The sequence below is a fragment of the Lissotriton vulgaris genome, chromosome 7 (genome assembly GCF_964263255.1).
Source record: "Lissotriton vulgaris chromosome 7, aLisVul1.2, whole genome shotgun sequence".
In the NCBI taxonomy this organism is placed as follows: Eukaryota; Metazoa; Chordata; class Amphibia; order Caudata; family Salamandridae; genus Lissotriton; species Lissotriton vulgaris.
The window spans coordinates 1,383,492,783-1,383,564,871 of NC_141695.1; the positions used below are offsets into that span (position 1 = coordinate 1,383,492,783).

At 45.8% G+C, this 72,089-nt stretch overlaps 1 protein-coding gene across 1 annotated transcript; it reads right to left on the minus strand.

Moving 5' to 3' along the window:
* Positions 1-19,954: 19,954 nt before the first annotated feature.
* On the minus strand, positions 19,955-44,166 carry LOC147703761 (nucleoside diphosphate kinase B-like). Its single transcript, XM_086932105.1, has 5 exons — positions 43,997-44,166; positions 32,195-32,333; positions 31,915-32,016; positions 23,678-23,790; positions 19,955-20,199 (listed from the first exon to the last, which is right to left on the minus strand). The coding sequence occupies exons 2-5, from the start codon at positions 32,327-32,329 to the stop codon at positions 20,076-20,078; spliced, it is 474 nt and encodes a 157-aa protein (XP_086788231.1). The 5' UTR covers positions 32,330-32,333; positions 43,997-44,166; the 3' UTR covers positions 19,955-20,075.
* Between the last annotated feature and the right edge of the window lie 27,923 nt (positions 44,167-72,089).

Consider the following 72,089-nt stretch of genomic DNA (forward strand, 5'->3'; position numbering starts at 1 on the left):
GTCGGTCCATTGTCCCGCACTACAGACTTGTTGCTTACTAAATCGTGTCCAGAAAACTTGCTTGGTATAAAGACATTGAAAGAACTAGGAGCAGTGATTTGTTGTTCTCCGGAAGGTGTGAGATTGTTTTTACGTGATTTTAAAGGGCATTATGTGTTGAGAGATTTTGATCCCAGACTCCAGAATGTACCACAGCATTTATGGGCGCAAGGTCCGACTGATGTAGGTTACATGCACATTACACCATACCGTGTCACACTCAAGCAAGGAGTTGTACTGCCACGAATCCGACAATACAAGTTACCACCCGATGCTGTAGTAGCATTACTGAAAATTGTTGACGAACTCATTGCACAGGGAGTGGTTGTAGAGACTGACTCCAATGTATGTAATTCTCCTATCATTCCGATTCTTAAACGAACTGACCCAAATGCACCACCAGTCTACAGACTAGTGATTGACCTCCGAGAACTGAACAAATGCATAATACCACAGTACCCAGTGGTCCCAGACATTTCTTCACTATTGACTACAATTGATTCCGAAGCGACGTTCTTCACTGTAATAGATCTCAAGGACGCCTTCTTTAGTGTCCCAATCCATCCAGAGAGCCAATACCTCTTCGGATTCTGTTTAAATGGACGAAGCTTCAAATTTACGAGGGCTCCTCAAGGGTTCACAGAAAGTCCTAGTATTTACAGTCAAGCATTGAAAAGACAACTAGACAGCATTCACATGCCTACTGACACTGCACTACTCCAATATGTTGACGATATTTTGATCACAGCACGAACAGAACGAGACTGCGAACGTGCATCACTGACAGTCTTATACTTCCTGGCAGAAAAGGGGCACAAAGTGTCCCCTTCAAAGTTACAATTCTGTGCCCAGAAAGTGGTGTACCTTGGACACTTGCTGTCCAAGAGGGGTAGACAGTTGACACCAGACCGCATTCAGTTAATAGCACATCTTCCACAACCCAAGACACAAAAGGAAGTACGGGCCTTCATTGGCTTCACTTCTTACTGCAGACAATGGATTCCTCAGTACGCATATCTAGCAAAACCACTCATACAGTTGACAACACAGGAGGCAGCGACTTAGACTGTCCTCCCTTGGACTCAGGAACATACACTTGCATTTGATGAATTGAAAAAAGCTCTATGTCAAGCACATGTTTTAGCGACACCATGTTACAGCAAACCTTTTACACTTTTTGTTACTGAACGCGATGGCACAGCATTATCTGTCCTTACACAAGATCAAGAAGGAAAACACAAGCCTTGTGCTTACTTTTCTAGTACATTGGATCCGGTGGCCCAGGCTCTGCCTGCGTGCCTAAAATCAGTTGCAGCAACAGCTCTAGCAATCAGACAAAGCGATTCCATAGTGTTAGGACATCCCCTGACAGTACAGGTTCCACACTCAGTGGAAGTTCTCTTGAACAGGACTCAGACACAATACCTGACTATAGCAAGACTGACAGGATATGAATTGACATTGTTTCAGCCACACAGAGATCAGACGATGCAATACTCTGAACCCTGCTACACTTTTACCCTCGAGCACAGTAGACCCTGCACCGCATGACTGTGTGGAAGTAATTAATACAGTGACGAAGCCAAGACAAGACTTGACAGACATTGCACTACCCGACCCAGACCTGACACTGTATGTAGATGGTTCATGTATGAGAACAAGCACAGGAGAGTTAGTGGCCGCATATGCAATGACCACTGATACTGAAGTCATAGGGACACATCGAATTGATACCCTGTCAGCTCACGCAGCAGAGCTCATCGCTCTGACCCAAGCCTGTATACGAGCCAAGAACTTGAAAGTAAACATATACACAGATTCACAGTATGCCTTCGGAGTCGTACACGACTTTGGAGTCCTCTGGCAGGAGAGAGGTTTTCTGACCTCTCATGGGGCCAAAATTCAGCATGGTCCCCTCATTCAGGCTCTGTTAGATGCAATACACTTACCTACAGCCATAGCCATTATGAAGTGCAAAGCACATACGAAAGTCACTGACTATTTCCCAGGGTAACGACCTGGAAGATCGAACAGCTAAATTTACAGCCCAGACTCAAACAGACATTCCAACTGACACGACAGACAGAAATACCATCATTGACGAATTGCATGACAGTCAATTCAATTTTATTTATTATGTTTTGGCTCTCAAAAGAGGGCCACATAAAATATACAGAATTTAACACACAACAATTACAACGCAACAGTTACATTGCTCCAAAAAGCAGCATAAGAAAGAAAGAAAAAATATATCCTTAAAACATCCTAAGGTAAATACGGGACTGACATATAAAAGGAAAAAAAAAAAAAACTACAGAAATCGGACGGTCAAGGTACATCTCCAGAGACATATTAATAAATAGCTAAAAATCCTTTAAAAAAGTTAAAAATATGGAAGCAGAACATTTCATTGGGAGGGCAATAAAGTGCAAACAGGAAATCGTTCAAAGTGACAATGCCAAGATCCAGACAGATAACTTTTAACCATCTAGAGCGCAATTTACGAAGCGCAGGGCAAATCAGCAACACATGCATACAGTCCTGGATATTTACTTTACAAAAATTACACAGAGGAGAGGAGCCATACCATTTGGATAACAGTCGGTTTAACGGTAATAAATCATAACGTAAAAGAAACCAAAATCTGCGGATACCATGTGGTAGGTTCCATCTTACATAGGGTTGAGGGAGTTTCCACAGATAGGAATCAAGGAGATGATCTACCTTCCTTTTTCCACAAATTACTTTTTTATCCGTCTGGAAACACAAGTCCGATGAAGCTGCTTTTAAAACAAATTTTAACTGTGAAGAAGAATACAAAAACAAGGCAGTTTCATCTAATTTTAAGAGGATTACAGCTTTTCTAAAATTACGCACAAGTTGAGAAAACTCATTAAAATTACCCAATAATTCACTTTTGAGGATAGCTCTCATTGTCCCTACCTCAGCTCTTGCAAGGCGGGCCACCCATCTAACAAGGGCCGATAGTCCCTGTACCCAACTACTCCTGAGGCCGAAATCAAGCCTACAGGCAGCTAAAGGGCACGCGGTGTTTAGGGAAGAGAGAGATCTTAGAAGTTTACCCATGACAGTCAGGGATCCCTCACAAGATGTGCTCGACATACAGACACATGCCACTCCAGACGAAATCAAGAAAGGGACTGAACGAGGGGTCCAGACAGATCAGGGTTGGATGACAAAAGGCAAAGCCACGTGGTTCCTCCCTGACTCCATGGATCAAGCTATCATTAATACAGCACATAGTCCAGCACACTTAGGAGAAAAGGCCATGTTAGACAGTTTACAGAACATCTGGTTCATCAAGCATTTACGTGCAGCAGCAAAACAGAAAGTGCGTACCTGCATGATCTGTTGTCAGTTCAATCCAGGCAAAGGCATTCCCGTGGAACAAGGTGGATTTCATCCTCCTGACCACCCTTTTGAAGTCCTCCAGATGGATTATATTCAGATGGACAGATGTCGAGGATTCAAGTATGTCCTCGTAGTTGTATGTGCCCTATCTAGATGGACAGAAGCGTACCCAGTCCCAGATTATACTGCTGTGACCACTGCCAAGCAGTTGGTCCGAGAATTCTTCCCGCGATACGGCTTGCCCCGTGTCGTGTACTCAGATAACGGACAGCCATTCTCTGCTGAACTGATGAAACAAGTATCTTTTCTGTTAGGGTACCAGTGGAAATTCCATTGCGTACGACACCCAGAGGCAGCAGGTCTCGTAGAGAGACACAATCAGACACTCAAAGCCAAGTTGGAGAAGGTCTGTGCAGAAAAAGGCGTGGATTGGATGGTAGCCTTGCCGGTTGCCCTCTTTTACATGCGTATGGTAGCTCATTCCAGAACCGGACTATCCCCGTACGAGGTGGTTTTTGGTAGACCGCCGAATATGTGGGATACGCCTATGCCGAAAAAAATAACAGATGTCGACAGTACTATGCTGACAGATTACCTGGCTTCCTTGATGTCTGCACTCCTTTCTTGTCGTTCACAGGTCGCAGCTGCCTTCCCCGACAACACCCAGGTGAAGAATCATTCAATCGTCCCGGAAGACCTGGTGTTTGTCCGAAATTTCGACCGTTCAAGCCCTCTGGAGCCCCGCTGGCGCGCACCCAAGCTGGTACTGTTAACAACGAGGACCGCCGTCAAGGTCGAGGGGAGAAAGGGCTGGCTGGTATGTAACACTTACAACGCAACTTTTACGTCGTAATGCTGTTACAACGCAGCTATTACAACGCAGGATCCATTACATCGGATGCCATTACAACGCATGGCATTACATAGCAGATGCTATTACAACGCATACCATTACATCGTAAGTATTGGTAAGTATATAATTTTTTTTTTTTATTTAATATTATAAAATTGATTTAATTATTATTAATTATTTAAAAAAAATGTGTTTATGTTTTTAAATATTATAAATTTAATATATTAATTTAAGTAATTTTTAAATAAGTATGAGAATAGGAGTATATGTTTTGGGGTACTGGTTTTGGGGTACAGGGGTGTTTTTAGGTTTTAGGGCAGGGTTTGGGTTTTGGGGTACCGGGGTGTTTTTAGGTTTTAGGGCAGGGTTTGGGTTTTGGGGTACAGGGGTGTTTTTAGGTTTTGGGCAGAGTTTGGGTTTTGGGGTACAGGGGTGTTTTTAGGTTTTAGGGCAGGGTTTGGGTTTTGGGGTACAGGGGTGTTTTTAGGTTTTAGGGCAGGGTTTGGGTTTTTGGGTACAGGGGTGTTTTTAGGTCTTAGGGCAGGGTTTGGGTTTTGGGGTACAGGGGTGTTTTTAGGTTTTAGGGCAGGGTTTGGGTTTTGGGGTACAGGGGTGTTTTTAGGTTTTAGGGCAGGGTTTGGGTTTTGGGGTACAGGGGTGTTTTTAGGTTTTAGGGCAGGGTTTGGGTTTTGGGGTACAGGGTGTTTTAGGGTTCAGGGCAGGGTTTGGGTTTTGGGGTACAGGGGTGTTTTAGGGTTCAGGGGTAGGTTTGTGTTTAGGGATAATTAAATTATATTTTCCATTTTTAAATTAATTAAAATAAATTTAATAAATTAAATTAATTATTTTACATTAATTACATTTTTAAATTAAATTAATTAAACTAAATAAATTATTAATATTATTTTAATTTAATTTCAATTTTAAAAATATGTACATTAAACTAATTTCATTATTTTAATTAAATTAAATTAATTACAATCAATTTTTATTAAAATTACATTTATTAAATAGTTATTTTATTAAATTAAATTAATGACTATTTTAAAATGTATTTTAATTAAATTATTTAAATAAAATTAATAAATTAACTTAATAATATTTTTTTTAAAAAGGTATACTTACCTATACTTACGATGTAATGCCATGCGTTGGAATAGCATCTGCTATGTAATGCCATGCGTTGTAATGGCATCCGATGTAATGGATCCTGCGTTGTAAAATCTGCGTTGTAACGGAATGCGACGTAAAAGAACGCGTTGTACTGACACCAATCCGGTCTGGCTCCATGCCCACCACGTGAAACGCTTCCATGGACTTGGTTCGGTAAAAGACTCTAAGGACTGCCTCGAAAACATTGACTCTAAACTCCCTTTGCTAGAAAAGACTCCGCAACAAGAGTATAAACAGAAACTACGGTCTAGTAAGTCAGGCAGCGTTTAATTGTTTAAGTCCCCCTCGGGTGAAGCGGTTAGACAGGTTCCTGACATGTAGAAGATCGTAGACCCAAATAGACAGAGAGATAGACAGAAAGAGATGAAAAAGAAATACTGCAAAAACCTACGCAGCAGATGCATAGTAACTCTGATCATTGTTTTTTTTAAGTATATCGATTCTATGTATAAGCTTGACGCTACATGTTTTCTTTCCTCCTCTTGGTTCACATATACATTCCTCCTTCAATGACACTGTAGAGCATACATTCAGTGATCTGCCACCCCATGAATTGTCATATCGACTAGCACTGCGCAACAATACTTTTATTCCTATGTTACACCATTCTCACCAGGCCAGCAATGTAACGAATTGTTGGGTATGTGGCCGACTCCCACCTTATCAGAAAACGAAGGGAGTTCTGCCCCTCTTTCCTTACCCGTTTTCGCACAATGGTTCGTGCGGAGCTTGGTTTGCTTTAATGTCATCAACACAGGACAGACAGTTCACAAATTCCCAGAGTGAATGGATTTGGGGGGACCGGAATATAGTAATGAATAAGGCATGTTTTCCCGATAAAGATGGTTTTCCCCAAAGGAACAGATCTAGAAAATGAAGTGTAGGAATTAGGGAATGTTTCCCTTAGCCTCATGATTCTGAATGTCCAGTCCAAAACAAATATAGGTTCACCGTTTATAACAGTCTTACCAGTAAAAGGTGAATTATGCGTTAGAAAGAATGGTTCGGTACATTTAGGACACAGTGATTGTAATACTGTGGTCGAATTTAATGATAAAGGAAAGTCTACTTTCAAAGCTTCCCGCCATTCCTATTTCATTTGCGGTCAGACAGCCTATGTACGTCTGCCTTTAGACTGGGGTGGGACGTGTTATATAGCGTTCCTACTGCCACCTGTTTTTCTAGCCCCATCCCATTATCATAGAGACTCCCGACTAGTACATGTAAGACACAAGAGGGAGACCGAGTCCCCGGTTGTCAATCAGACTGAGTCAGGGTGGGAGCAGTTTAAGGATTTTATTAAAGGATACTTCTGGTTCATAGGTCCCGTCCAGAACAGTAAATTAATTCGCAGATTGTCAAGAACTTTGGAAGCTGTAGTGAATGAGACTACTTTTGCTTTAGGTAACTTGACCGAGGAGCAGTCTGCCATGAGATTTGTTGTTCTTCAGAACCGCCTTGTTCTTGACGTCATCCTGGCCGATAGGGGCGGGGGTTGTAGAGTGATCGGCTCCAGTTGTGTGTTTATTCCAAATAACGCACCGTCAGTGTATGCAGCAATAACAAGACTCCACAAGATAGCCCGTGAAATGCATCAAGACCCATGGTCTTGGTCTGGTTGGCTCTGGAGTGTAATAGCGGGATGGGGATGGACAGTGTTGTCCTTCCTAGGAATAATACTGCTCGTAGTATTCAGTTGCTGTCTCTGTCTGCAATGTGGCCCAGCGATTTACAGCTTGTGTGCCACTGCCTGTATTCCCCGTACAAATTCACGTGCTCAAATGAAAAAAGACAAACAAATGATGCTGTATGAACAAATAGACGGCCTTATGAATATAGATGTGTCCTGAAGGGCACAGTAGGGGACAAGGAGGGAATGAGGAAATAGAAATTTAACGTGGTCAGTGTGTCCCCCACTCGCACCCTATCCATGTACCTATGCCCCATGTATGTCCATGTTATCATGTAATTCCCTTCTCATGCTTGTTATAATAATGCCTCTGCATTTCCGTTCAGTGTTAGCATGTCAGTTATTAGGCCCTCCATGAATGAAACGTTAATTCTGCACTGAGGCCCACGTTGCCAATGCATTTACATGGTACACGTTTAAAGTCGAGATGCACACGTTTTTGTGGCCCAGCCGAGCCAGGCCCTGAATTCAGGCTCCGAGCCTCTTCTGACTCTGAAAGCTACAGTTTAGTTATGCACCCCTGACCTCTCCCTTACTTCCTGCTCAGCCGAGAGTTGCCCGGCCTGGCCTGCCAAGACGGTATTTTGCCTACAGTTATCTGCTCAGCTTCGCGAAAACACATTCCAGTCTAGTGAAAGGGGTAAACATATTCCGCCTGCATAGCATAGGGCCTAGCCTTCCTGTCTCCATTCAAGTGATTTACTGAACCCGTTGCCATAGAAGGCCCAGGGCCCCCACGCAATGCACGAAGAAATATATGCACACACTAGCATTTAGTGATGAACAGCTTTTGCTCGAGAAACCTTTACTTCAGACAATACATCCTCCAAACATAACATATCAGATATGCCAAAGGTGCAGGTCGTTCTGACATCCCAGACTCCTCTACTAGTGCTAAAGTCAGTTCCCCCCAGCTCTCCCCAGTTACACGTCAATTTCACGTCATGACCAGTTTTGCGCGCACATGTAGGGTAAAGGTTCCTGCTGACCCTGCAGACCTCTATGCATCCACCCACGACACACCTATGACTAATCAAGTGAACACCCACGTGTACGCCTCCTTACACGCCTTCTTTCACGCCCATGTGTTATCTCTCTCTCTTCCACTTGCTCCGCCTGGAGCGCCACGCCTTCTCTATTCAATGCAATTGTATGGTTTTACTATATATAATGTGTTATGTGAATAAAACTTTAGATGACGACCCTTCCTGAACCTTAGTGGTGATGGAACCCGATTCTCCATTGACTCGAGTCATTGTATTAAAGCCCTTTTGAACCGGACACCACGGACTCTGCCTCTCATTTTATGAGCTATCCTTATTCCTTATTAATGTATAGAAATTATGACAGGGTAATGATTTATTTACCACAAAGGTCAGCACAGATTTTGGACGCAGCAGTAATTGTATGAACCCATCAAGCTATTTAGCAGCAAGTACCCCCTGAGCTAAGCAGAGAAATGAGGTGAGCAAAAGGATGCACGCCTACCCCCAGCTCTACAGGAGATGGTGGAACAGCATTATATTGGCCGTAACTATCCCGCAAGTGCCAATGAAGGAAGTGGGTGGCAAATGGTAAGCGGCCGCTTTGATGTTCAGTGGCCGCGCGGCTCATTGAGAACATCAAAGCCGCCGCGAAAATGCTCCCAAAAGCCTGCAGGCGGACAGATGGTTCTAAGAGACCTAAAAAGTGAGTAAACGTGCCTAAATCATTTCGCTGAAGTTGTGAGAATCCAAGTGCACTGAGGAGCTTACCTGTTACCTTCTGGCATTCAAATGCTTTCGGTGAAGTGATAGCTCGCGTAGCCATAACGCGGCAGTTAAGTGCTTCTAAACCGGAACCACATATGGTTACAGTCGGGTCATGCCAGTGGTAAACAAACATTAAAACCGATAATAATCAAATAAATTCTCTATACAAGATTTATTAGCGTAAGTAAGAAAACGTAAGTAACCTCGGTGTCCGAAAAATGCATAAAGAATTACACACTCCGAATACAAGCATTCCCGAGTGTTGTGCGCATGCGTCTATGTGCTTATGTTGAAGGTTGCTATGGGAAAGCGTATATACATGCACAGAGAAAAACGAAATAAATAATGAATCACGTATGCGGGAAAACTCAGTGCGAAAAGATAGACCCAACACCAACAAGCGTTGGCCATGAAAGAGACACGGCCGGAAAACTCAGTGCTAAAGATAAAGATAAGCAGAGGCCGGGAGAGAAAATAAAGAAAATGAGGCGAGAGTGGAGAAGATAACGAGATAGATGAAAGGAGGGTCCGGCTGGGAGCTGAGAAAGAGGCTGAAAGGGAGGAGAGAATGCACGTAGCACATTCCAATGAAGTCTGGTGCGAGTAGGGTGACCAACTGGCATTGGTGCAAATTCAGGACAGTGAGTGTAAAAATTCAGGACAAAGTCAAAATTCAGGACAATTGGATAAGTTTTACAGATACATCAGAGGTCGCGCAATTGTATATAAGTAAGCCCAGCCATATGGAGTAGTTTCTGTCCTGTAACTCCAGTTCTGTAGTAGGGGTATCTCTGTTATAGTCATAAGCGCCCGCCCTCCTCCCCGGTGGATATATTTCATCATGTAAGGAATGCGGCAGGTCTGGTGTGCTTCGCCTTCAAAAAGAACTGAAAGTAGAGGGACCTGCTATGCATTCTGGGATACTGGGAGAAGTTCTGGAAAGTTCTCTTAAAGGCACAGTATCCTATTTAAGCCACATAATGGCAGCCTATGGGGCTTGTCTGTCCCTACCTTCCTCTCTATCATTCCAGAGTCTTTGACTGGGGGAGGCAAGTTTCTCTATGGTAGAAACTGGCAGGCTGTGCTGTGTGTGGTGTTTTTTGGTGGAATTTCTAGTTGAAGTACTGGACAGTGTAGCCTGTGGATATAGGCTGCATTATTTGTCTTTAAATTCTCTCTTAAGTGTCTTTGCAGTTTCTGCATTATTTTTGACAACTTAAGAGATTATTTTTGATTGCCGGGGTCCACGCACATGGGCGGGACTATTCACTAGATTATGACTATACACAGAGATCCCCTACTACAGAACTAGACATTCAGCCATTTGCAAACCTATCCATCATGTATCCTTCCATCTTTCATTTCACTCATCCATCCCTTTATCCATCCTTTCACTCATCCATCATCCATCCGCCCTTTCACCCTATCCATCTGTACACTCAGCCATTCAATCTTCTACCCATCCATCCATCTACCCCTCCATCCATCCACTCATCCACCCAGCGATTTACCCTTTCACCTTTCCAGCCATCCTTTCACCTACTCATCCATCCACCCAGTCACTGATCCTTCCACCCATCCACCCTTTGTCATCCATCATCCTCCCTTTCTCTCCATCGACTTTCACTTAGCAATCCTTCTTTCCATCCATCCATCCGCTCATGAATCCATCCATTGACCCTATCACTCATTCATCCTTTCTCTCATCCATTTATCCTTTCACTCCATCACTGGTCTATTCATCATTTTGTGCATCTACCTTCCCTTTCACTCACTCATCCAGCCTTACATCCACCTTTTCACTCATCCTTCCATCCATTCGCCCTTTCACTTATCAATTCATCAATCCATCCATCATTTCACTCATCCATCCACTCATCATCCATCCTTTCACTCATCCATCCTTTTACCCATCCAGCTACCCTTCCACCCATACATCCAGCTATTTCCGTCTTCTCTTCCATCCTTCCACTCAATCATCAATCCATCCATCCCCTCCCATTATCCATCTATTCAATCTTTCATTCATCCATTCACCCTTTCACTAATTCATCCAGCCATCCCTTCACTTACTCACTCGCCCACCTTTTCATATTAATTTTGAGCTGAGCCTTTGAGAAGAGGCCCATCAAGAACTTCACCCACGCTGCAGGAGACATTCCAGGACTGGGACCGAAGCCACCCAGGGCAGAGACCAGATCCACTACAGGAAGGGACAGGAGCCATCACAGGAGGTGGGGGGGGCAGGAGCCACCACATGGGGGGACAAGAGCCATCACTGGAGGGGGAACAGGATCCACCAGGGTGGACACAGGTATGGGTATGCAGTATTCTAGTATCATTTTGGTCTCTTCCAGGGTGGGGGAGGGCTCCTTACCCCCTCCATGATAAGACAACGAGAAGACAGGCTCCGTTTCCAAAATGTTAGTTTTGCCCCCCTCCCCCCACACGGATGTACAGTACTGAAAGGCGATACTCCACGAGAACTGACTTAACTGATTGTCCTCCATACTTTGTAAATCAGTGTGACTGTGACTGTGCCATTTCTCTATTGTATTACAATATAGACTGCATGTTTGAAGAATCGAGGTTTGTTTACAATTTAGTGACAGTAATTAAGCTCTGTGAAGTGAGCCATGTGCTGCCTCTGTGTAATCGGGCCAGTTCTAGGATATTTGAAACCCTGGGCAGAAAGGGAATGTCTCACACCAATTGAAAATACATGACGTATTCAGGGCTGGTTGCACCTGTGACGGTTGTGCGACCAGTTAAAATTACGGACAAATGGCGTCCGTTAAACAATCCTTCACGGACAACTGACAGACGGCCGAAATTACGGACTGTCCGTGAAATTTACGGACGGTTGGTCACCCTAGTGCGAGGCGTGGGGGGGGAGGGGAGCAGGCATATGGTGTTCGAGTGAGCAACCTTTGATGTGGGAGGGAACAGCAGGGGGCGGAGAAGCAGATTGCCTTCAAGGCAGAAGACTCGGGCTAGCTCGTGCACGAGAGCACATGCACTCGTGGAAATCCTCTTTTGGAGAGCTTAGTTTAACTGCTATAGACTCGTCCTATTCCATTCCTGCGGAATGGAAATAGGCCGAGACCTAAAAAGTGTGAGATCATGGAGGTCAGACTGAGCCCGTGCCGAACAAACCATGCGCGAGTATCAATGCCGAAGAAAGACTCGGCTCGTGCTCTCAGGGAAGCTCTTGCTCGCCAGTGTACTCGGGCGGATCTCAGTGCTGCAGGATGACTGACTTCTGGCGCAAACCATTTCCTGTACGAGTCGCTGTTAAGACTGCCCGCCTGTCTTCATTTCCGAAATGTACAGTGTTAAACAAGGACAGCCACACGTTAAAAGACAATTAGATTTTGGGGTTCATTGACGAAAGGCCTTTCAATCTTTAAAGTTCACCGCAGCAAGAACATGAATAATGAACTATCCCCGACCACTTCATAATTCGAGCCCACAACTAATAAGGAGTCGTGTGGTGTCAGTTTTCCGCTGCTGGGGCACCATTATGCTCCGCCGTCACAGGTGGAAGGCATCGGTACTAGCCTGCAGAAACCAGTCATGACCTGCAAGCACACAGACTGTGAAAAGGTCGAACTTGAAGGTTACCAGCACTTTCATTAACAGGCATTGTAAGCCCTCCCACTGAATGAGCCAGCTCCGTCAAGGTGACCTCCCTTCTTGGCAAGCCAGAATCTTGTGACCTACAGCCACGTGACTGACTGCTAATCGCTTCCGACTACGAACCTCAGCAGGCAGTTCGTAGGGAGCCGTGTTTACATCAAGCTCAAATGTATAAACACTGACAAGCATCTAGCTATAGGCAAGACCCATTAGTAACAGAGCAGGTTCTAAAAGATTTCCAGAAAAGAAAGTGTTTAGAATGTGTAAGCACACGCCACGAAGCGTGGCCTACTCAGAACCAAGCTCAGTTGTAGAGAGCGAGATGACCTCGTCCCCCACTATTAGATACGCCATGGAAATAATCTACCACACGTGTAGTGTTTAAGTCGTACCCCAGAAGGATGTGCGTACTCCAACCTGGCAGGACAGATTGTGTGGTCCGATTACACTGTTAACTGATCCACTGAACGAACTGTGTTTGTGCCTTGCGCATGCATACCATTTTACACAACAGGAATGACCCGACAACCTGTACCCAGGCCGCGAGCTTCCTGCTGAAGAATGTCTAACAGCATGGAACAGGTCAAGCTTCACCTGTGCCAACAAAGTGGTGGCGAACTTAACCGTGCTGCATTGCCACAACTGGTGCTAGGAGGCAAGCAGTGTACTCTCCCGTCTACAATCCTATAGCAAAGCTGGCTGACAGACCCTGGGTAACTCGTGGTATAGATCAGAAAAACTACACGCAGCTTGATAAGAGCCCCAAAGTTACAGGACTACTCCCCGCAAAAGAATGCAAATCAGAAAGCGACGTGTCCAGGGAGATTTGGAACTCAGTGCATCAGGCAGTAAACCTTTCACCCTCCAAGCACTACATATCTGAAAACTTGCACATACCCGTTATACAATGGGGCGAGCAAGCAGGCCAGCAACGTGTTCCAATTGCTAGATCTCTGCTCTGGTTTGGATGATCCAGGGCCGGCTTTGGCGCTGGAAGCGCCCGGTGCGACAATCATTTTTTGCGCCAGTCCATAAAACAGCAAAAACTTCAGAAAATCCTAGCATGTGGGCTAAAAAGCGTCAATAATGCCATACACAGTCTGAGTCACAGGGGTATTATAAAGCCCTGGGTCAGATTTGCAGTGTTCTTAAGAAATGGGGCGCACCGGATGATTAAAAAGTAAACCTCAGTCAGTAATTCACAAGGCTCCGAAGGGCACTCAGAATAAAATTCAGAACTGCGTAAATGACCTCAACTTCCCAAATTATGCAGTTAAGTAGATTCAGGAAGTGAGGAGAACCAAGTACTCTGGACAGGGAATGCTGCCCGAAAAAAGTATGATATGCAAGTGTAACCGGGTCAGTAGAAATTGAAATCGCTAATGGAATTATTTGGAGAATTTTAGGGCCCAACACTTAAATCAGTTAAAACCAACATCCAGAGGCACTCAGATTATAAAAGTTCTCCATTTTACAGATCTGAGTCAACCAAGCACAAACGTACTCATTTTAGTAAGCTTCGGGTCGCTCTTCATTATAAAGGAAGAGATGTACGGTTTCAAAATCCCAGATTAGTCAAAGGTGTTAAGGCACCCAAAGATAGGCCGTTGGCAGTCTGGCTAGGACGGACTCATCGGCTTAGAGTAGAATGGGAAGCCAATACAGTCTATTTTTGGGTAAATCTCTGTACGACAGAGACGTCCACGGCCATTAATATGTAGAAGGAAGCAAGAATGCAGCCTTACCGTACCCCAATTACCAATAGAAAATCTTCGGGAAGCTCCCATCTCGGATCTGACTTTTACTGACGTTTAGACGTGAACCCTCCAAAGCATCATCATTTAAGTGTCAACTCACAAGTTTTCCATGGTGGGCCAAAGCTGTGACCCATTTACTGTGTCAAATGCACATGTGAGGTCCATAAAGGCAAGGTAGATACACTTTTTAGGTTTGCGCACTTTTGCACGTGTCAAATTCAGGGTCTGTTTGATTGTACCAAGCGCCTGGGCAGAACCCAAACAACCTTAGATAAGGAGGGTTTCTGCTAACCAGTTCAGGTTTGGCTAGTAAAACTACCTAGAATTTACAGATCTATTCAGCAAGGCAAGTGTAGTTTAGTTTGCTTTAGCCACCCTTCTTTAAAAAAAAAAATAGGGACTTTACACCTCCTGTCAAGTTTTAACTCGGGGACAACTATAGCAGACACTAAACGATTTGTAATTAAGTCTACACAATTGTGGGAGAAATTTATGAATACCGGATAGAATCCTATCTGGACCCAGGACATGGTCAGGTGGGCAACTTAATATAGACTGAACAGCCTAGACCTCGATCATCAGGTAAACGCAGAGTTCACATCTTAACCCATAAGGGTTACGACCCCTACTGTCTCACTGGCACTCTTCACTAATCCTAATAATTTGAGACGTGTCCCACCCGACAGCTGGTATAAGGGTTTCAACTTTGGATGAATCCTCTGACCGGTTGGAACATACGATCTGCCAAAAGGCTCTTCAATAGCAGATTCTACTAAGGTCTTCCCAGGCCTTCCCTCATTTCTTTGGGTCTAGCAGCAATCACTATCCAATCCAGAATGTATTTATTTCGGCCATTTAAGACCATAAAAGATACAGTAAAAACATTTAAAACACATGAAAGCATACAATGTAAAAACAGTGCATGAAAGCAAGAGACTAATTGTATCAGTTCATTAGAGACTCTGGAATTAGAAACCCAACGAACTACAGTTCATTCCGCATTTAGGAGTTTGAAATTACCCTTTCAATATTTTTCCCTTTATCTGCCACATGGCCATTAGATACTTGGCTACGGCAAAGACGATAAAGTGCAAGGTGCTAGTCTTCAGAATTCTGTACGATTGTAAATAGTTTCTGAAGCCCAGATTCCTACATTACGCCACTAGCCAGTACTTTCTTGGTCTGCTGTAGGCAGGGCAGAAAAACAGCACGTGTAGATCATCCTCCATGTTCATACTGCACCCAGGGCAAGTTGTGTCTAGCGTGGTCCATTTGCTTGTGAAAGATTTGAGGGGCAATGTTCCATACCTCCACAGGATAGAAAGTTTACTTGTGGTAACAGAATAGGATATCCATATATCCTTCAAAACAGAAAACTTTTAGTGTCCAGGAATTGTTGTGTAAGGGAGCCAATTTTCGGGGTACACCAGAGCGTAGTTAGGCTCTCGTCTTTAAAAGTCTTGGAGCCTTTTGCAGGACACCCCTAAACAACCTCTTTCAGGGTTATCCCACTGATCAGCCAGTCCCAGTCGATTGAATTCCCGTTTCATGTATGCCACCAATGGAATTCTATCGCAGGTGTTAAGACTCAGGACGTGCTTCAGATCTTGCCTGTAGTGGGAAAGTTCGCTAGTGGACCACAGCCTGTGCCAAAACCTCAGTGGCTTTAGAGCCAGTTCATCTCCCATCGAAGAGAGCCCCAAATCTAGTCAGTGGTAGCAGGGGTGTGCCTTGTGGTAGAGCCAGCAAATGTCTAAGAAAGTTGTTTTCCACCTTGACAAGTTCTGTCCCAGCATTGTGACCCCACAACTCACCACCATAGGTTGAAGCTGCTCTGGCTTGGGTTTTATACATCTCCAGGGCTGGACTAACTGGTTTGAAGGTGGATGAGTTCGAAACCTTCAGAATTGCCCCCAGCATTTGGGATAAATTAAGACGGGATCTTGCTATCTGTGGACCCCAAGATAGATTCGTGTGAAGTTACCCCCAAATACTGAAATGTTCTAATCCTTTTCAGCCTATCGGATCCCAAGGTTGGATTGGGCCTGGTGGTTGCCGAGGGATTGAATACCATGAATTTGTTTTTTCTGCGTGGATTTCAAGGCCATGTGCCCTGCAGAAATCCCCAAACCCATCTAGTATCTGTTGAATTCCCATTGGGGATTTGGAAAGGAGGAGCGTATCATCGGCAAACATGATTGCCGGAACCCTCCTGCCTGACAACCTGGGGGCATAGTTATTCCTGACGTTATCAAGGTAGGATATTACCCCATTTACAAAGAGGCAAAACAGGGTCAGTGTGAGGACACAGCCCTGTCGTACCCTCCTGTGGACCGGAAATCTAGAAAACTCCCCCTCCCACACCTAACCTGGGCAAAATTCCCATCATGGAGACTAATTGCCTATAGAAGCTGGGGGGGGGGGGGGGTCAGGGAACACCTAACTCCCTGAGCACAGCCCATAATTGTGCGTGGTACCAGGTCGAATGCGGACCTCAGATCCACGAACACCATGTACAATCCTTGGTTTCTAGTGCCAGTGATAGGTCATGCCACCTATCCCAATCCCATTTGAACTTCGCTTGGGCGATTGCTTCCCTGTATTTCCGTATCTGTTACTTTCTTTTTATTGGTACCGGACTTAACCATAACAATCATGTTTTAATCTTTTTGCACGTGGAATTGTACCAGGCAGAGGTAGGTGTCCTCTTCCTGCTCGCAGTCTGGGGATAGAAAACCTCTCCTAGACTTCCCACTAGGTCTGCATGGATTTGATCCAGTTTGTCGTTAAAATCAGTAGCTTTGGGTTTATTAATCCGTTCCATTTTAATTAATTTAGGGAGCTCAAAACCATAGATTTTTGTAATGCACTCTGTCGAACTGACTATTTTTCCCCATTTCACCCGTCGTCTATTATTTGATAGAGTTAGGGACCCTGTGTACTGACTTAGTTCATTAATTGGCGTGCCTTCTTGTGGCCCTGGGTGTACCATGTCCAAGCCGAGAGCATTGTGATCGCCATCTGCTCTTTCAATCACCCTGAAATCCAAGACCTTGAGCCACATGCTTGTGACAACAAAAATGTAATCCAAACTAGACTCCTGATCCTTCCTATTAAATGTACACACTGAAGGGGCATCAGATGGTGTGCGCCCATTGCAAGCCCTCATGGAGTGGTTCAGGGTAAGGGACATGATCTGCAGCACTAAGGGGGGGGGCCATGATTTCGGGTTAGGAGATTGACAGGGGGAATCCCCCAGTACTCATCCTCAGCTGTTAGAGCACCCTCCTTTAAACCTTTGTGGTTCAAAGTGGCAATTGAAATCCCCGCCCATCAGTATCTTACAGTCAGCGGGTAGTTGTTCCAGGAATGAAGATAGATCCTCGTGGGTGATTCCATAGACACTTACTGGGCGCGAGTACACATTCACAACCGCCAGGTTGTAGGAGTCAGGCCATTTAAGAAGAACACATTGTAAGTCCTCCGAACAGGTTGGCATTTCCTCTGCTATACAGCCAATGTGACTGGCCACCCAAATAGCAAGACCACCCTTTGCCACCCCACCTTGCATGGACATAGAAAGTTGCATAACCCACCCTGGTGTAAACTTCCCAAGCCCATGTCTCCTGAAAGACAGCAATCACTACCTTGCAAAACCTGGTGGCTGTCCCAATTACTCCCTGATCGGGGGGGGGGGGATGAGCCTTCGGTGTGTTTGAGGAGTCTATGGGCTTGCGAACAAGCCTGGTTAAGCCACCTGGTGTTTTTTCTAGGTAGTGTTCTATCCTTTGTTAACCTTTCAGTCAAAGCCGGTTAGAGCGATATAAGCCTCGAACAACCACGGGGTATTTCATTCTGAAGTTCACAATCCATATGAGTACCATGATCACAAAATATCTAAATAGTTTATCCTTCACAACGTTCACCTATTTTATAGTCAAGCCCACATTTAGCTTGTAACCTTACCCTAAGCTGTTTAGCTTAAGGCTCACTCAGCACTTATTTAATACCAAATATGGGAAGTTATGGTCACTTATACAACATGCTAATACATTAAAACCACGGATAGCTGCTCTGGGACATAAGTAATGCAGCATACAACTAAATAATGCTCCACTATGTTCAACTAGTCCAGGTTTCCCAACATGGTGCAGACCCACCACCACAAGCCAAGGAATTACTCTTCTGAATTGGTCGCACGTTTCTATTTTTGGGTGTCCAACAGTTTGTTTTCTGGAACAGAAGTTCCTCTGCCTGCAGTTCCCTCAGAAGGCAGCCAATCTTGTGCCTCTAATACCCCCAGGGCTTCAAATCTGTAAGCAGGAGGCAACTGTGGTGTTGGTTTAGGGCTGTATTGATACTGGGTGCAGGAATGTAGGAAGGCCCCATAATTAGTGCTGTACATGTTAAGGATTGTCACCATGGAATAAGAAATGGGCTCAAATGGGGGGGGGGGGGGGGGGGGGGGGGGGGGGTTGTGTGGGCAAGTCGCTTTGATCCAAATCCAGGTCTTATTTTGAGCCTGCAGTCTGACTTTTGCTTGCTGTGTTGGCCACCATTTCCCTGTTGGATTGCAGTTTCGAGGACTATATGGATCTGATAACGTAATAGAAGTTTGCAGGTTATCGTTCACTTGTTCCATAGTGGCTAAATAAGGGGTCAGGGTCCTGCGTATTAGGTCCCATTGAGGCAGCACTGCCAAATGGTGTTATTGCATCAATTTGAGTCATGGACAAGTTAATTCCCCCCCCCCCCCCCCACCCCCCCCAAGAGTGTCTCTCTCTCCCCCCCCAAGCAGTGTCTATTTGAGAGCGTTGAGGAGCATAGTTGTGTCAAATCCTTAAAATAGCTTGTGAGGTGGCAGTGATTCTACGCAGTCCTTGGCAAAACATTTGAGGGCATTTTAAAATAGTCATCTACACCCTTATTTCAGTGGGTGCCTTTGCTGCAAGAGAAAGGATTGATTGTTAGAGGGGGAGGCACTTCTGGCTGTCAATTCCCATCCGATTTCTTTAGTGGCGGGCTGTCCGCTTGAGGTGAAACAAATAGACGTAAAGTGAGTCTTGGGCCACACAGGACTTGCATGAAGGGTTGCCTTGACCATTTCCTTGCAGAGATCCTATATCTGCTGGGCGAGGTTTGGGGTGCCCTACAGGTGAGCGTCGTGCTCTGGGTAAAAGCATTGAGGTCTGTAGTAGGTTCTACAGGACAACTCCACAGCTGGCCAGATTCAAAGTAGTCCATGGTAGCATCCACCCAGCCAATGTAGTGCCCCTCACTGCAGAGGAGATAACTGGTAATAGAGGGCTGCCTCACCTTGGTTGGCGCTGGCTGCAAAGTACCTGCCTAGGCGCTTGCCCACTGTTCGACTTGAAGCGGATTGAATGAGTAATTATAAAACCGACCTAATTGTTCAGGAGTAAACAAGCGGCAGAAGGTAGGTGGTATAGGAACCAAGAGAGCTCAGCCTGGACTCCTCACATCTGACGGGACTCGGCTGGCCACTTCATAGCGCCTCCCAAGTGGGGTCAGTTGAGGCAAGGGACGCCTGCTGGTAATAGCAGTACTAAACACAGCGCTACCATAACTGATAACTGAATTCTAAATGGTTTAAAAGGGTGAACACTGCATCCAACAAAACAAACCATGCAAGGTCACAAAACACCCATAAAAGCAAAGATTTTCGGCAAAGTGTTTATTACAAATTGCTTCGAGCTGAGAACTACAAGGCAATGAAAAAGTAAAGTGCTCCCTCCAGGGAATGGTCTTTAAACGTAGATGTGATGAAGGGACCATGAGCCTCAGTTCCCCTCATTGACCCATTCGTTGGCGCAGCTGGTGTAAGTAATCTGCTCTTCGGGCTTGAACCACAGGTTGATCTCCTTTTTGGCACTTTCCACGGAGTCACTGCCATGGCATATGTTCCTATGGGAGGAAAAGACAGATTACAGTCTAAATAGCAGAATCTACATTTGATGCAGTCTTTACGACAGTTTGATGGGTTTACAAAATGAAGTGCCAACATGGGAGACATTTGAAAACTACACAAAATGACAATCAGCCCGTGGGTGGCCATAACGGCTTGGTAGAAAATGTGTTCGCTATACAAGTAGCTTTAACATTGCAGAAAGCTCCTGCAACCTGCTTGGATCCGAACAAGATACATTTGCATACAGCCAGGGTTTCTCCTCACAGCAATATAGGACTAGGAGGGAGATGGGACTGGTGTGCATAAAGTGATTGTCCTTCGCCCACACAACAAGCCTATGGTTGTGGCTACTATGGAAAAGAAAATCTGAAATTGGAGGCCAAGAAAGAATTAGAAGTTAAAGCAGGCCAGTTCCCATAGTTCTCACCTAATTTAGTTAATGACTTGAACTGGTTTCAAATAAGTAGCACAAGTCATTCATTGACATATCTGGCAACATCTGGGTGGGCAGGAGGCAGGCATGGGCTACAGGTCCTCGAACACGGGGACAGGGCTAGTTTGTCCGATATCCCAGAGTCCATACGTCCTACTATGGCTATGCAAACGGGACCAAGCGCTCCTTCAGCAACAGGCTGCTCAAAAAGGTGGAAAGGGGAGTGCAAGATTGGAACCCTATCATACAGAAGCAGAACCCTATCCAACCCAGGGCTTTACTTTAGAAAAAGTACTTTAGTCTACACAAAGTAAATACTACAAAGGTGGCAAACACTGGCACAAAGGTTACTGTGCCTTGGAGTCTGCCCCATCACCGTTTGAGTGTTGCTCACAAAATCTAGGCAGTTTGAATCTAGCGAGTACAGTATTATGCATGTACCAAGCTCAGGACTTTTCAGTAAGAGGACAGCCCAATAAAACCCCGTTCAGTCTCACAGGTCCTACTTTCACAGCCAGTGGGGACCTGCGGCACGAGTCTCCCCCCTGTTTCTGGGAGAAGTGCCAACTCTAGGCTTGCCTGCAGTAAAGCACACCCAGTCCTGATAACTTTACAGACCTACATAGGTACTGCCAAAAACTCATGGCAGGGGTCTGCCTTGCTTCAGGGTGTCTGCTGGGGTCAGTAATTCAGCCACAAAGGAGCATAGGACAGGTGAAACCCTTACTATGCTTATAAGTCTGCCTTCACCATGAAAATATATACACAAGCACGCACGCCCTAAGTGTGATAAAGGTATGCAGAGTATTTCCCTGCGTTGTTCCATCATAACCAGAGGGCAGCCGCAGGTACACTTGTTAAATACATAGACGGTCCTCAGGCAGTTTTGCTGCTGCAGCCTTTAACTTTAGAAGGAGATCTGGTCACAGCAAAGTCTGCTTTCACAAACTGCCACGAGTTTTGATCTGAGAACCCCCATCTGCTCATTGGCAGGGCAGAAGACCCATGGTATTCCCTTTTCTGTCAGATCCTCACACTACCAAGTTAAATATTTTTAGCACTTCCTGGGCAGGCTCCTTTTATGGCTTCTAGGCACTCTGGTCAAGGAAACAGCTTCATCCAGCAAGGCAAGACTTCAGTGGTCACTCAGGTGCTGATAAGCTGGCTGTCATGGGACACCAGTTCTGGTTGCAGTACGCTGCAGAGTACTTCCTTAAGGAAAGGGCTTGGAGCTGGTCGGTGGCTCCACTTTTACAGTCAAAGCACATAAAATGTGTATTCAGGCAGACCTGAACAGCCAGCAAAGTACATTTAAAAGGAGAACCACTAATATCCAGGCCTCGGATGTGTACTTTGTGTAGCTAAATGCCCAAAATAGCAGGATAGTTTACAGCTAGAGAGCCCACAGATGTGAGCTTTCAACACCTGGCCATCAGCCACACTGGACAGTGACAGTCAATATCAAAAGCTGGCCTCCGCTACAGATCCTTTTCATATTAAAGGAAAGCTCCTAGCAGCAAAATGAGGAACTGAATTTTTTATTGAGCCTTTTCTATTTAGTCTTCATTTCAGTGGCTATGCAGTCTCAACTTTAATACAATTCTATCATGGGGGACCTCACCTCCATTCTGTGCACAGGAACATACCAGGGGGCTTCCAAAAAGTTTCACACGTCTCAATGACTTTAGTTCACTCATACACAAGGCATGTACCTCACAGATAGAGAGGTTAGTGCAAAGATACAGAATTGTACGCAGGTGGGCCAGCAGGCCACCACTCCAATGAAAGGAGATAGTCAAAACTATGGAGACACAAAACCTAAACCCATGACAGAACTGTGGCAGTAAAAGGAGTACATTCTTGCTGAGCCTCTCCAGGTTAAAGGCAGGCCTATGCTTCCACACACTAGATAACTGAAAGGCCAAGGCAAAAAACTAAACACCAGATAGTCGACTCTGGCAGGTCCACTTCATGGGGTAATCTTGTTGACCTGCCATGCACCAACACGTCACTAGTGTGCTGGCCTGTGATGCAGGAATTTCTCAAGGCTAACCAAAAAGGCTCCAGCGTTTGGTCCTTACAATCTCAAGCAGGGGAGGAAACAGACGAAGCCTCGTGAAAAGTTAAAACTCCTAGGGACTTTGATAAGGAAGCAAACAATTTACAGTTTTAAAAGGCACTGCAGTGAGGGCATTGCAGTATATTACCCCCACAAGAGCTACTGCTGTGAACTCACTTGGATGCAAAAGTGGTTTGGCATGAATGAGTCTGGATGTGTCAAAACCGATGTCAAGCGAGCCGTTGAAATCTGGTTAATGCTATCCAGGCATCTGAATACGCCTTGCCTAGTCACCAATAAAGCCACCCCAGGTTAAGACTAGAGATCCATAGAAAGGTTACAAACAGGCACAAGAGTGGCCATTGAGGTAACAAACTGGTTAAACGTTGGCAATGCTTTAATAGTATACAAAAACAGCAGATACAAGGAAAAATGCCAGTTTCCTATAGTGTTCTGGCCTGCTGAAGTGCAGATTGAAAGGACGGCTGCCAATGAATGCCCATAAAGAAATAAATGTCCCTGCATCTATATAAAATAAAGATACAAGCCAAAGATGCTCGAGTCAGAAGACTCGTCAAGAGTAAATGATCTGTAACAGACTACAGCCCATAAGTGAAGGATTGGATTACACGACATTTAAAATTAAAACCAGTATATTACTAGCACAATTAGAGACTGTACACCAGTAATTCTATAGAAACTGCATACTTCGTATAGAGGCAATTGTATTCTTATTAGGAGTAAGCTTTTACAAGATATGCACTCTGGGGCCTAGGAGAGGCAGGGTTGTTATTGCATTAATTAAACCACGGGATACACGGAGACAACAAAATGTTCCTACAGCGTCAATTAATCACAAGAGAGCAATAATGGGACTAAGGGATGCTCCCATCAGGGAAACCCGTTCATTTACGCATGGAGCGAGTGACTCATTGGATTTGGCCAAAGTAGTCTGTCCATGGGCCACATTTCCATCACTTACCTGCCAACCTGGATGCAGAAGTCCCCGCGGATGGTACCTGGTTTGGAATCAACCGGGTTGGTCTCTCCCAGCATTACCCGACCAGTCTTCACCACATTAAATCCTTCCCAGACCTGCAAGAAATAAGCTGTAAGCTTCAGGCTCTATAGACCCCTATGAAAAGCAATCTATGGCACATGACCATTTCAATATTTAGCAGGTTTGTCCACTGGAATTCTACTGCACAGAAACCTTAATGTTCACATTTTACCAGTAAATGATGCATGGCATTCTGAAGTTAAACTGCCCTATGAATCCCATACAAAACATAGCTTGTGAAAACTGTAAACAGGGTGATTCCAATACTCAGTCCCTGCTTTCACTCCACAACGGAATGCTAGAGCATTTGCAGGGATGTTAAATTGTGAGAAAAGGTGCCTAGAATTTAGGGATATCACACAAGTGGTCCCAATGGAGGATGTGTAGCCTTTGACTTCCACTGCAATAGGTGGCGGAGCCACTCTTACAGGTAAGGTTTGTTTATGCATTTAATGTACTTAATTTCTCCAAATTTTTAAAGGTAAGCATTCAGTAATCACATGTTATGGTGCGCCCTATTGGGTGATGGTGCAGTGAAAAAGTGATGCGACAATTGTGGGAACAACCCTACAATCCGTGCTGGACCAATCTGCATCTGCAAAACTACTCAGTTGCTGGTCCTTCTGGCCCTCGGGAAACGAGTGATGAAGTGATTATTAATACAAGACCAGACCAATGCCATCACAAAGATCGGTATTGTGTCAGAGCGCACTGTAGCAGTAATGAAGCCAAGGCTACAGCGCGCTCAGACGCATGCATTATGGGTTGAAACGTTGACAAATTGATTGACAATCAAAACAAATGCTGCAAGTATCCCATTATCTCCTCATAAGTCTTCCCTCATAAGTCTTCCTCGCCACCAGAGTTACATAGTGACCATTAGCTTCACACCAAAACAAAATCTCACTACATAACTCATGCTGTGATGAGGACAATACCCAGAGAAATGAAGATGACTAAGCAACCAGGGTATTATCCCAATCAGTCACATGTAAATAGTATTGTGTAAGCACATGCGCACTAATCACTATCCTTTTTCACTTCATCACTAAATAGGAGCACTATCTTGTTAAGATTACTAAATTCTTGCCTTGAGTTAATATTTTGCTGAAATGGATAATACATAAACCTTACTTGTAAGAGTTCCTTAAGAAACTATTGTCATGGAACTTAAAGGCTACACTTCAAAAGGGATCACTTGTGTTACTCGAAGTTCTACCCAGCTTACTGGGGTTCCCCTTTACATTGGGGGGGGTGGATCAGCTTGCACCCAGGCCCCATCTCCACTTGTGCACTCTGAAGGGTCTCTCGGATGGTTCTGCGCAGCATATACTTCAATGAAAGTAGGAAGTAGGAAGGAGCATAACTAAATACAGAATGACCATAAAGGAACTTATTTTGCTTTTTTTGCCCACCCTCCTAACGAGTATGTATTTCTCCCCCTTCTAAGCCCCACAAAGAATTCAGCAGGCCAGGGTAAGCTTTAAGCAGGAAGGTAACAAGTGAACTAAAGGCCCTATGCTGCATTTTACCAGATAGATCCATCCAAAGAGTAATGCTTAAAAAAAAGTGCAGTGTAGCCTGCAGCCGCTCTAAATATCCCCAAGAGCTCTGGTGCAGTCGGATAGTTGTTATTTATAACAGATGGCCAAACGAGTTAGGACACTACTCAGGTCAAAGGCCAGTTTGCTAGTTTTTTTTTTTTTTTTAATCACAAAAATAAACATTAAGGCGCCAAGAATGCGAGGATGTGGAAGAAACTCAATTCATTTGCACATCTTACCAATGGTAAGGAATTCTGAAAAATGAAGCAGAATTGGTGACTTACATATTCTGGGGGTATATGGGTTTGGAAGAGTCTGATGTTCGAAAATGTGAGCTTTTTTCGGAGGCATTTCCAGAATTGACCCTATGGGACTGGTCTATGGAAATTTAGAGAGCGCATCAGTTTGTTTGCAGTTAAAAAGGGAAGACAGGATGATCGTCCTAGAGCAATTCTGGTTAGATTTAACAATTTTAGCCAGAGAAGCAGTTTTTGGACTTGCTAGGCCTGACAAGAAAAGACTAGCAAAAGGTTGTAATTTTTGTCCGGCCGGACTTCCATCAAGCTACTGTATCCAAACAATGGCATTTATGTCAATTGATTGCTGGATTTCAAGAAAAGGGTGCTGCAGTTTATTAAGGACAAACTATGTTTCTGGAAATTAGAATTGATTTCCCTAAAGCTTTATTTTAAGGTTTGTTGCTCTACAAACTCAGAATTGGTATATTTTGCCTAATGTAATCAGGATATAAGAATGGATAGGAAAATAAGGATTTTCATGTTGAATATTAATGGGCTTAATGATCCCAAGAAAAGTGGTATTTTGTCTCAAATGATTCAATTGTTACAAATTGACATGTCTACAGGCGACACTGCATGGGAAATAAAGACTGGTTGAAAAATTTAGGTTGCGTTTTGGTGGTATGTTCAAAACAAACGGATCAAGAGAGGGGTAGCTATTCTTATGAAACGAGGGTTAGGGGCCAACTTAAGACAGCCGATAAATGGGGAGGTGGGGGAATGGTAGAGGCTAAGATTGAATAGATTTACTATATGTACTTTATATGGCCTGAATTTGGACGACTGCGAACTTATGAATTATATTAGTATGGAACTAGCCTTATGGACCCAACGAATAATTGTGTGTGGATTTAAATATTGATATGGATGCAGATTTTGACGTTAGGAAAAATAGGAGGTACCAGGGTAGGAAACATCGGACTTTTAAGTTAATGTTCATGAATTTATATAGCACACTACTCACCCAGGGGGTCTCAAGGCGCTTGGGGAAGGGGGGGGGGGTTCAATTTGTCGAATAGCCAGGTTTTAAGTTATTTTCTGAAGGAGATGTGGTTTTGAGTAAGGCGGAGGTGAGTGGGGAGTGAGTTCCAGGTCTTGACCGCCAGGAAGGAGAAGGATCTGCCACCTATGGTGGATTTTCGGATGCGCGGGACTGCGGCGAGGGCTTGATTGGACGATCTGAGTTGGTGGGTGTGTAGAAGGACAGTCGAGTGTTGAGGCATTCGGGTCCTAGTTTGTAGAGGGCCTTGTATGAGTGGGTAAGACGGAATGTAATTCTCTTGTTGACGGGAAGCCAGTGGAGGTCTTTTAGGTGTCCGGTGATGTGATCTTGGCGAGGGATGTCCAATACGAGTCTCGCTGATGCGTTTGGGATGCGTTGGAGTTTTCTGTAATTTTGCTGAGATTCCAGCGTATAGTGTGTTACCATAATCCAGTCGGCTCGTGACCAGTGCGTGGGTGACAGTCTGTTTCGAGGTGGATCCAGCGGAAGATCTTTGAGAATACGAAGTACGTTGAAGCAGGAGGTTGAGACTGCGTTGACTTGTCTGACATCGAGAGAGGAGTCTAGGATGAAACCCAGGTTGCGTGCGTGGTCTGTGGGTGTGGGTGCTGTGCCCAGAGCGGAAGGCCACCAAGAGTCGTCCCAGGCAGAGGGGGGGGGGGGGGAGGGGGGGGGAAGATCCTAGGATGAGCACCTCTGTTTTGTCTGAGTTGTTTTAGGCGGCTATGTTTCATCCATTCGGCTACCTCTTTCATGCCTTTGTGAAGATTAGTTTTGGCGGTGTTCTGGTCTTTGGTGAGGGAAAGGATTAACTGGGTCTCGGCGTAATAGATGTTAAGGTTGTGTTGACACGCGATGGACGCGAGTGGACTCATGTAAATGTTGAAGAGGGTGGGACTGAGTGGGGATCCTTGTGGTACTCCGCAGATGACTTCAGTGGCCTCTGAGTTGAATGGGGAAGTCGGACTCTGAGTTCTCCCAGCGAGGAATGAGATGATCCAGTCCAAGGCTTTTCCTTGTATGCCAATGTTGCTGAGGCGTATAAGGGTGCTGCAGCAGACTGTCGAAAGCGGCGGAGAGGTCGAGTAGAATGAGGGCCACTGTTTCTCAGTTGTCCAGTAGTGTTCGGATGTCGTCAGTCGCTGCAATGAGGGCGGTTTCGGTGCTATGTTTGGCTCGAAATCCAGACAGAGTGATCGAGGGAGTTGTTGGATTCAAGGAAGGCGGCGAGCTGGCTGTTGACGGCTTTCTCAGTGACTTTGGCAGGGAAGGGGAGGAGGGATATGGGTCGGTAGTTTTTAAGTTCAGAGGGGTCTGCTGTGGGTTTCTGCAAGAGGGCGCTGAGTTCGGCGTGTTTCCAGCTTTCTGGGAAGGTGGCAGAGTTGAACTAGCAGTTGATGACATCACGGAGATAAAGTGCGATGATGGAGTCAGCTTTGTTGAAGATGTGGTGGGGCAGGGGTCGGTTGGCGAGCCAGAGTGGATTGAGTTCATTAGGCGGATGGTGTCTTCTGTGGTGATTGGGTTCCAGGCGCTGAGGTTGTTAGTTGGCGGTGTAGGATCTGAGGGGGGTGGGGAGGGTTGTTCGCTGGGAGTGTTCTCGAAGCTGTTGTGAATGTTGGCAATTTTGTTGAAGGAGGATAACGCGTCGCAGAGGTCTTGGGAGGGAGTGATGTCGTTAGTGAATTCTTTGACGATGTTGAAAAGTTCTTTGCTGTTGTGGGCGTTGTCGAGACTATCCTTGAATGCTGATTTCTTGGTGGATCGAATAAGTTGGTGGTGTTTGCGGGTGGCTGCTTTGAGGGTGGCCATGTTGTCGGTGGTTGGGTTTTCTCCAGGGTGCGGCATAGCTTCTTGGATTTCTTAAGGTCATCGTTGAACCAGGGGGCCTTTTTGCTGCCTGAATTGATCTGGTGCTTTTTCAAGGGTGCTAATTAGTCAGCGCTGTGGGTGATCCATTGCTTGAGTTTGGTGGCCGCTTGGTTTGGGTCCAATGAGAGGGTGGGAGGGTTTTGGTTGAGTGATGTGATGAGTTGGTCGGAGGTGATTTTGTTCCAGTTCGCCGAGGAATAGGATGTGGGCGGTTGAAAAATGGGTTGATTGATGTTGAACATGCTTTGTTGAAACGAACCAGGATATAGTTTTTTCTGCCCCACACAAAAAATTTGTCTGATTAGACTACTTTTTTTTTATTTCTCAGCATCTCACAGGGAAAGTCAATATTGAGTTTCTGCCAAAACTAATCAGATCATAATCCCCAGACACTTGGTTTAAATCTGACAACACAGGTAGGAGGTAGAAGTGAAAATTGGGATACTTTCAAGTCGATAGTCCGGGGGTGAAATTTTAACCTACTCGAACTATCATCAAGCCAGACTGTCTAAATGCAAGAAGGAAACTGATATGGTTATGCAGGCAGAAATTAAGGTAGCAAACAATGTTAGACTGGGCCAGGGTATTGAAGCCGCACAACAAGACCAATCAGTTAAGTGGGCTTTAGTCTATTCTAATATAGCAGACCAAATTGCACTTCAATACAGACAATATAAAACCGAAAGCTATGAATTTAGCGAACAGACTGGAAGAGTTCTAGCTAAAAGACTACAGCAAAAGGCTGTATCTAATGACATTCTAAAGATCTGCGACTTAAAATGGGGTGGTGCAAGAACCTAAAACTGGGGTATTAATATGATTCCAAGACTTTTATCAATCATTAAATAAGGAAACGAGGAGGATGCAGAGTGATCTTAAGAGTATTTCGAGAATCTTGATACTGCATAGTTTACAGAAAACGCTGTTCGCTGCCCCTTTCACTTGGGAAGAAATTGAAACAGCTATATTAGGATTAGCCTCCGGGAAAGCCATGGGGCCCAGATAATATACCACTCAAATTTTATTGCACTTTTTGAAGAATGCTAAATATCAGAATTGATGGAAGTATTTCACCATGCTTTTTTGGGTCACCCCAGAGTCTTGGTCTATGGCAACAATTACAGTTTTCAAAAAGAAAGGGAATGCTGGTATTGAGTTGGGCTCATACAGACCCATCTCGCTTAATGCGGATAGCAAGATTTTTTCAAAAGTACTGGCCAATAGACTTAATGAGTTTATCCTTTTTTTGTTTGACAGCACAGATTTTAAATCGGGATACAACCGACCATGTGAAAAGAATTTAGTTATTGGATTGGGCACAAGCTACAGGATCCCCTGTCGCGGGGGCCCTGTTAGACGCTAAAAAGGCGTTTGACAGGGTCTCCTGAAGGTTTCTTTGGTTTATTCCAATCTGGAAGGGATTTCCTAGAGTATATTACTGCAACACAGGCATTATATAACCATCTGCAGGCCGCAATCTGTATCTCAGGGGACTATTCAGATAAGTTGGAAACAAGAGGGACGAGACAAGGTTGTCCTTGCTCCCCCTTGTTTGAATTGTATATTGAACCTTTCTTAAAAAGATTAGAAAGAGAAAATTGAATCATTCTGGTTAGGATACACCAACTTGATTATAAGTGATTGCTTACGCAGAAGATGTTGCCATTGTAACCTCAGACATTAAGAGTGCTCTACCAAAGATAGTTGAGCTGGCGCAAGAGTATAAGGGATATTCGGGATAATTGAACATTTCAAAAACTCAGCTGATTCAGATAAGGGCCGCCCACACAAGTTCGATTTTTCTTCAGATGCTTTGTATTTAGGTATCAAAGTATCAGCTAAAATAGACTATATAGTGCGGCTTAACGTAGATCCCATATTGGAGTCAGAGCAGAACATTGGAGAGGCTGAATAATCTCCATCTGTCTTTATATGGTCGAAGTAATGTATTAAAAATTCTAATTTTCCCAAAATGTTTATATTTATTTTGTACAATTTCCTTGCTTTTTCCTACTTCCATTTTGTTAAGATAGATCAGTTTATCAGGCTATGTTACACAGATGCAGGACGATTTAAGATTTGTTTAACATAAATGGCAAAGCAAATTGATATGATTAGCGCTATAGGATTGTCAATTAAAGTTTTGTTTAATGGGTCTATGAAAAGTCACTTTAATGTCCATTTTCGATCTATTACACCCCGCCAAATTGGCAAAATGGAAATCCATAAGTGGTGCTAAGTGTAATCGGTGTGGGTGTATGGCTGTTGATGCAGCTCATATGTTTTTTAAATGCACTAAATTGTCTCAATTTATTACGGAAATTCAGTTTTCTAAACGTGAGTTTGGGGATCTGTTTGCAATTATCTGCAGAAATGGTAATTTTGGGTGTGCAGGCTAATCAAGTTGGAATTCGAACTGAAGCAGAGGATGGTTTTATATTTATCTATGTCAATTTTTCGATCATGTATTACCTGTCAGTAGCTAGATGCAGATCCACCACTCTAATAATTGGCAACCTAGATTATCTATATATTACCTGGAGTTAGCTGCACATAAATCGAAGGGGCAAAGAAAAAGCTGTTTGGGATGAAAGTATGGGCTCCGCTATCAAAATGGATTTTAAGTTCTAAAGATTTGTGTCTATTACGATTAATTATATTGAATTATTTGTGTGATGGTTTTTCTTTCGTTGTATAAACTAAAATCGGATTTTGTTGTAATTAAGACTGGTTGCTGACAAAAAATAAAATTTTAAAAATACAAATACTGACAAGTTTAACAGAATACAAGAAAACCGAGCAGGAATAGCCCTCCACTTAGTCTGGTAAGAGATCGCAGCAGCATCACTTAAAGGATTTGATGTTCTGATTAAGCTGATCCTTTCAGGCCCCAAAAACCCTGGGCCATCAAGGACCCTGTAGCAGATAACCGCCTCCAAATAGGAAATGAAATGCAGCAAATATTCGATACTCAACACCTTCAGGTCCCAGAAAGGGACATAGCCCCTTGATGGACTTCTACCAGCAAGCAGTACAGATCTCCTTGGGTCCCATTCTGAAACTGGTCCAGGGCCCCCCTCCCTCCGGTGGGGATGGACTTCTACCAGCAAGCAGTACAGATCTCCTTGGGTCCCATTCTGAAACTGGTCCAGGGCCCCCCTCCCTCCGGTGGGAATGCCCATCCCACTAGTACCAGATAAAATTACAAAGCTGGCTTCTTGCCCCAAAACGGGATGTCGGCCCTATGTTCGGACATTACTACAGTACAACCAGTGGTTGTGCAGCCAGACCAGCCTCTTTCGAACCAGTACTCGGAGGATAAAAAAGCATCTAGGTCGCACAATTGTGATTTGAAAAACACATGGTCTGTTTAAATGCAGGCGTAGTACCATATTTTCAGAGTAGCAAGTGTAATCAATCCATAAACCTTCCTAAACTCACCATAGGCACAACAGGGCCGGAGCCCATGTATTTCACCAAGCCAGGGTAGAAGGGGCGATCCTTCAGGTCAATGTAATGTTCCTTCAGAAGTTCACAGGAGGCCTGCAAGCAGCAAAAAAAGTGTGGTTAGGATGTGGCCAGTCGCAACCATGTTCATGCCAGTGACTAAACAGCAGTTTGCACCAAAAATTAATGTAGATTACCCAACGTGTATAAGTCCGAGCCAATCACTTTGGGTTTAAAGAAAGTAAACAAACTAGTAAACAAAACATCTAATCACCTGCATAAACTTCATGGACACCAGTCGGAAGCCCTTCTGCTCAAAGCGCTTGATTATCTCTCCCACCAGGCCCCGTTGAACACCATCTGGCTTGATGCAAATGAAGGTGCGTTCTGTGATACCGTTGCCAGACATGTTTCTAGAAGAAAGCAAGAGGGTGTTAAAAAAAACGTAACTGATGGCAATTAGTTGGGCACTGAATAAGAACTCATTAGGATAAAGGGGGCTCCAGTGCACTTCAAATAAAATGTAAACTTTTGCACAAAAACAGGGTTTAACTAGAGAGCCACAATCAATTAAGATCAGATTACAAGAGCACTTTACGGAAAGCAGGAGTTAGTCTAATCAAAAGCACAATTAAACCCATAACAGGAGATTCTAGGATAAAGTTAAAGATGCAGATTAAATCATTTGAGGGCTGTCAACTTGGCCTTAACTCACCAGCCGTCATGCCACATCCTTTCCCCAATAAGTCTCATACATCCTACCAACTACTGTAGGGGATAAAGTACCTCTTTCCATACAGAAGAGTATGGCAAGTAAGTGAGAATGTCCACGACCATATAGACAATACAAGGTCATGGAACTATGACGTGACTCGCAATATCCTTACAATGTACAGCAAAGGAAATTTTATGCCTTATAATACATGGAGAATTCCAGTTTTCTTTGTTTAAACAGCTGCTCAATGGTGTGCCTTTCACCTAGACTACTGGAAGCAAGTATTGAGAGGTCAGAACATAACTAATAACTTTGTTAAGCAGCTACAGAGTTTTACAGGTGGCTGGAAAAGTCACATCTCCACTGCAATATATTCAAGTATCCCCTGCAGTGTATTACATGGCTATTTATTGCAAGTCACCAGGGAGTTCCTTAACCATACAGAGCAACATAGCTGAAGGTCATTGAACTCAAAGGTGACTTGCAATATCCTTCTAATGTACAGCAGAGAACACTATTTGGATTATGGCCAGACAATCTGGCTTCCCACAAAATTCCTAATTAATGTGTTCTTTCACGTGAAAAACAAGGTCTGTAAATGTAAATATCTAGTGCACAATTAAACTTCAAATTACTGATCGATCTGTTGCTTAAAAATATTAGCATTAGTTTAATACAAGTTAAATATTTATAAAGCTCCAACGCAAAATGGACATTCCTGCAGAGATTTTATTTTTCCTACAGTTATCTAAACCACGAAAGATATTGCCACAAATATTCCTGATCATAGAGAATCTACAAAAACATTTGAATAATACATCATTTATAAAGCTCCTGGTTACAGTAGGCTAGTGTCCCCGCACTGCGTGCCAACTGCCCTCGGCAGCTAAAACCCATCCTAAAGGAGGGACTACAGAGCTGGAAGAAGGTTCAGTTTTTTTCGGAAAGTGACCTCCGAACCCTCCAACCGGAGGGGGCTGTGTTCAGTTTTTCAAACGGCAGCTTTAGTTTGGCTCCGTTTCCCGCTTTCCTCTGGGCTGGTGGCTCTGGCAGCCACTGACATTAGAACCAAACTGTAATTTGTCATTACAGTTTCGCAGCTACTTCAGTTCTATTACAGGACATTAGGTGCATCACGATTTGCCTGTAATAAGATGGGCTCTCATACAAGGATTGCAGTATTGGCTGTATTCCAAAACTATAAAAGTCAACTGAGAATAGAACGGTACACTGCAGCTAAGGATTTATGGCAAAAAAATTCAGGAAAAAAATCCTCAACAGGATGCAATTCTACATCTTAGGTACACTTTTGCGTAAGTGTAAGCTGAGTTTTCCTCAAGCTTACCATTTCAAGGCGGTACAAAAGGGGTGGTGATGGACGGAGCATCTGAATGAATCAAACACTCACACCCAGTCAAAAGATCTGAGTTTAATCCATCACCGTTCTCTAGCCCACTCTGCCACCCCAGTTCAGAAATGGCTATATGCAAATCAGTCTGACCCTGTGCCTCATGGGAACAGTTTAGACCGAACTGCCAAGCCATGTCTTCCCTGGAACGGAAACAAGCTTCCGAGGACCGGTTTCTGGCATTCCAGCCGTCTTCAGCCCAGCTTGCTTGAATCCAGTGGCAAAGTGAGCAAGGGACTCACGTCTGAACATACCCTGCCACACTTATGGCGGGGTGGGCCGTCATAAGTGTGGCAGGGTATGCTCAGACGTGAGTCCCTTGCTCACTTTGCCACTGGATTCAAGCAAGCTGGACTGAAGACGGCTGGAATGCCAGAAACCGGTCCTTGGAAGCTTGTTTCCGGTCCAGGGAAGACATGGCTTGGCAGTTCGGGCTGAACTGTTCCCATGAGGCACAGGGTCAGACTGATTTGCATATAGCCATTTCTGAACGGGGGGTGGCAGAGTGGGCTAAAGAACAGTGATGGATTAAACCCAGATCTTTTGACTGGGTTGGAGTGTTTGATTCATTCAGATGCTCCGTCCATCACCACCCCCTTTTGTACCTACCATTTCAAGGCAGCAGCACCTCGTCAAGCAGATGTGCCAACGAACCAACAGAGATGGATAGCTTCTGCGAAATGTAGTGGGATTCCAAAGTTTCACTCGTCCACACTAGTTTAAAGGTGCATGAATTGAGAGCCAGTTCAGAGCCCATGAATTGAGAGGTGGTCAAACTAGATGCTGTAAACCTTGCAGCTGCACAGATTACTGCTTTGTGAGATGCACAAAGCAATGAGGAATTCTAATATGTAGTTTCCCCCACTCCAGTGTGGACAAAATGAATGCTTAACTGAAAATATGGGAGACTCGAATCTAGTCTTTAGCCATCGTAGGCTTTAGAACTCGTAAAAGCGAAGAGCTTGCCAGGCTTCATGACTGAACGTGGACAGTTTAACACCGCAAGCAAGTTGAAGACAGTTTCAGGCAGTTGAACACAAAATCTGCTTTAAGCAGGTTCCGTTTTACGTATTCAGTGAAGGACTTACCAAGAAATCGGGCCATGAAGTAATTAGGGAAGGAAAGTCCGAGAGGAGCTGTATATGTGCAAACTTGGTATGAAGTGTTATGGCATCAGATGAGAAAGAAGGCTACAGACTTTCTAAAGGTCGTAAAGGGTAAAGACACAGCCAGTGCACTTTAAAGTCATGGAACTCAAAACCAAGGGCAGTTTGCTAAACAGGGATTTTCTGAAAATCCCATCCAAGGGCTACAGCTCCACAATGTATACACTATCCATCAGGATAAATGTTATGCCAGAAAGGACATACCTGTAAGCATATCATGGCTTCTGTATTGCCCTTTAGTGTATGGTAGGCCGATGACTCCTTTCAAGAACGGGTGAGCTGCCAAACTAGCCCAGCAATACATAGGGCGCTACAGCCAGTGGCCTAATAGTCCTAATCTGCCCTACATAGCATCGAGGTAGGTCTGCTTCCTTACTCTCCTAGGCAGAGGAGAGGGAACACTGGCCCACAGGCGCAGCCACCGCTGCAGCTGTTCTGATGACCCAAGAGAGCAGGCAAGAGTGACTTTCAGCAGCATTGTCACAAGCTAGGTCTAAAAAGCTGCAGCAGATCGCAGACTGCAATCATGTGGCCCAGGAGCTACAGTACACGAGCTGTATGTAGGTAAGGAGTGCTTATGGCTAGTGTGTGGGTGGGGGCGGGGTCGTTTACCACAATGCACCAACATGACGATCACCCTGGTGACCTAGTGAGGTAGGAGGGAGGCCTGGCTAGGATGAAGAATTCTGAAGCTCTTGAATGCGTTAATATGTACACTGAAAGGGCACATTACATACAAATTTAGGAATGCGGACCTAGAGGGTGGCAGTTCATATCCTGTGCCACTAAGAAACCAGACAAAATGGGTCAGTTGTGTAACTGATAATCATCTCAAACTCAATGCCCTGAAAACAGAGTTCCTTCTGATCTCACCTCCAGTGAAGGTCTCCACCACTCAAATTTGGCTTAAAGACCTAACTACACTCAATGTCCAACCCACCATTGTGGACTCAGCTAAATCCCTAGGCATAACACTTGACACCAATCTGAACATGCAGCAACATATCAGCAAGGCAACAAAGGGAGCAAACTTCCAGATCAACACTGAGGAAACTTAAACCTTACCTCACAGCCAAAGACTTCCAAACCGCAGTACAAGCTCTAGTCATCCCCCGAATTGAATACGGCAGCTTCGCCCTCTGAGACTCCCCCTAACTACAACCGCACCCCTAAGAGCTTCGCTAAACGCTGCAGCGAGACTCATCACTGGGTCAAAAAAACTCCCATATTACCCCCGACTTGAAAGCCCTGAACTGGCTGCCATTTGAAGCTAGAATACATCTGAAAATCGCCTGCATGACACAAGGCGGTACATCTAAACTCACCAGGATACGTCGCTCAGAAACTGACATCTCGGGAGGAGCTAGAAACACCAGAGGCACAAACAATCTTCTGCTGAAACCTCGAAGATTCCAGAAGGAATAAACATAAACGCTCCTTCTCGGGAATGGCGCCTAGGATCTGGAATTCTCTCCCGGCCGAAACCAGGCTTATCTCTTCCACCACACTTTAACAAGCATTGGAAATGCAATAGGTCTCGCAGCATTAGAGTTAGTGCTTTTAGAATTGTTTATGGGTTTTTTTGTAAATCTTTAGCATTTTTGTTTCCTGTAGCCAATGCTAAAGAATTACAAATAAAAAAAGCCATAAACAAATCTAAAAGCTCTAACTCAAATGCTCCGAGACCTATTGCACTGTGTGAGGGTGAGGGGTTGAGGGGTGGTGGGTGAGGGTGAGTGAGGGTGAGGGGTTGAGGGTGAGTGAGGGTGAGTGAGAGTGAGTGAGAGTGAGTGTGAGTGAGGGTGAGGGTGAGTGAGGGTGAGTGAGAGTGAGGGTGAGTGAGGGTGAGTGAGGGTGAGTGAGGGTGAGTGAGGGTGAGTGAGGGTGAGTGAGGGTGAGTGAGGGTGAGTGAGGGTGAGTGAGGGTGAGTGAGGGTGAGTGAGGGTGAGTGAGGGTGAGTGAGGGTGAGTGAGGGTGAGTGAGGGTGAGTGAGGGTGAGGGTGAGTGAGGGTGAGTGAGGGTGAGTGAGGGTGAGTGAGAGTGAGGGTGAGTGAGGGTGAGGGTGAGTGAGGGTGAGTGAGGGTGAGTGAGGGTGAGTGAGGGTGAGTGAGGGTGAGTGAGAGTGAGTGAGAGTGAGGGTGAGTGAGGGTGAGTGAGGGTGAGTGAGGGTGAGGGGTTGAGGGTGAGTGAGGGTGAGGGGTTGAGGGTGAGTGAGGGTGAGGGGTTGAGGGTGAGTGAGGGTGAGGGGTTGAGGGTGAGTGAGGGTGAGGGATTGAGGGTGAGTGAGGGTGAGGGGTTGAGGGTGAGTGAGGGTGAGGGATTGAGGGTGAGTGAGGGTGAGGGGTTGAGGGTGAGTGAGGGTGAGGGGTTGAGGGTGAGTGAGGGTGAGGGGTTGAGGGTGAGTGAGGGTGAGGGGTTGAGGGTGAGTGAGGGTGAGGGGTTGAGGGTGAGTGAGGGTGAGGGGTTGAGGGTGAGTGAGGGTGAGGGGTTGAGGGTGAGTGAGTGAGGGGTTGAGGGGTTGAGGGTGAGTGAGGGTGAGTGAGGGTGAGTGAGGGTGAGGGGTTGAGGGTATGTTACCCTTGATTATTATTTCTTTGCCTCGAGATTTTTTTTAAATCCCTTCTTTATTTCGGTTATGCTGTAACGCACTTTATAACTAGCCAAAATGCAGGTAGTATGTTCTGAGTGATGACCTTCTGTTATGGTTCACTGTTGCATTCCCCTTCGTGCTAGCTGCTTTCTGGTCATAGCGGGAGCTCATCACATTGGTTTCTTTCAGGGGACCCCTACAAATGCTGGGGCTCCCCTGTTTGCTCATGTGCAGCTGCACATTGTAAGAAAATGAACGGAGGCTATACATTTAAACTCTAGGGCATGTACAAATGTTGATGACTTTATCGGGAAATGTGCTCAGATATTGGAGCCCGTGATCATGGAAGTGATTTGGCATCTCTTTTGCAACTGTGGGAGGGGCAGTGAAGTTCATTCCAAGCGCGTGTTTCCTGGTGACTCAAAGGGAAAGTGATAGTGGATTTTTCTTAGTTACGGTCACTGGAAGTAGCATTTGAGAGCATTCTTTCTGACTTGCAGTTAGAGCGGCCGTAATACAGTAACAGGAAGGTAAGATAGAACCTCCTTTGTGTTTTAAACGGCACAATCTTGACGCGACATGCTACTGCTTGCAAATTCTTTTATTCTTTAAGAAGCCGGAGGGAAGAGAGGGGAGGGGGGGAGGAGAGCGAAAGGATCGGCGACACGGCGGGTAAAATAAACAAAAAAAGAAGCCGGAGGGAAGAGAGGGGAGGGGGGAGGAGAAATGCGACACAGCGGGAAGGGGAGGGGGCGGAGCGGGTCAAATAAACAAAAAACAAGCTGGAGGGAAGAGAGGGAGGGGGAGGAGAAATGCGACACGGCGGGAAGGGGAGGGGGCGGAGCGGGTAAACAAAGACGGACGTGCACGCGCTTTTAAGGTCAATGCGCATGCGCATTGACCTTAAAAGTCACGGGCACTGCAAGGAATCGCCACGATTCCTTGCAGTGTGGATAAAGAGCGGATAAGTCCCAATACTCTCGCCTTGCTCGATGCGCATGCGCAGCGACAGGCGAGACCTAAAAAGGAAGTAAAAGCTATCCTCATGGCTAAATACACCTGAACCACTGTCTTGATCACTGTTAGTACTCTGCACCGATCTATACTACATGTTTGACCCCTTTGCTTATTTGTATTAACTGTTTATTACTCACAGGTTGGCTCTGTAACCGCATATTTGTACTTCTCTGTACTCATGTTGGGCTTAGCTGCCACCAATTTGTACTTATTGACCTATTGTTTTATCTTTTTAACCATGCTCCCACATGTACTTCTCTTTGTAAAGCGCTCTGATATCTGCAAGGATCTTGTCCGCGCTACATAAAACTTTCAAATAAATAAATAAACTGGTCAAGATATTTGTGCCAAAAATAATTTTAAAAGCAAAGCCATGCACAGCAATGACGTGCTATGCTTCTATTAAGCCGTTTGGGTGAAATGAATCTGCTGAACCAATGCAGGACAAACGATTCAAGTACAAATCCAAACAAACATTAGTCACGAACTCTTATTAAAATAGAGGGATAAATCAAGCGGGATTAGGGTTAAAAAATGTGAGCCTACACACGATTAGTGGCTGAGCAGATGCGAGCCTTTAGGAGCAGGTAAACAATGAGACTTTACAAGGCCAATGCAGACAGCGGATTGGTACACAGTCCACCATCTGAGCCCAGGAGTCGGGTTGATGGGAGTTTCCTAGATTTGAGCAGCATTTTGCAAACAAAGTGAGCCAGTGTACTGAAGTGGAAAGAAATGTGGTCCAACCAGTCTGCTAGATTAGACGCATTCAGAAGATAAAGGCATTACTGAGGCAAGTGCTGCACCAACTCAAATTAATGATACCTCGTTCTGCAGAAGTCCTCCACAAAATTCATAAGTATTCTCATTAGAAATGAGGTCAACTTACATCCGACTAGTAACCCTTCAATAAACAACGGTTTGCTGATATCTGGGTTCTATCATTAAGTAGGGGTTAGGCAGCACCACACAAATAAGCAGTTGCGCAAAATTGATGTTAACATGACTCCTGGTGCATGTGTGTTAAGTGGAGTACCACCAGACTCCGTACTTTGGACAAAGCTACGAGCTTAGTCCCTTTAATACTGAATTGCTCATCTTTGGGAAAACAGGCCTTTATCCAACCAGAGCACATCTGGACTGCAGTAGAGCCCCAGACATAAAAGCTCACTGCACATGGTTGAAATATTAAATTATATGGGCCTGATCAGAGTGGCAATGTCTTTCAATCCATCTTCCTTGCACGAATGTAGGTTTCAGAAAAAACACATTTAACACTGCACTTGCAATAATAGTGCAAGTCATTTCATAGTGATGCTACAACCCAACTCAGTCAAGCATTCACCCAGTAAGCGGTCAGTCTACCCCGACAAATCAGCACTAGTTAATAGGTCCCATACAAGTCTAGTTAGGTGGCGGGAAAGGAAACGTGGCTGAGATTAGTTCTTTTTTGAGGCATACCTATACTGACATGCCTCCTTGCACTATACATCCCAGAGCGCCACAAAAAGCCTTTGCAAGCACCCAGACTTAATATCCCCTCTGACGGCGAGGGGGTGGGGGTGGGGCTGTCTCGAGCGCAGGGATTACTTCAATGCACTAATCCCGGTTGTCTGATTTCAGTTATACAAAACGCTTTGCAAACTAAGCTCTGGCTGAAGCTTGAGATTTGATCGCTGGGAAGGCACGTACGAAAGCCATGTCGCATATTCCAAGTCTGTCACCACAACTTCACTGGGAGTCACAGCAGGCCACCGTTTATCGAGTATATAGGGCTGGCTAGACCCGGAGGTTTCAGAGCGCTTCACATAAGGAAGAAACAGTTTCAGAACATGGTTGCAGAGTTACATCAGTTACTGGAGCATAGTTAATAGTTACAGGAATTACAGGAGTACAAAAGCATACCGTAAACATGAGCACTACTTCATTGGCATTCACCCAGCGCCCCTGTATATCACCCCTGCTACACACCTAGCCAGCGCCTGTCGGACGGTTAAACCTTTTTATACCGAGAAAAGTAAGCAAAACCTTTTATACCGAGGAAAGTAAGCAGCACTTATAATTCACAAACCTTAAAACGATCACGGCCCACTTAACTAACATGTGCAATGTGAATGATCCTTCATAACCAGAATATTCAGCTTCACAGCGTGAGACGTAGGGTCCTCGCAAGAGGTACCATCTTTGGATGGAATGCGCAAGCGGGTTTCAAGAGAATGTCCCCACCACAGCTGTGGAAAACGTAGTCAGCAGGGTACATGTTACCGAAGCAGTTAAGTCTCCATACTCGTGATTTTAAATCACAGCGGGCCATTCACAAACCTGCTAGGGAAGTTCGCTGGCCAACACACTTGAATCCCTCCAAAAATGACCCGTCGCCGGGCTTCGCCAAAGGCCCACCATAATTGAATCCACTCAAAAAGAAGCATGCCACGAAGAATGCCCTTAATCTTTCCTACGCCGTGTTCACCCCGCGAATATATACATTTCTTTTATGTACTTGGGGCCTCATTTATGAGGCCTTGCGTCAGTTTTGCGCTGCGGATGCGTTTGTGACGCATCGGCGGCGTAAAACATGCGCCTTGTTGCGCCATATTTAAAAAGTGACGCATCTAGGTAGATGCGTCACTTTTTAAACCCCTGCGCCACATTATGCCTGCGTCAGGTATAATGTATGCAAAGGGGGCGTTCCCCCGCAAAAAGCCTCGTAATAGAGACGCAGTGAAATCTATGAGATTTCACTGCGTCACTTTTAGGATGCGGTTGCGTCAAAATCTTGTGCCTGCCTCACAGCAGGCGTAAGACTGACGCAAGCCCTTTCACATGGGGCTTTCCCCATTTGAAAGGACGCATTGCTGGAGTTGCGTCACTTTTGTGACACACTCCAGCAATGCGTCACTTTTGCGCTTACAGATGCGTCAGAAATACTGACGTATCTGTAAGTTCTTGCGACATGATGCGTCATACATTAAATATGACGCATCATTGGTGTCGCAAGGAGTGCGCAGTGAAAAGTGACGCATCGCTGTTTTCACGCAGCGATGCGTCACTTTTCATAAATGAGGCCCTACGTTTTTAAAAAGCGCGAACGAGCACAAAACAGTGTCGGGGCGCTAAACCTTGCTTTTCTTATAAGCATAGGGGACTGAGCAGGCCACCTATTTCATCAGGTGTAGGATTTCCGCTGACAGCGCTTAGAGACCTCTGGGTGATGCGCTCTATAAATTCATAATAACATACCGCAGGAGATCATTTGTAGCCCTTAAGACAGTGGCGTAGGTACTCGGGGCGGCTCGCTCCGAACCCAGTCCGAAACGCTCAGCTCTGGAGTCTGAGAATGCCAGAAGGGTCCCCCTGGAGCACACTGCGGGACTTTGTTACGCCACTGCGTTCAGGAAAACTACTACTTCAACAACAAACAGCAGGATATTGTGAAAACATGCAGTGGCTAATAAACTAGTCTGCGATATGAGAACAAACGATACAGCAATAGTTTTGGCGTGGCAGAATAGACCTTTTCAGGCACAGGGTATTTCGCAAGGATTTTCAAAGCACCTTAAGTGCTAAGGTGGGGGTAGGTTTAACAATTTCACAGTTAAGAAAAATGGTCAAAATACATTTTAGAGTGAGCTGTATCATTGTATTACAAGTCAGGGAATGTTTATCTGACGTGCAAGTGGGAGGTCACAGTATACCATTGTGGACTGCAAGCAGTTTTTGCATTATTCCTAAAATCCATATAGAGGCAGATGAGATAACGGCACAAGTAATAACTTAGAAGTTAAAGTAATACATTCCTATCTGAGTTTTACATATTACTGCATTTGGAAGGCTCAAGTGGCGAAGAGTCATCCAGAAGAAAGCCTACTAAAATCACAATGTCCCTAGGCCAATTAGGTTGTTGCTATCCATGGTGCCAAACACAGGACCCCCACCTTTGATAAGTCACCCGTCCCTCGGCCTGTGGTGTACTGTCCACCCTACCCATTTCCTTAACTCGTCAACCGAGCTCACGCCGCTCTCCAATAGAGATCACACCCCCACCCAGTCTCCAAAATATCCTTTTAACTCTGATAAACATCGCAACACCAGTTCAGACAAGCTCTTAAACTCGGCACGCACTTGGACGCGCCAAGAGAACTCTGAAATGGTTATTCCTTGAGAAGGTTTCCAGGGACTCAAACACCATCCGATCGTAAAACACCAACCCAAGTCGATTTCTTATTTAGAGTTCTTTCCCCATCTCATTCGATAGGATTCTCTTAATTTCCCACAGCTGATCATTTTAATTAAAATATAACGTGAGAAATCCTTCAACAACCGACACAATTAGCTACATACACTGTCGAGTGGTTGACCATATGCTGCCACAAAATGCTAGTAGAATAGAGAGGCAGTGAATCATCACGGAAAAAACGCTAAAATGAGTGGAGATCTATTACAAACACTTCTCAGAAGAAAACGGGTACTGGGGATTAACGCAAAACTACACGTCTCCATCCAACCCAAACAGATTACATTCCAAGAAGGAAAAAAAATCCCACACACAAATACTCCATATCTACTGTGCGAACGCGGCGAAATCCCCGCCACCTCCCTACAATCCAATATTGAGGTAGAGGATGTGGCTAAACGACCAGAGCTGGCGACCTTGGGAACCAGGATCAAGTATCGGGGTCGGCTCAACAGCTGCAATTATGGGTAAATTATCTTATATCCTCCCTAACAAAAACGAACAAGTGATGTAACTGGTGCTCATGTACAGCGCTTGGAAACCTTCGAGTTGAGGTCGCGCTACATAAAAACTGCAACAACAAAAAAACAAAGTTAAGTCTCACTCAACACCTTAAAACGGTGGCGATTAAATACAAAACAAAAAGAAAAACAACAAAAAGAAAAATCCAGGAAGCGGGTCTAGTTATCCGGAAGTCAGGAATGAGCCTACTGTGGTAGGTATCCATTTCAACGGATCATGGTGCTCAAAGATAGCAAGGGTTCATGTGTAGGGAGGCGACGGCAATCAACCGAGCGGACGTCATCATTAGAGTGCAGGAAGAGAGCGTGGGTAATCTTACAGTGAGATAGGAAATAACACGGATTTACAAAGAGGGCAGTGGTGCCGACACAAGAGTACAAAGGAGGGAGCATCCGGCAGCGGTGAACGTTAAAATCAGTTGTACCTGCTGCAGGACGTGCTGTCGCCTCCGTCAATATAAGCAGCGCTGAGCGAGAGAGAGCAAAAGAGAAAGGGAGGAGGGGAAAATGGCGTTTATATAGCTCCAGTGAAATACCGGCACTGTTTCGCCGGTTCTCATTAGCTCAGATGGCCTGCTGTAAGACCCCTTTTCGTACATTTTATTGGCTGTCGACGCTTAACTCAATTCGGCAGCCACGCCTACGTATCGTTTTACCCTGTGAGGGAGGAGCAGGATGATATGATATGTTCAGTGCAGCAAGGCTGGAATGACTAGTTCCCGTTAGAAGAAAGTACCTTAGTGACGACGCACCACGTGAAAAATCCAGTGCGTCAGGAGTAAATTCACTTTCACGGTCGATACCCGATACCATCCGCTGTTGAATATTATTTTCTATGTAATTCGAGTTATTCCTTGCGCCTGTGTGGACTAGGTTGTCTCTTATTACAAAATACAGTTCCCGAAAGGTAAACCCAGTTAGCCTCCAAGCGTGTAGTAGGAGCTGCGAGGTGGGTCAGACTCATGAGCGAAGAAGCCCTGCCGGCGAAAATGAGTTTTGGTGTTGGTGGATGGTGAAAAGATGTAGTAATGTGCACAGTAGCGTTTTCTCTAGCCCTGGAGCATGCAAATGAAATACGCTAATACATGGAGCTCTGCAATACACGTTTTTAAGTCTCACCTGGTAACCGCAGCGCAAAGTGAGATCTATTGTCACTGACTTGCCTCGGAAGGGAGACAGGAGATGGGCACGCACAGAACAGACTGGAAATGTGAACGTGCGCGTGAACGCGCACGTACAGTCACGCGATGTGGACATCTCCTGTCCGCCTTCTGTCCTCACGGCGTGAAATACGCAAAATGCCCAAGATGTGGCAGCGATGTGGCAGCGCAATGGCGCTTAAAATAAAATATGCCCCGATTGAGTGGCCCGTAACGGCGGGACCGCTCAGGACAGGCACTCGCTAGTGCCAGCATGCAGCCCCACTCACCGGACTGCTGTGCAGAGACTCCGTTCCCTCTCTTCTCGGTGGCCTGCGCTGGGTTCCCATGCGACGCCCTGCAGGGGCTCCCTCGGCATACAGGAGCCCTGCAGAAACAGACCCCGCCTCTCCACTTCACCAGGCCCCCTCCTGGGACCTGGGACTTCTCAGGACTTCGACCGCTACCGCAGGGCTCTCCCTTCCTCATTGGAGCCCCGCATCAACGAGCCACACCGGCCTCTCCCGACAGCATCACAGGCCCCGCCCATGTCATGGGCAAGGATGCCTGACTATCTGGTTTCGCCCTCGGGCCGCAACACTGATTTTCAGAAGGCAGAACGCAGGGTAGGCACCCGCCTGAAAATACAATAAATGTGGCCATGTCGCGGGGTGGACACCCGCTACAAACGCGGTCACAGCGGGGTAATCCCTACAGAGCCGCCCTGCTGGGGCAGGTGAAGTCGCTGCCCAGCCAAGAACTATACCCAGGTAAGAAGTGCTTAGAGGTGCGTGAGGACTCACCGCAGGAGCCTAGAGGGGGTGAAGGGAGCTGCTGTGCACATGTGCAAGTGTCTAGCGCCCAGAGGCTATGTATGCACTGGGACCCTCCCTTGTGATACTGCCGACAGCAGCAGGAGGAGTGTTTCACACATTGCTTTGTGATTGTATTTGCATTTGTATAGCGCTTCCTACCTCTGACGAGGCGCCAAAAAGCATTACACTTCCTAGTGTCACTCTTCCCTATGGATCCAGCTTACAAAGTTTCCCGATTTCAACAGCTAGAATCGCTCAAGTACTGTTTCTTTTCTCTTGTTGTCCAAACGTCACTTGTCGTGGTTCTCTCATATCTCCACTTTCCCTCTTTAGCAACAGACATGCCTGGTGCGTGTTAGTGTTCCGCGTTTGGGAGCATTGCCCGAGAGCAGACTGCACGTGCAGGTGGGCTGAAAAGAGCAAAGAACGTACCCCGCCAGTTGATGATGTGGTCCCGAGTCCGGGATCCCAATATATGTGGGGTGATAAACCTAGAAGTTGGCACTGCACATTATAAGATTAACACGATTCAAGTATTTGCAAGAAAAGGTTTTTAGCAAATATATAGGTGTTTTTATTTTAGTGTAGAAAGCATTTATATACATCTATAACACATGATTATCTTACAAATATTGCACAATATACATAGTCAGTTTAGAAAAAGGTAAAAGTGACAAAATTAATTTCTTCTTTGAAACCTCCCCAGTAACACTTCATACTTCAATCATACTTACATTCTTTCAGTTTTTCAAAACCTAATCCTACCTAAAGTTCAGACATTCCACTCACATTCTTCAATTCATACAAATCGTTCTGTTGTATGCCACACATGGATGGTAGATATGTGGCATAGAGCAGAGTATTGTTCCAGACAATTAGTCTTGTTATGGCACCTAGTTGGTACTACATAGTATGCCGTATTTCTGGAGCCACGAGCCGACGCGCGTTTCGGTGACAGGCCGGGTGGGCCACACCTTCGTCAGGGCTGGGAGTTGTTGACTGGGAGGAGACAGGATAATAATCTGAAGTGGTCTACAGAGGATTCCTTAGAGCAAAGGGCGCATAAATTGTATTTTTCAGCAAAGCAGGAATCTGAGTTTTTAGATTTGTTTATCAAAGGAAGAATTCCACTACGCAGGGGTTTACAGATGAACGATGACCTGGGGACTGCTATACTTTGGAGGTTTTTTCAAAGATATCACGCAGGTATCCCATGAACGATGATTTAGGGGCGGCAAGTCTGGGAAATCTGGGTCCACCAACGCTGCTGGCATATACCCGCTTAGCTGAATGGACACACAGTCCGTAGATAAAGTTCCGTCGGTTCCGTCGGTTGGCCGGACCGACCCTTCCTCACGGGGACAAGGCTCGCAAGCGCACTAGTGTCTGTAGGTCTTTAGATGGAGCTGCTCGGCATTCCTCGCAAGGCGTCCATAGATGGGGTTCTGTTGCAGGCGCACTTAGTCTGGAGGTCTTTAGAAGGAGCTGCTCGGCATTCCTGACAAGGCGTCCATAGATGGGGTTCCGTCGATTGGCCAGATCGACCTATCCTCACGGGGGGCAGGACTCCAGAATAAAAACTAAAATAAAAACACCTATATATTTGCTAAAAACCTTTTCTTGCAAATACTTGAATCGTGTTAATCTTATAATGTGCAGTGCCAACTTCTAGGTTTATCACCCCACATATATTGGGATCCCGGACTCGGGACCACATCATCAACTGGCGGGGTACGTTCTTTGCTCTTTTCAGTTCTTCTCCCCCCTCGACCCGCCTGCATCCAACAAGAAGCCCATTGGGGAACCCCCTTCTTTTGCCTTGCACGTGCAGGTGGGGCCAGTACGGCGCTAGCGGAGCGGTGGTCGGGACATGCCTGAGTGCCTTATTGTTGCAAGCTGTGCCCGGGTCCGGTGCTGCTATGGAGATGCCCAGCTCTCCTTTCCTTGCCCTCCCCTACACCCCCTTGGGCGCGGGCTCTACATTACGCGTGTTTCCATCAGAGCTGGTCCTTGCACCACCCCACCGCAGAACTGACTTTTACTACTAACTAAACTGCTGTGGGGTTACCTTCGGGCACCGGTTGCGTTGCTGACAACCCCTTGTCCAGGCCCATAGCAAGTATGTCTTGGGCCCTGGTGTTAGCAAGGAAAATGGTTTGGACCCTTTGACGGCTCTTGGGGCAGTAAGATACAGCAATTATAGGGGCTCAATGGGCTCCTCAGGGCTGTTTGCACTGGTGCCACTGCACCCGCTGCACCAATTGTGGTCACTCCCCTGCCTCTTCTGAACCCCACCCCCAATGTCTTGTTTTCCCACTGCCCTTTCTCCAGAGTTCCAGCATGGCTCATCCTTTATAAATGGGAATGCAAAGAAAACTCTCATATTACGGTTGAAATTAAGTAAGATATCAGTTGTTTCACTGAACTCAGCTGAATCTTCCTACAGTTACTTTACAGTTTTTTTTAAAGTTCCACTGAAAACGATATATTCCTCAGACATGACTCTACTTGAAAGTGCCTTAAATGCGCCATCAGTTCCCCCCCATCGAGGCCTCTGAGCCGTCAGTCATAAGCATGGGCGGAAAATCCGTTACGCTCGTGGATTTTGCGGATTTTCGGTAAATTCGCAATCCGCGAACGCTCGCGAATTTACCGAAAATCCGCAAATTCGCACGCAGCGGATTTTTTTTTCTTGGTGATACAATTTTGCGGCGTGCGGTGTAAGTTCGCAATTGCGAACTGGTACAAAACCCTTCGCGAACTGGCAGAAATCCTTGCGAACTGGCAGAAATCCTTGAGAACAAAAAAAACATTCAGCAGGTTCAAAAGTTCAAACTCATCATTAGTAACCATTCCCTGTAGTGCTTCCTGACAAGGGCCCCTCCAGAGTTCAGTTGCTAGTTGCAACAATTGTATGACCCTGCTCTGACCCTCACAGCAGGCTCATAGAATAGCTACAAGTAGGCCACAAAGGTCCTGGAAAAAAAATTGCACTGCAACAGAAAGCAAATTACAGATAAGGAAGCAGGTGCCAGACTGGAATTTTAAAACAGTGACACATTAATAAATCAACCCCAAATTAATTCATGTCAGTTGAAGCAGGCAGGTGTGCTTGCTTTTTCCCCCCATAATCTACAGTGATGATGAACCAGAGGGTGGCATTGATGTACCAGAGGGTGGCATGGGTGAAACAGAGGGTGGCAGGGGTGAAACAGAGGGTGCTGGGAACCTGTGATGATGAACCAGACGTAGAAACAACATAATCGTGACCGTTGCGAGCCGACATGTAAGTTTGCAATTGCGAACTGGTACAAAACCCTCGCGAACTGGCAGAAATCCTTGCGAACTGGCAGAAATCCTTGAGAACACAAAAAAAATCGGCAAATTCGCGAGAATTCGCGGATTTTGCGGATTGCGAGTTTGCAAATTTGCAAAATTCGCGAACGCCAGATTCGCAAAATTCGCCCATGCTTAGTCAGTCACCCTGCAGCAGGAACAAAAGCCTGTGGGACCCAGGGGCTGTGTGCCTTTTAAATTCCCCTGGCATGAAACAGCCGAGTCAGCCAAGAGAATGGCTTTCATGGGGAAGGCCGGGGTTTGGTTAATGTAACTCCAGCTGATGTCGCCTTTGGTCCTGATGTTGGCTGGCAGCCATGCACCCACCCGTCTCTGACACCTCAGCTGGCTCTTCACACCCTTCCGTACTCCCCAAGCCCCCATCGCAAATGTGCCCCAGTGCCGGGCCAGCACTGTAATAAAAGCTGTTGCTCAGAAAACAAGCATTTGCAATGCAATAGGTCTCAAATTTACACAAGTTTGAGCTATTGGCATTGTGAATATCATTGCCTTTTATTTACATAGATAAAAGGCATTGTCATTTACAATGCTAATAGCTTAAACTCTTGCAAATGCGAGACCTATTCCATTGCAAATGCTTGTTATTCTTCAGCATACAACCACACTCTGTGCATTGTGCCATAACTTTGATAACCACACCTTAGCACCTCCCAGCAGATTATGTAATTCTATTACAGGTCTAGAGGCTTCAGATTAAGCTTTCTATGTCTTTTACTGAAACATACAGCAGCCAATAAAAACGTTTTTAACATATAAACAAAAACAACATATGCCATGGTACTTCATCAACAACGATAGAGACTAGCCCTATAAATGACGCGCTTCATATGAACACTTCCTCCTTCTTTGCTGCTCGCAGCCGAGTTAAGTGTTTCAGTATAATTATCCTTTGACAAAGTTTATTGTGACTCTGTTTAATGCTAATGCTTCGCTCTGTTTAATGCTAATGCTTTGATTTAATTAGTTTATTATTGTTTACTGATTAACGCTATGTGTACTGAGATTAATATTTGCCCAAATTGCATGAATACCTGAGCCGCGACTCAGCGGCAGCGTGAGGCAGCACAAGTGCCAGCAAATCCCGTAGCGGTGATCGAGTGGTGGCAAGCGAGACAAGTCAGATTTTCCCTCACGTCTCGCCCCCACAGGAGTGCCTTCTTCCTCCAGCGTTGCTGCTCAATTAACCGCACTTCAGGATAGCTGTCCATGGCGCCTTCCCTGATCGGGCCCGCGTTTGTTTCAGAGCCAGAGGTCGTGTAGCGACGCCCAATACCGATTCCTCCTGGTCCCGTGTGTTTTTTGAAAGTGGAACAGCGCACAGGTCGTTTCTTATGGCCCTCGTGTGCATGGACACCTTTCCTGGGCTGCAGAACAAGGAAGGTCCAAGCTGGGTGCAGGCTTCTCACAAGGTTGCCTTTCAGATGCCCTCTGGTGGGCTACAATAATAGTGATTATAGCGGGGCTGAGGAGCAGTGAAAATTCATTGCTCCAAGGGTTGCTCCCACTTGAACAATTCCTGTGGAATTTTTGGTCTTGGCGAAAAATTGTCTAGATCGTTGTGAATTAATTAGCGATGGAAGACTGGGCCTATTTTTAGGAAGACGAGTTTGGGTATTATGGGGAAGAGCAGGGTCCTCTCCTTGAAGACAATCTGGTTGATGCTCTGGACCCATCAGTACAACAATCCGTCAATAAGGAGGTAGAAGCAGAAGATCCCCAGATGGTCAGCAAAGCGCTAGCAGCCACCCTCAAGCCCATCACCACACAACTTGAAAGTTTAGCAAAAAAGCATGGGATGCATCCCCAAGAGTCGTCAGGACCAGCCGCTGCCACCTCAGGGGGAAAGGTTTTGTCTCAAGCCAAGTCCTCAAACTGGGCGCATGCGCAGGCCCTGGCTAAGTTACGCTCAGTCTCTTCTGGGGACCATCAGTACTCTGTAACTCCATACCTGATCCGAGCAGCCAAGAAGGCTCAAGACTCCAACACAAGCACCGACACAGACTCGACGGGGAATACTGCATCCCCTAAGAAGAAAAAAGCTAAGAGGGTGCACTTAAATGCACCGACTCTCTCCTTTTTCCAAACCACAACTCTATTCGATTTCAATCCGCAAGAAATTGTCCACCCGAGATCCTTGGACTGAGCCCTGCCCGGAGGTAACGGATTATTTACATCAAAACCCGAGAAGGAAATTTGACAAGACGGTTCGTAGCAGATTGAGGTCCAAATATCCTTGTCTGAACGTCCTGGATAAAGTATCAGATAAGCCGGACCTTGTCCCAAACATGCTAATCATTTAAAAAAAGTTTGCAAAGGACCACAAAAAGGGCATTGCCTGTGCGTGGCGCGGTTGCCAGGATAAGCTCCTGGACGTCACTGGCCCCTTAGCAAAAATCTTCGTTATGGCCTTAGTAGCCAAGGACACAGGTGCCCCGATAGATCCAGACATTCTCGCAGGATGGACACAGCGCGCCATTTGTTTCCTGGGAAACGCGAACAGTTTAATTTCTACAGAACATAGGAAATCTCTTCTTATGAGGATTGACAACAACCTCACCCAGCTGGCTTCTGCAGAGGCAGGCCCCCTGGCGGAGGCACTACTTTTCGGCAACAAGTTCATCAAAGACATCTCCAAGTACGTCCGGACCTTCACCTCACTGGACAAGACCCAATAAAATATTAAGAAGTTCTTTCAACTAGGCCTTTTGGTCGGGCGAGGCAGAGGCCGCTCGCCTGGCCGCTAATACTATCGGCTCTCCCAGGGGAGGATACGGTCGGGGTAGAGGAGAGTACCAAGACGACATCAGAGACTGCACATTCTACCCCACAAGACAATTTAGTAGTCACCGATACCACTGTGGAGGACAGAGGGGAAACTCCCAACCCCAGATTACTTCTGGAAAGAACAATGAACAATTGGTCAATCATTGCTCAGGATGCTTGGGTTTTACAAATGGTACAGGGTTTTCGCATATACTTCTTTCAAACCACTATGAAAAATGTAAACCCCCCTGCTTTATCTTTTTCCCAACAAGACAACATTTTTATAGATCAAGAAGTAGGAGACTTGCTGGAGAAATGCACGGTAGCATATTGCGACAACAAACCCGAGAACTTCTGCAGCAACGTCTTCCTAGTTCAGAAGAGAGGCAAGGGCCACAGACTGGTTCTAAACCTAAAAGATTTCAACCATTTCATCCTGTACAGGCATTTCAAAATGGAGGAGATACATTCACTAACAGACATTTTGAGGCAAGGGGACTGGATGGTCCGTCTATACCTCAAGGATGCCTACCTAACAGCCCCGATCTTTCCCCCTCACCGGTGCTTCTTGCAGTTCCAATGGCGATGCAGACGGCTGGAATATTTGGTACTGCCTTTCGGTTTTTCCTCCTCTCCTTGGTGTTTTACCAAGTTAATGAAGCCAGTCACTGCGCATCTCCGGGAGCAGGGTATTCATCTAATAATTTATCTGGATGACATACTGATAATGGCTCCCTCCGTCTCCCTAGCAGTCCAACATCTGCAGAAGACAATGCACCTGTTAGAGAATTTGGGTTTTGTGCTAAGGCAAAATCAGCTCTGATCCCAGTGCAGTCACTGGAGTTCTTAGATTTTGTGAAATACGCAAAATGCCCAAGATGTGGCAGCGATGTGGCAGCGCAATGGCGCTTAAAATAAAATATGCCCCGATTGAGTGGCCCGTAACGGCGGGACCGCTCAGGACAGGCACTCGCTAGTGCCAGCGTGCAGCCCCACTCACCGGACTGCTGTGCAGAGACTCCGTTTCCTCTCTTCTCGGTGGCCTGCGCTGGGTTCCCATGCGACGCCCTGCAGGGGCTCCCTCAGCATACGGGAGCCCTGCAGAAACAGACCCCGCCTCTCCACTTCACCAGGCCCCCTCCTGGGACCTGGGACTTCTCAGGACTTCGACCGCTACCGCGGGGCTCTCCCTTCCTCATTGGAGCCCCGCATCAACGAGCCACACCGGCCTCTCCCGACAGCATCACAGGCCCCGCCCATGTCACGGGCAAGGATGCCTGACTATCTGGTTTCGCCCTCGGGCCGCAACACTGATTTTCAGAAGGCAGAACGCAGGGTAGGCACCCGCCTGAAAATACAATAAATGTGGCCATGTCGCGGGGTGGACACCCGCTACAAACGCGGTCACAGCGGGGTAATCCCTACAGAGCCGCCCTGCTGGGGCAGGTGAAGTCGCTGCCCAGCCAAGAACTATACCCAGGTAAGAAGTGCTTAGAGGTGCGTGAGGACTCACCGCAGGAGCCTAGAGGGGGTGAAGGGAGCTGCTGTGCACATGTGCAAGTGTCTAGCGCCCAGAGGCTATGTATGCACTGGGACCCTCCCTTGTGATACTGCCGACAGCAGCAGGAGGAGTGTTTCACACATTGCTTTGTGATTGTATTTGCATTTGTATAGCGCTTCCTACCTCTGACGAGGCGCCAAAAAGCATTACACTTCCTAGTGTCACTCTTCCCTATGGATCCAGCTTACAAAGTTTCCCGATTTCAACAGCTAGAATCGCTCAAGTACTGTTTCTTTTCTCTTGTTGTCCAAACGTCACTTGTCGTGGTTCTCTCATATCTCCACTTTCCCTCTTTAGCAACAGACATGCCTGGTGCGTGTTAGTGTTCCGCGTTTGGGAGCATTGCCCGAGAGCAGACTGCACGTGCAGGTGGGCTGAAAAGAGCAAAGAACGTACCCCGCCAGTTGATGATGTGGTCCCGAGTCCGGGATCCCAATATATGTGGGGTGATAAACCTAGAAGTTGGCACTGCACATTATAAGATTAACACGATTCAAGTATTTGCAAGAAAAGGTTTTTAGCAAATATATAGGTGTTTTTATTTTAGTGTAGAAAGCATTTATATACATCTATAACACATGATTATCTTACAAATATTGCACAATATACATAGTCAGTTTAGAAAAAGGTAAAAGTGACAAAATTAATTTCTTCTTTGAAACCTCCCCAGTAACACTTCATACTTCAATCATACTTACATTCTTTCAGTTTTTCAAAACCTAATCCTACCTAAAGTTCAGACATTCCACTCACATTCTTCAATTCATACAAATCGTTCTGTTGTATGCCACACATGGATGGTAGATATGTGGCATAGAGCAGAGTATTGTTCCAGACAATTAGTCTTGTTACGGCACCTAGTTGGTACTACATAGTATGCCGTATTTCTGGAGCCACGAGCCGACGCGCGTTTCGGTGACAGGCCGGGTGGGCCACACCTTCGTCAGGGCTGGGAGTTGTTGACTGGGAGGAGACAGGATAATAATCTGAAGTGGTCTACAGAGGATTCCTTAGAGCAAAGGGCGCATAAATTGTATTTTTCGGCAAAGCAGGAATCTGAGTTTTTAGATTTGTTTATCAAAGGAAGAATTCCACTACGCAGGGGTTTACAGATGAACGATGACCTGGGGACTGCTATACTTTGGAGGTTTTTTCAAAGATATCACGCAGGTATCCCATGAACGATGATTTAGGGGCGGCAAGTCTGGGAAATCTGGGTCCACCAACGCTGCTGGCATATACCCGCTTAGCTGAATGGACACACAGTCCGTAGATAAAGTTCCGTCGGTTCCGTCGGTTGGCCGGACCGACCCTTCCTCACGGGGACAAGGCTCGCAAGCGCACTAGTGTCTGTAGGTCTTTAGATGGAGCTGCTCGGCATTCCTCGCAAGGCGTCCATAGATGGGGTTCTGTTGCAGGCGCACTTAGTCTGGAGGTCTTTAGAAGGAGCTGCTCGGCATTCCTGACAAGGCGTCCATAGATGGGGTTCCGTCGATTGGCCAGATCGACCTATCCTCACGGGGGGCAGGACTCCAGAATAAAAACTAAAATAAAAACACCTATATATTTGCTAAAAACCTTTTCTTGCAAATACTTGAATCGTGTTAATCTTATAATGTGCAGTGCCAACTTCTAGGTTTATCACCCCACATATATTGGGATCCCGGACTCGGGACCACATCATCAACTGGCGGGGTACGTTCTTTGCTCTTTTCAGTTCTTCTCCCCCCTCAACCCGCCTGCATCCAACAAGAAGCCCATTGGGGAACCCCCTTCTTTTGCCTTGCACGTGCAGGTGGGGCCAGTACGGCGCTAGCGGAGCGGTGGTCGGGACATGCCTGAGTGCCTTATTGTTGCAAGCTGTGCCCGGGTCCGGTGCTGCTATGGGGATGCCCAGCTCTCCTTTCCTTGCCCTCCCCTACACCCCCTTGGCCGCGGGCTCTACATTACGCGTGTTTCCATCAGAGCCAGGTGTTCCCAGTGCTGGTCCTTGCACCACCCCACCGCAGAACTGACTTTTACTACTAACTAAACTGCTGTGGGGTTACCTTCGGGCACCGGTTGCGTTGCTGACAACCCCTTGTCCAGGCCCATAGCAAGTATGTCTTGGGCCCTGGTGTTAGCAAGGAAAATGGTTTGGACCCTTTGACGGCTCTTGGGGCAGTAAGATACAGCAATTATAGGGGCTCAATGGGCTCCTCAGGGCTGTTTGCACTGGTGCCACTGCACCCGCTGCACCAATTGTGGTCACTCCCCTGCCTCTTCTGAACCCCACCCCCAATGTCTTGTTTTCCCACTGCCCTTTCTCCAGAGTTCCAGCATGGCTCATCCTTTATAAATGGGAATGCAAAGAAAACTCTCATATTACGGTTGAAATTAAGTAAGATATCAGTTGTTTCACTGAACTCAGCTGAATCTTCCTACAGTTACTTTACAGTTTTTTTTTAAAGTTCCACTGAAAACGATATATTCCTCAGACATGACTCTACTTGAAAGTACCTTAAATGCGCCATCAGTGCCCCCCCATCGAGGCCTCTGAGCCGTCAGTCATAAGCATGGGCGGAAAATCCGTTACGCTCGTGGATTTTGCGGATTTTCGGTAAATTCTCAATCCGCGAACGCTCGCGAATTTACCGAAAATCCGCAAATTCGCACGCAGCGGATTTTTTTTTCTTGGTGATACAATTTTGCGGCGTGCGGTGTAAGTTCGCAATTGCGAACTGGTACAAAACCCTTCGCGAACTGGCAGAAATCCTTGCGAACTGGCAGAAATCCTTGAGAACAAAAAAAACATTCAGCAGGTTCAAAAGTTCAAACTCATCATTAGTAACCATTCCCTGTAGTGCTTCCTGACAAGGGCCCCTCCAGAGTTCAGTTGCTAGTTGCAACAATTGTATGACCCTGCTCTGACCCTCACAGCAGGCTCCTAGAATAGCTACAAGTAGGCCACAAAGGTCCTGGAAAAAAAAATTGCACTGCAACAGAAAGCAAATTACAGATAAGGAAGCAGGTGCCAGACTGGAATTTTAAAACAGTGACACATTAATAAATCAACCCCAAATTAATTCATGTCAGTTGAAGCAGGCAGGTGTGCTTGCTTTTTCCCCCCATAATCTACAGTGATGATGAACCAGAGGGTGGCATTGATGTACCAGAGGGTGGCATGGGTGAAACAGAGGGTGGCAGGGGTGAAACAGAGGGTGCTGGGAACCTGTGATGATGAACCAGACGTAGAAACAACATAATCGTGACCGTTGCGAGCCGACATGTAAGTTCGCAATTGCGAACTGGTACAAAACCCTCGCGAACTGGCAGAAATCCTTGCGAACTGGCAGAAATCCTTGAGAACACAAAAAAAATCGGCAAATTCGCGAGAATTCGCGGATTTTGCGGATTGCGAGTTTGCAAATTTGCAAAATTCGCGAATGCCAGATTCGCAAAATTCGCTCATGCTTAGTCAGTCACCCTGCAGCAGGAACAAAAGCCTGTGGGACCCAGGGGCTGTGTGCCTTTTAAATTCCCCTGGCATGAAACAGCCGAGTCAGCCAAGAGAATGGCTTTCATGGGGAAGGCCGGGGTTTGGTTAATGTAACTCCAGCTGATGTCGCCTTTGGTCCTGATGTTGGCTGGCAGCCATGCACCCACCCGTCTCTGACACCTCAGCTGGCTCTTCACACCCTTCCGTACTCCCCAGGCCCCCTTCGCAAATGTGCCCCAGTGCCGGGCCAGCACTGTAATAAAAGCTGTTGCTCAGAAAACAAGCATTTGCAATGCAATAGGTCTCAAATTTACGCAAGTTTGAGCTATTGGCATTGTGAATATCATTGCCTTTTATTTACATAGATAAAAGGCATTGTCATTTACAATGCTAATAGCTTAAACTCTTGCAAATGCGAGACCTATTCCATTGCAAATGCTTGTTATTCTTCAGCATACAACCACACTCTGTGCATTGTGCCATAACTTTGATAACCACACCTTAGCACCTCCCAGCAGATTATGTAATTCTATTACAGGTCTAGAGGCTTCAGATTAAGCTTTCTATGTCTTTTACTGAAACATACAGCAGCCAATAAAAACGTTTTTAACATATAAACAAAAACAACATATGCCATGGTACTTCATCAACAACGATAGAGACTAGCCCTATAAATGACGCGCTTCATATGAACACTTCCTCCTTCTTTGCTGCTCGCAGCCGAGTTAAGTGTTTCAGTATAATTATCCTATGACAAAGTTTATTGTGACTCTGTTTAATGCTAATGCTTCGCTCTGTTTAATGCTAATGCTTTGATTTAATTAGTTTATTATTGTTTACTGATTAACGCTATGTGTACTGAGATTAATATTTGCCCAAATTGCATGAATACCTGAGCCGCGACTCAGCGGCAGCGTGAGGCAGCACAAGTGCCAGCAAATCCCGTAGCGGTGATCGAGTGGTGGCAAGCGAGACAAGTCAGATTTTCCCTCACGTCTCGCCCCCACAGGAGTGCCTTCTTCCTCCAGCGTTGCTGCTCAATTAACCGCACTTCAGGATAGCTGTCCATGGCGCCTTCCCTGATCGGGCCCGCGTTTGTTTCAGAGCCAGAGGTCGTGTAGCGACGCCCAATACCGATTCCTCCTGGTCCCGTGTGTTTTTTGAAAGTGGAACAGCGCACAGGTCGTTTCTTATGGCCCTCGTGTGCATGGACACCTTTCCTGGGCTGCAGAACAAGGAAGGTCCAAGCTGGGTGCAGGCTTCTCACAAGGTTGCCTTTCAGATGCCCTCTGGTGGGCTACAATAATAGTGATTATAGCGGGGCTGAGGAGCAGTGAAAATTCATTGCTCCAAGGGTTGCTCCCACTTGAACAATTCCTTTGGAATTTTTGGTCTTGGCGAAAAATTGTCTAGATCGTTGTGAATTAATTAGCGATGGAAGACTGGGCCTATTTTTAGGAAGACGAGTTTGGGTATTATGGGGAAGAGCAGGGTCCTCTCCTTGAAGACAATCTGGTTGATGCTCTGGACCCATCAGTACAACAATCCGTCAATAAGGAGGTAGAAGCAGAAGATCCCCAGATGGTCAGCAAAGCGCTAGCAGCCACCCTCAAGCCCATCACCACACAACTTGAAAGTTTAGCAAAAAGGCATGGGATGCATCCCCAAGAGTCGTCAGGACCAGCCGCTGCCACCTCAGGGGGAAAGGTTTTGTCTCAAGCCAAGTCCTCAAACTGGGCGCATGCGCAGGCCCTGGCTAAGTTACGCTCAGTCTCTTCTGGGGACCATCAGTACTCTGTAACTCCATACCTGATCCGAGCAGCCAAGAAGGCTCAAGACTCCAACACAAGCACCGACACAGACTCGACGGGGAATACTGCATCCCCTAAGAAGAAAAAAGCTAAGAGGGTGCACTTAAATGCACCGACTCTCTCCTTTTTCCAAACCACAACTCTATTCGATTTCAATCCGCAAGAAATTGTCCACCCGAGATCCTTGGACTGAGCCCTGCCCGGAGGTAACGGATTATTTACATCAAAACCCGAGAAGGAAATTTGACAAGACGGTTCGTAGCAGATTGAGGTCCAAATATCCTTGTCTGAACGTCCTGGATAAAGTATCAGATAAGCCGGACCTTGTCCCAAACATGCTAATCATTTAAAAAAAGTTCGCAAAGGACCACAAAAAGGGCATTGCCTGTGCGTGGCGCGGTTGCCAGGATAAGCTCCTGGACGTCACTGGCCCCTTAGCAAAAATCTTCGTTATGGCCTTAGTAGCCAAGGACACAGGTGCCCCGATAGATCCAGACATTCTCGCAGGATGGACACAGCGCGCCATTTGTTTCCTGGGAAACGCGAACAGTTTAATTTCTACAGAACATAGGAAATCTCTTCTTATGAGGATTGACAACAACCTCACCCAGCTGGCTTCTGCAGAGGCAGGCCCCCTGGCGGAGGCACTACTTTTCGGCAACAAGTTCATCAAAGACATCTCCAAGTACGTCCGGACCTTCACCTCACTGGACAAGACCCAATAAAATATTAAGAAGTTCTTTCAACTAGGCCTTTTGGTCGGGCGAGGCAGAGGCCGCTCGCCTGGCCGCTAATACTATCGGCTCTCCCAGGGGAGGATACGGTTGGGGTAGAGGAGAGTACCAAGACGACATCAGAGACTGCACATTCTACCCCACAAGACAATTTAGTAGTCACCGATACCACTGTGGAGGACAGAGGGGAAACTCCCAACCCCAGATTACTTCTGGAAAGAACAATGAACAATTGGTCAATCATTGCTCAGGATGCTTGGGTTTTACAAATGGTACAGGGTTTTCGCATATACTTCTTTCAAACCACTATGAAAAATGTAAACCCCCCTGCTTTATCTTTTTCCCAACAAGACAACATTTTTATAGATCAAGAAGTAGGAGACTTGCTGGAGAAATGCACGGTAGCATATTGCGACAACAAACCCGAGAACTTCTGCAGCAACGTCTTCCTAGTTCAGAAGAGAGGCAAGGGCCACAGACTGGTTCTAAACCTAAAAGATTTCAACCATTTCATCCTGTACAGGCATTTCAAAATGGAGGAGATACATTCACTAACAGACATTTTGAGGCAAGGGGACTGGATGGTCCGTCTATACCTCAAGGATGCCTACCTAACAGCCCCGATCTTTCCCCCTCACCGGTGCTTCTTGCAGTTCCAATGGCGATGCAGACGGCTGGAATATTTGGTACTGCCTTTCGGTTTTTCCTCCTCTCCTTGGTGTTTTACCAAGTTAATGAAGCCAGTCACTGCGCATCTCCGGGAGCAGGGTATTCATCTAATAATTTATCTGGATGACATACTGATAATGGCTCCCTCCGTCTCCCTAGCAGTCCAACATCTGCAGAAGACAATGCACCTGTTAGAGAATTTGGGTTTTGTGCTAAGGCAAAATCAGCTCTGATCCCAGTGCAGTCACTGGAGTTCTTAGATTTTGTAATAAATTCTCAGACAACTCAACTCCAGTTGCCCAAATTGAGGGATCTGAAGAAGGAATTGAAGGCGACTCTAGCCAAACAAGTCATATCCCCAAGGACGATTATGCATTTAGTGGGCTTCTAGCCTAATTAATACAAGCAATCTTTCCAGGGCCATTACATTATCAGGGCCTTCAACGTCTGAAAATCCAACACCTGCAGAACGGTCTTTCATATTCAGACCAAGTTCTCCTCACAAACAAAGTCAGAGAAGAAATCAAATGGTGGCTAGCCGAGGTGGATGCATGGAACTGCCGAGCAATTTCTGGTTCTCGCCCGGACGTGGTCATAGAATCCGATGTCGCCGGTCAGGTTGGGGAGCTCGATGCGTGGAGATTGCCACAGGGGGCAGATGGTCTATCCAAGAGTTATTGTTACACATCAACTGTCTCAAGCTCTTGGCGGGATCATTTGCGATTCGCACACTCTCGCCCAAAAAGGTATCTTGTTGCATCCACCTGAGGATGGACAACATCTCTGCTGTGAGATATATAAACAAGCTGGGGGGAACAAGATCCCCGATGTTGGTGAAGATCACCAAGGACTTTTGGTATTACTGCCTGGGTCACCAAATAACGGTGATACAGAAATACCTTCCGTAGCACGACAACACAATAGCCGATTGGGACTCCTGTCACTTGAAGGATTACAGCGACTGGAAGCTCCATCCGTCTCTCTTCCAAATGACTCAGGTGATTTGGGGCCCCTTACCACATAGACCTCTTTGCCTCCAGGCTAAATCACCAACTGGAGATATTTTTCAGTTGGAGACCGGATCCTCTGGCGAAAGCCACGGATGCCTTCGTGCAGGATTGGTCAAAGACACTCAATTATGCCTTTCCTCCATTTGTCCTAATTCCCAGAGTAGCGAACCAAATTGTTCAGCAGAGAGCGGAGATTGTACTAATCACCTCGGTGTGGAAGGCCCAACCCTGGTTTCTGGTTCTGCTGGAACTGATGTGCGACTTCCCTCTTCACCTTCCGTGGTCCCAGATGATGCTCCAGGGCCACAGGGAGAATTGCACTCTCTAGTTCTCTCAAGGCAGCTGTCCCTGAAGGGCTGAAGGCTTTCAGGCAATAGTGGTCATTGCCAGGAATTTAAAAAGAAGATTCAAGCTTCATCCAACAGTCTGGGCTCCCTCTACTAGAAAACAATACTGTTCAGCATGGCGAGCATGGTTGGGTTGGTGCTTGGAGAAGCACATGGATCCCGTGGAGGCAGACCTCCCACAAATTGTGAATTTTCTAACCAAGAAAACTGATGCAAGTTTGCCATATAGATCAGTTAACAACTTCGAATCCGCTATTTCGACTGGACATGCGCAGATAGATGGGAGACCAGTAGGTATGCATCCGGTGGTGTGTAAACTCTTTAAAGGAATACGTGTGGCGAACCCACCTAAGGCTAAGTATTCTTCTTTATGGGATGTGTCTAAGGTTCTATATTTATTCAATAATTAGCCTAGAAATGATTTGCTCTCCAGGAAACAATTGTCTGCTTAACTACCTATGCTTCTTTGTTTATCTGCCTATCAACGCTTTTCTGATGTTAGAGTCTTGGACTTAGATCAGTGGTTCCCAAACTTTTTCGACTTGTGACCCCCTTGATCTAATTGGCAGTTGGCCGTGGCTTTCCATTGTGTCACTTTTTATTTTTTATATAATCGCTGGGGGGGATGTAACCCAGACTGCGGGAGTTTTTCCAGTTTTCTCCCTTAACTTACTTGGGATGGAGATGATGAAGGTATTATAATCATATTTGTAACAAAATTAAACTATAACAGTCGTTTAAAAAAACTTTAATTGGTTAAGTGAGAAACTATACAATATTAATTGCCAAATATGTTTCCATGACTTAACCTTTTTTAATCACACTTAAGGAAGCTTGCATTGCTGCAACCCCTGCTGTATCTGTTTATGGTCAGTTAATGATAAAACTTTTAGTTATGAAAAAGCTAAAGCTTCTTCTAATCCCTAATCCTTTTCGTTTCTCCACCTCTTGTTGAAGCCTTTTCACTTCAGACATTCTTTTTCTCCCCTCTCTCTGCCTATATGTCCTGCTTTCCTTCTCTTCCTCTTTGAATCTTTCACACTTTGTTTTACCCATGTGTATTCCATCTTCCACCTGGGGGTGCTTGCCCTTGTTTTCTCAGACTGAAAGTCTTGGTGTCACTTTTAATTTCCTGTATTTCTCTCATTCCACTGCAGCACTCCTCTTCCCATAAAAAACATAGGTGGCCCAGTCTAGGGTGAATTAACAGCCTCTCCGACGACGATGTTACTGCAGTATGAGTTAAACTTGCATATCAGCGCTGTGATGTCTTGTCCGAGGTAGTAAGAGCTATATCCATGCAATTACAATACAATTAGAGAGGCCTTATTTGGCCCAAGAGGAAAGTAACAAGCATGTTTGAGGCTTTTCACCTTTTCAGCAGCGACAATAACTGAACATAATTGCTGTACCATTTTATCATGCTACTTTCGTAAAGCGCTCAGATACCTACTGGCCATGTCCGCGCTATATAAAATAACAAATAATAATGCAGAGCAACAGATTCAACTCAAAACAGCCGGGGCGATCTGAGAGCAGAATCATAGTTAATAGATTTTTAACAGTTGTGCCCTCTAATTTTTTTTACGTCAAAATTTCCTAGAAATCAAGAATTTTTACCTATTAACAATGCAAGCTGGTCTTTTAGTCGGCTGTGCTTCTTCAGATATTAGCATTGTTAATCTGAAATATTTGGTATTATTGATTAAAAAGTAAACATATGAATTTCAAAAGCAGTTGACATTTTTATATCCCATACACATTTTTTGTATGTATATGAAGCAGAGACTGGAATGATTGAATAATTAATAGGTGAATATAAATGGAGGGATAAACTGCTTGATGAAAAGCCTGTTTTTCTCTACAGAGGTGACCTGCCATTGTTTTATATGTATATCACTAAAAGCTGCAGGCCCATGGTTACCAACTCTGGCCATTAGCACCAGCTCAATTACCGAGCATTATGACGATTTGGGCCACAATGGGGAATACAGTCACTTTCAGAATCACCAGGATATTTAACACATGCAATCATTGAAGTTCAGGGGCCTCATTTATGAAAAGTGACGCATCGCTGCGTGAAAACAGCGATGCGTCACTTTTCACTGTGCACTCCTTGCGACACCAATGATGCGTCATATTTAATGTATGATGCATCATGTCGCAAGGACTTACAGATACGTCAGTATTTCTGACGTATCTGTAAGCGCAAAAGTGACGCATTGCTGGAGTGTGTGACAAAAGTGACGCAACTCCAGCAATGCGTCCTTTCACATGGGGAAGGCCCCATGTGAAAGGGCTTGCGTCAGTCTTACGCCTGCTGTGAGGCAGGAGCAAGATTTTGACGCAACAGCATCCTAAAAGTGACGCAGTGAAATCTCATAGATTTCACTGCGTCACTATTATGAGGCTTTTTGCGGGGGAACACCCCCTCTGCATACATTATACCTGATGCAGGTATAATGTGGCGCAGTGGTTTAAAAAGTGACGCATCTACCTAGATGCGTCACTTTTTAAATATGGCGCAACAAGGCGCATTTTTTACGCCGCTGGTGCGTCACAAAAAGTGACGCACCGGCGGCGCAAAACTGACGCAAGGCCTCATAAAAAGGGCCCAGTTATTTCTGTTTATATTTCCCCCTTGCTTTCAGCAAGTGAAAAATGTGAGCAGAAATACACTTTGTTTTTAAGCTCGACAATCGTGTAAAGATGGTAATTGCGCAGCAGTAATTAACCTAAAAATAAAGCAGAAATAACCACGCCAGACCACACAGAATGAGCTCCAAAATCATTGTCCCGAGTTTAAGGGAAGCTTTCCGGAATCGGACAAAAGTGGAGAAAAATCAAGTCCTTCCAGTGGTTTCAGAACACTAAATTTTTACGCCTCTAGGTGAAATACATCTTGGCTGTAAGAAATAGTTTTAAGCCTTCAAAGGATCGTACCAGTAGATAAGGTTTCATAATACACATTTAATTTGGGGGGCCGTACTCTTGTCACTAACATGGAGAAATATAGGGAGGGAAGAACGAGGGTACTGCTTTCACTGTTTATTACGTGCTTCCTGCCTGGCCTTGGATGAGGGTCAGACTGGGTCCGGGAAAAGAAAACTGGCTGCATGCGTCCTATTTCCACAGCGAGTTTGCATACTGGACTTTCAGGCGCGGGGTTTCTTCACACGAAAGACATGTCACATGCAGTAACAGCAGCCTGCATATAAGTAATACACAGGCTGGGGGGTCACACGTTTGTCATTTTCCCCTTCTTTTCAGATAAAGTTAAAGCAATGATTATTATAGTGTGCAACCAACCAACCTGTTACTTACTTTTATCTTGTGAAGAGGGTCCACAGAGGGGCGGTAGAACACCAGCAGCAATAACGCTTATCAGACATTGCTGCTAATGGCGAACAATTGGCGGAGGCTGCGTGAAAGCGGCCGTGCTCTCTTAGGCCAAACGATGATTCTGGATTAAATAGGTGGCATTTGCAACCTCCCTGTGTTGCACTGCGTCTGGGTGTTATTTAATTAAGCTTCACTAAGTTCACTTGCATCCTTCAGACCGACAGGTAGGGCGTCAAAAGACGCATCATTTCTTAATTGCTCAGATGCATTTTCTCAACATGATTACAAGCTTGTTCCCGCATCGTGCGTGGCGTCCCTGGCTTCTCCTAATCGCGCACCGGGGTGCCGCGGCGCACAGTTTGGGAACCCCTGACTTAGATGGTAGAATATTTTATCCAAAGGGGGTGTCATTTGTAATTTCCACAAGGATCATGACCTTTTCGCGGTCCATTGATTACAATGCCTTTCCGTTGAATGATAAATTGTGGGTACGTGCCGAATTGCTGGAACCTGGTGCTGGAACCTGGTGCCATGAGGGGAACTTTAATTGAACTTCTTTTTAACTGGTTAGCTTTTCTGTTATAAATTATTCATTTGAAGTGCTTCGAGTACCTTCTACCAGACCCTCCAGGAAATCGCGATTTCGCGATTTCGCGGTTTGCCGCAAAATCGGCACTTTTGTAAAAATGCCGTGATTTTTACAAAAGTGCCCGCAAAATCGGCACTTTTGTAAAAATCGCGCTGCATTTTTACAAAAGCCTGGGGTGTCTGATCAGGCGCGCAACACCCATTGGGTTCACGGGGCTTCAGCACCCCCCCCCCACCTCACCGTCCTGTGTGTCAGCCCGGCCGGAGACAGCTTCGCGGGCTGGCAAGCATCATATTGCGGCCGCACCCGAGTACTTAACAGGTCTTTCAAAGACCATTTACCAGCTGCATGCCCACGCAAATTGTGTGGTGAAAGATGACGCAGTATGCCTACATGACTTGTCCGACAGAAGGGAATGCAGCAGTATGCCAGCTTGACTCCTGCATCATGACAGATGAAAGCGCAGTTGTGTATCTGCTCAACTTGCATGTGATGCCACGAATGGGCACGGTGCAGTGCCAGCGCCACTCGTATGTGGGACAGGAGGCACAACAGACAGTGTGCTCAACTTCATGAGAGGCGATCATTGGCCAGTGAAGAGGAACATGACCAGGGACACCACCACACATGAAGATGCTAGGGTGGTCCTTGGGAGAGGGGGTACAGAGACAAATAAAGCTGCCCACCTGGCAGGGATAAGAGGACTTAAAATTGAGGAAAGTTTTCGTAATTGGGTTGTTTGGCTTCCAAAGGTTTTCTTTTTTTTATGCCATCAAAGTTTTGCAAGGTGTCCCAGTTTCAGTTCGCCTTCATCCGCGCGAAGTCTTCTGAGCAAAGCAAGATAATTTTCACTTGAATAAACGCAGTCAAGATGGCTTGAGGGATGTGACAGCAGGCCTTAGGCAGGCATGGCAGGTTCATTCCGGCACTGGTGTATCCTGTAAGTATCTGTGCCCTTTCTGCTCACTTTAGCACTCCTTATGGGTCTACTCCGCCTCCCCCCTTTTAGATCAGAGGCTACCGAAGTCATCTGCAGCGTACCACAAGGATCATCTCTCAGTCCCACCCTCTTCAACGTATACATGAGTCCCCTCGCATCCATCGCGCGCCAACACAACCTCAACCTCATCTCCTACGCCGACGACACCCAGCTGATCCTCTCCCTCACCAAAGACCCAAACACCGCCAAAACCAACTTACACGAAGGAATGAAAGAAGTAGCCGAGTGGATGAAGAACAGCCGTTTAAAACTGAACTCGGACAAAACGGAAGTCCTCATCTTAGGTTCATCCCACTCTGCTTGGGACAATTCATGGTGGCCACCGGCCCTAGGAACCGCACCCATACCTACGGACCACGCACGTAACCTGGGCTTCATCCTAGACTCCTCCCTCTCGATGACCAGACAAGTCAACGCCGTCTCATCATCATGCTCCAACATCCTACGCATGCTCAAAAAAATCTTCAGCTGGATCCCCATCGAAACAAGAAAGACGGTCACCCACGCACTGGTCACAAGCCGACTGGATTACGGAAACACCCTTTACGCCGGAACCACAGCCAAATTACAGAAAAAACTCCAACGCATCCAAAACGCCTCCAAAACGCCTCAGCCAGACTCATACTAGACACCCCCCGCCAAGCTCACATTTCCGGTCATCTGAAAGACCTCCACTGGCTCCCCGTCAACAAGAGAATAACGTTCCGTCTCCTCACCCACGCACACAAAGCCCTCTACGACCTAGGACCCGAATGCCTCAACACGCGCCTGTCCTTTTACACCCCCACCCGCCAACTACGATCGTCCAATCAAGCCCTCGCCGCAATTCCGCGCATCCATAGATCCACCATGGGGGGAAGATCCTTCTCCTACTTAGCTGCCAAAACCTGGAATTCTCTCCCCACCCACCTCCGCCTTACTCAGAGCCACCTCTCCTTCAGAAAGCAACTAAAAACTTGGATATTCGATAAGTAAAGTACCCCCCCTCCCTCAAGCGCCATGAGACCCTCTGGGTGAGTAGTGCACTATACAAATTTTGAACTTGAACTTGAACTTGAAATGGTTCTTACTTTTTCTCCCAGACTTCAAACTAAAGTCTCTGTTTGCCTCTCTCCAGTGGGGGTGTTGATGTGCACTTGTTTTCTTAAATGTAATTTAAAAATACAATACATTATTTTTTTCCCAAATTCATAAACAATGTCTTATCGCCTAAGCTATTATTGTCTGGTCCTGCTTGTAAACTTTGTTTTGTATTTAATACATGGCTTAACTTCCTCCATCAGTTTGTGTCTTCTCCCAAATCCTATCTCTTCCTTCTGTACATTGATAATCACATCAGCCTTTTTTTTTACTCTTCTATGGAACTACTTCCAACTCTTGTCCTGCATTAAGTTCTGTTGTCCTCTTTAAATAGATTACTGATCGTTATCCCACATGCCTGTCGTAAATTCGATACTGAGTGCCTCCTCCTCCTTTTGACGTGGTTTAACTATATCTACTTGAAATGCAGGGGACAGTGCACCATGCGATTGTGTGTGTGCAGTTTCCGACGGTAAGGCTGAAGGACAATACCTGTGAACCCTCTCGCTCCCGTCCATGCACGACCAAATAGGCCTTGTGAGCACCACATGGGCCACATGCACCATAAATTGGCACACAGGTAGCTCTGAGCCCTTTCACATCACTTTAAACTGTCTCATCTCTCCAACGGCGAACAAATCACCCATCACCACCAACCAAACATCACTCCAAACCTGTCAGTCATAGTGTTTGGTAAGACTACTAAATCTTGGAAGGCACCACAGGGGGATCTGGGGCGCATATATAATCTCAACCCCCCAGTCTGTGTGCATACCTACATCAGCAAAAATAAAGTGCTTGTGGTGGTATTGGAAGTTTCCTAGTTATTTTCACATCACCTAGCTACAGGGAGGTCCCGACCACGCAGATTGCCTATCCAGTGCATTGACCAGATCAGTTGCCCTACCAGGTAGAACACTTCCATATTAGGCACCCACATCGCTCCACATTAAAGGGGAAGCATCACCTTATTAATTGCCATTATTTTGCATTTGACCTCCTCCAAATCAAGTCGAACAACAAACTACTGGGTTCCTTGAAAAATGCTACTTTTCAAATCATGGGTCTGGCCTCAAAGAAGTACAGCAGCAAAGGCAATAATATCATTTTAATAACTGTGACTCTGCATTTGGGAGAGACCGATCATTTACTTCAAAAGGACACTGAGGACCTCACAGTGTGTCTACATTGTAAATAAACCAAATATACATAGCTTCATGTTGTTAAATAACTAAAAAAACGAAGATATCTGTGTTTGTTGTAGGAAAAATGGCCACATAAAATGCCACAAAATTGCAGCTAAATTTCCATATTTGTACCGCTAAATTTCCATTTTTGTGCCGCTAAATTTGCTAATCCATGCCGCTATATCCTGGGGGGTCTGTTCTACCAGTTAGCATGAGTAAGGCAAAACGCAAGGGGGTGGGAGGGCCAGGGGTTGTGGGCACGTCGATTGCTTTTCTGACACGGGCAGAGTCTGTTTTAATACATGAAATTGAGTTGACAGAAAGGAGACTCTCATTAGATCCATGTATAGTCTACTCTGAGGCCTTTCCACGTCCTCCGCTGAGTGCCACGTTATGCACAGTGGAACAGAATATAGATAATATAAAACAGTGCATTCTATATACAGTGTGTAATACATTGCTTCCAATATAATACATTTACAGTGTACAAGCACATATAGTTATTGAATGTAGTCAGTTCAACTAAAGAATTAGTCTGTCTCAGTGTACGCCAAGGGTATCCATTCTGTACATTATCTTGGTGCCAAGTCTATACAATGAATTAGCGTTTCGAGGGTAGGACAGTGTGAATGTATTAACAGTGTACAGCTGATGGGTTAGACAGGGTCCTGTCTAACTCAAGAATGGTCATCTAGTCTATTGATATATCTTAGTGCAAACTGTTAAAACTACGCCACTCTTCAAGACTGTTCAAACCATTATGGATGGACCCACATTTATCGATCCACTTGCATTCTAATAATTGTAGGATGAGTGAGATGTCTCCACCCCTAGGTGGTATTTTTGCTCTCTCTATCACTTGCCATTTTAAATCATTGGCAGAATGCCCTTTTTCCTTGTAGTGATGAACTAGCGGAGCATTCTCTACTTGACAACGGATTCGACTGCGGTGTTGGCGATACGTGCTTTCACGGGTTGAGTCATCTGGCCTATGTATATCAGTTTACAGGGACACCAAATGCAATAGATAACATTTGGCGTGGAACATTTGGTCAGGTCATGGAGTTTGACTTTTGTGTTGCTATGTGTGAAATGTTTAGTCTCCACTGTAAAGCCACAGGCGACACAATTCCCACACCTATAGTGTCCTGTCAGTGGTGGGAATGACCACAGATCATGTATGGTACTTTTGTAGTGAATCCCACTGGTATCTAAATGGACCAGATGGTCTTTGATGTTTTTGCCTTTTTTGAAGGAGAACATTGGTAATTCACGACAAGAGTTCGGCGTATTCAATGTAGGCCAATGTCTCTTGATGGTTTTCTGTACCTGAGTACTCAGTGGGCAAAAGGTGGTAACGCACACACTTCGTTTCATGCTTTCTTTTATCATCTTGGTGAGTAGTACCTCCCAGGGGCTAAACCATGCCCTCTTCATTGAGGTTTTTACCAGCCTCTTTGGATATCCTCTGTTGCGTATTCTGTTACTTAATATATTCGCTTCTCTGAAGAAGTCTTCCTTTTCTGTAGAATTTCGCCGAAGTATTAAAAATTGGCCATAAGGAAAGCTATCTTTCAGAGCCCTGGGATGGAAGATGTTGTATTGTAACAGCGTATTTCTGTCTGCCGGCTTCCGATACATTGTCACATTCAGATGGGTATCGCAACATCTTATTTTCAGGTCCAAAACTGGGACCATTTCTTTGTTTTTATGCTATGTAAACATCAATGCAGATTGGCATGTATGTAGGTATGTGTGAGGGGTTGCTGAACATGACATGCCGAATGTCAGAACCTAAGCGCACATGTCGGCACAAAAGCTTACCTGACAGGAGGGCTGTAACGTGGTTCAAACACAGAATGACGCCGATATCCCCAATAACTCCTCCTCCATGTCATCTTTCCGTACAGCGTCAGGACCTCTCCATCGCCGAAGAGGAAGGAGGCGGGGCTAACCCCGGAAACAGTTCCTCACAGAAACTAAAAAGGGTGAAAGAAACTGACAAGGCGCGCAAAGAAGCCGGAAGGAAGGTGGAACGCCGAGAGGATCGGGAGCAGGAAGGAGAAGTCGTGGAAGGAGAAGTCGCGGAAGAGCAAGAGGAAGAGAACAAGAGTGTTGGGTACCTGGGGGAAAAGGGAGCAGGGTAGCAGGAGGTGCGCGGGTGTATAGGTGGGTGGCGGGAGGTTCCTGATAGAAGGAGGGGTTGTTTGCACCAACGTTTCTTTTCTGAAATTGGGCGCACAGTGTTTTCACCCCCCTGTCATAGTTTTGAGTTGGTGAATGTGATCTTGGTGAGACTATAGGCAGGTTGCCATCTGAGGGCTTGAGAGCCTAACACTAAGACCCTACCAGACAGTTTCTGTTTAAAGCCTTTTCCACTTTCCCTAATTTTCCTGTGTACGATACAAACCCAGATAGGTCCTGCACTACTTTCCCTAAGAAAACGTGACCCTTCCCTTCACTGAGTCAATTCCCTTTATGCAGTACCACCAACTGGGTGTGGTGACGGTGTCGAGAGTATCGGAAAAGGGGAAACCTAGAAAGAACTGACGGCTCCTTGTTTTTCTTTTCTCTTCTGAGCCTCCCGGGGAGGGACCATCCAGCTAATAGACGGCCCCAATTGAACACAGAGGGAATTTGTAGTCACCAAAGAAGAGAACGCCGAACCGTAGCTGTGGAACCCCAAGACTATACCCTTCACTTTAAGGTGTTAAATAAAAACAGTCCAACTAGTACACTATATACAGCCTTCTCGTCTGTTTATCCTTCCCTCTTTAGTTGGGACTATAGGGAGGCCCCAACCCTTGTACTGTCAATGTATCGACAGCGAATCGCCCTTCCATTTGAAAGACAATCTAGTTTATATTCTACTGCCTTTACAAGACGTGTTTTACCTGACTCCGTAAAAAACCACGTTGGTAGAGCATGCCATTAAAACCATCCAAGGAAGAAAAGTAGTTCTGCGACCATGTCGCATACCAGAGGCTCGCAGAACAACCATTCGAGAGGAAGTCCAAAGGATGCTACAAATGGGGATTATAGAACCCTCAGTGAGAGAATGGAATTCACCCATTGTTCTCGTACCGAAGTCAGATGGCTCGATGCGTTTTTGCATTGACTTCCGAGAGGTCAATAAAGTATCTGAGTTTGACACATATCCCCTTCCCCGGGTGGACGAAATGATAGAAAGGATTGGGAGGGCTAAGTACATCAGTACCCTTCACTTATGTAAAGGATATTGGCAGAGTCCCCTGACAATACAGGATAGGGAAAAAGCAGCATTTTCTACACCTGACGGTCTGTTTCAGTTTGTAATGTTACCCTTCATGTTACATGGCGCACCCGCCACATTTCAAAGGGGCATGAATGTCATACTGCGACCCTATGAAAGATATGCAGGGGCCTATATAGATGACATAGTCATTTACAGTGAATCCTGGGATCAGCACCTGATCCACCTGTCTAATGTGAGTCAGGCTTTGGGTAAGCATGGTCTCAATATAAACCCGACTAAGAGCCACTTAGCCGCCCAAAACATGAAATATCTCAGTTACCTGTTGGGAGAGGGTGTGATACGTCCCCAAAGCAACAAACTGACCGCCATATCCCAAATTCCCTTTCCCCGGACAGTCAAAG

What these genes read in the sequence shown, in the direction of transcription:
- LOC147703761 (XM_086932105.1), bottom strand. Translation starts at nt 32,329, where the DNA reads ATGTCTGGCAACGGTATCACAGAACGCACCTTCATTTGCATCAAGCCA. An exon ending in TGTCCATGAAGTTTATGCAG is followed by an intron (nt 32,017 to 32,194) that starts GTGATTAGATGT and finishes TGCTGCTTGCAG; the next exon opens with GCCTCCTGTGAACTTCTGAA. An exon ending in TTCTGCATCCAGGTTGGCAG is followed by an intron (nt 20,200 to 23,677) that starts GTAAGTGATGGA and finishes TTCCTCCCATAG; the next exon opens with GAACATATGCCATGGCAGTG.